We start from the raw sequence: 72,089 nt of genomic DNA on the forward strand, positions 1-72,089 counted from the left end.
ATTCTAATTATAGTTCCATTTCTGTCCACAGATATTTGTGTGTGGTGGGTGAGGGGGGTGCAGGTGTACAGAAATGAAATAAAGAGTATGAGAAGAGGGCACAGTGTAGAAAACCGAGAGGAAGGTAAGACATGTTAGCAGAAGTTTGTTATGAGTGTCTACGCCTTTTTTTAATGTTATTACTGGGAACCACTAAGTACAAATTTCTCAGTTGCTGCTGGCAATGGCCAGTGCTCTCTGACAGGCAGGTCACTGTATACTCAATTTATTAAAAGTTAAGCCATGCACCACTCACGTAGGATTCTTTAAATGCTTTGTCCTGGGTAAGTTCTTTCCTAAAAAATAACATTCTCTACTATGTGTGAGAGAACAAGCAGCAAGCTGTATGGAATGCTCAAGGCTGCCTTAAGCATCAGCTTCCGGCAGAGAAGGTAAAGAAACAGGAGCTTGTACCTACATACGCGAAATGCTAACTGCATGCTGAGACGTTGACAGAATGTGTATCGGTTTATCAGTTAGTTCTGCTTAGAAACAGTAACTCTTTTGCCTGACATTTCAGGCCAGGCTGGTCATGACCAGTTTATCCAGAAGAGAGATTTTCGGTCCGGGCTTTGCCGATCTTCGCTATCAAAATAAGAACTTAACTCTGCCCCGATGTTGTGAGGATTAAATGAGATTATACGTGAAAATTGCTCAGCCATGGGTTCCGAATGTGAGAAAGGTGTTAGATGTTACACAGTTGCGTGTGGTGTCTATGGCACAGTGTTAAACACTTTGGACCTTGTGACTTGCTACGATGTGGAGGGTATATGATGCAGTCATCCGACAGACATTTATGGCACACCTGTTACATAGAAGGCACTGTGCTATTTATAGGGACGAGCATAAAGCTTTGCCACGTGCACCTTTTAGGAAGCTCCTGTAAACATAAAGGTGACCTGGCAATGACAGTTATCACTCCGTGATCATTGTTTCAGCCTCTGTGGCTGACTCATCAGATAGACAGTCTGGGGGTAGACACAAACATACTCCTATTCCCAGGTGCCCAGGAGGACCACACTTCCCACCCTCACTCCGTACGGTATCCCCTACCCTTTCCCCAGGGTTTCACTTTCCGTGGTCTCTGTTAGCCCCGGTCAAGCAAGTTCCGGAATCAGATGGTCCTGCATCAGAAGGTCAATAGTAGCCTAACCCTGTGGCACGTTGTCTGTGACCTTCATTCCCCTCCCTCCATCTCATCAGGGGGGCATTTTACCACCTCACATCATCACAAGAAGTGTGAGTACAGGACAAGACGTTTAGAGCGAGAGAGTCTATGTCCACATAACCTTCATTACAGTCGATTGTTGTAATTGTTATTAGTTGAATTAGCTCTTAGAATTGTTATTATTAGTTATTGCTGTTAACCTCTTACTGTGCCTAATTTATGAAGTAGGCTTTATCATAGTTACTTACATAGGTATGGGAAAAAGCACAGCACCTACAGGGGTCTGGTATCATCTGTGGTTTTAGGCCTCCCTGGGGGTCTTGACCATATCCCCCCCCCTAGATAAGGTAGGATTTCTGTAGTTAGATGGGGCCATGACTGGATCCTGGTCAATGGGATGTGAATGGGAACAGTATAAGCCCCCCAGGCCCGCCATTTAAAATCGGCTCTCTCACAGGACCATCTGGACTCTTGCCACGGTGACCTTAGAAGCCATGTTCCTGGCGAAGCAGCTCCATTGTGAAGAAGACACCCCGTGACATGCCCTGAGCTTGTCTAAGTGAGAAATAAACCTGAATTCCACGAGGCCACGGAGGTTCGTGCGTTTGTGTGTCACCACAGGATACTGTGAGTCCCTGACCAGCAGTAGGGGCATCACCTGGGCTCTTAGAAGACAAATTCTGGTTCTCCTTCCCAGACCTAATGAACCACAAACTAGTATCTATACCTTCTCCTTTTTTTCCACTCCACATGCTTGCTACTCGAAGCACTTTTTGGTCAGAAAGAAAGCTTTACTTACTTGGGATGAAGAAAATCATTTCAGAAATGGCAAAGCGCTCAGGTATTAATTATATGTTACAAAGAAAATTGATGCCATATTCGTACTAAATATATCCTAATTACCTCTCACACAGAAAACATACCGTACGTGGATGATTAACTTCACATCCCAAACATCATTCTGGCATCCTTCTTCTCTTGCTAATTACAGACTTAGTACATTTCTCATCAGTTTTTAGGAATGGATTTTCAATACGGTTCAATAATAAATCAATGCCATGGTTCTTTTCATTTTATTATATTCCCAAACAGAAAAGTATATTAGTCTAGCCGCTAAAAACTGCATGCTATTTAAACAATTTTATCAAGGAAATCTAAGAGATTCGGGCTTGCTAAAAAGGCAGCTGGACCCGATGTTAAACATTCACTCAGCTGCGTTCACTGAGGTCAAACCCAGACTTTGGTACTTTCCTATGCAAGGTATTAAATCTCTCCATTTTCATGCTCTCTATAGATAAAATGGGGGATGTTAATAATATTCATGTCATAACTTTGCTATTGGATTAAATGTTAGTATATAGAAAGTACCAACAACAATGCCTGGAACTTGGCTGTTTATAATATTGAAATCAGGGCATCTGACTAGCTTTTCCGAAATTACCCCATTGATTCCAAAGAACACATTTGGAAAGTATTTCCAAAGTTTATTACATAAATTAAAATGCATTTCTAGATAGCTTTTGTGTCTTACAGACATGTGTCATGATGTTACGGATATATTTAAAGCACCTCCGACCCTTATTTCTATAAAGATTTAGGGAAAAAAATGTTTTCTGCCTCAAAGGATGTTAACACGTGTAGAATATTTTAACCTTTAAAATTATTAGAATTCTTTTATATGAATATGCCGAACCTTGTTCCTGTCCTAGAATCAGCATGTACTCAAAGTATTTGTGTATGAATATATTTATAAATTGTATTTAAAAAGAACCTTTGTCTTTTTAAGGTTGGTTTCCATATTTTAACTTGTTGGAAACAATGTGGACATAGGGGTTCCTGGGTGGCTCAGTTGGTTAAGCATCCAACTTTGGCTCAGGTCCTGATCTCATGGTTCCTGGGTTCGAGCCCCGTGTCGGGCTCTGTGCTGACAGCTTGGGGGCTGAAGCCTCCTTCTGATTTTATGTCTCCCTCTCTCCCTGCCCTTCCCCTGCTTGAACTCTGTCTCTCTCTCTGTCAAGAATAAGTGAACATTAAAAAAAATTTTAAACGATGTGAACATCGTGGTAAATGCAAACTTTGGGACTTTTGTTGGTCCTGTCCATTGACGAGGTCTGAAGCTGCTCTTAGTGGCCTCTTTGTTCTTCTTCAGAGATATGAATTGTATCACTTTTCACTCACTGGGAAATGCTAGACTTCTGTCAGCAGCTAGGTCTCCCCAAGACATTGCCGTGACAACACATTGAGGCAAACGTATTAGGAAGTTTCTTTCTGTAGGACATTTACATGGGATCAGCTAATGCTTGGCAGCTGGCCCATCAACATGGATAAAACCTTCTCATTTGCTTTTAAGTCTTGACTGTTTTTTTCCTTCGGAAAATGTGCAAACAATTTCATGAAATGGTTATTCATGAAAAAATATGTCTCATGAATATAATTTTATGCATGGTTTAACATAAGACATTTAAAAGCTAAATGTCTCATAAATTAGATGCCTTAAAAACCCCGAGTTAGGAGACAGCTCGAGTCACGTTTTCAGTTTGTCTCTTCGGGTCTACTTCAGTCTCATACGACAATGAGCAAGACTCTTCATTCTGATTGTTTCGCTCATCTTTCTGTTATGGACCACAAGACAGACTCTTCTTGGCATTTTCAGGAATAAAAATTACCATTTATTAAGCATATACTGTGTACCCAGTACCTCATAAGTCCTTAAAAGTACTCTGTCATCTTGGGAGTATAACAAAACTCTCTTTCAGACCCCAAATATGTCTGCCCATCTTCCTGGAAACAGAGGTCTCATTATTCATGGTGGTCTCTCCTCTGACCCAACTCAGGGCAAGCAGGTCTCTTTATACCGGTCGAGTTCATTCATCATTGTTCTAATCCATTAATAGCAAGGCCCTCTTCTTATCCAATGATCAGTTAAGAAATGTAGATTAGTCCTAGTTCCTCACAAGGAAGTGTGAAGTGAAGGTTCCCGCCAATGTCCTTCTGGCTCTTAAGTAACAAATATTGGGAGAAGGACTTCTTAGCCTCTGGATGTTGGTGTATCTGCCTGTGGTGCCTGGAACTACCTCTAGCAGGGCAGAGTGGAGAAGTTAGAAGGTCTTGGCTCCTTGAAGAAATCACAGAGCCCCTGAAGTGTCCACCCTGGAGCATGTTCCTACCCAGGGTCTTCTACTTATGAGATAACACATTTCCTTCTTGTATAAGCAGTTTGACGTGAGATTCTTGATTACTCTAACGGATATGAGAATGACTTCCACTGATGGTGATTGCATTCGTGAATTGTTGAATATATGTAGGGTCATACTTAAAAAACAACACCACAATATGGCAGCTAACGCTTTCAATCCATTGCAAAACAACATAAAATAAAACAACTAAAACTAACATGTTGACTCATTTGTTGTCCAGAATGTTGGTAATAATAAAAACATTTATTTATTATCTTTTAAAATAAATGTTTATTCATTTTTTGAGACAGAGGGAGAGACAGAGGATGAGTGGGGTAGGGGGAAGAGAGAGAGGGAGACACAGAATCCGAAGCAGGCTCCAGGCTCCGAGCCGTCAGCACAGAATCCCACGCGGGGCTCAAAATCACGAAATGCGAGATCATGACATGAGCTGAAGTCCGATGCTTAAACGACTGAACCACCCAGGTGCTCCTAAGAACACTTATTTTTAATTGAGAGCTTAATATATGCCAATAGTATTCTCAGTGTTTCACCTGAAGTATCTTATTTAGTCCTTATGACAGGCTGAAGTAAGAGCTCTAATTAATCTAGTCTTGCAGTTGACAAAGTTGTAGTTGATAAAAGCTAAGTTATTATAGCACTATCAGAATTCTAGCTGAGGTTGACTAAATCCTATATATATATATTACACACACACACACACACATATATGTGTGTGTGTGTTATATATATATATATATATATATATATATATAATGTATATGTATATTAGTGATGCCTGGATGGCTCAGTCAGGTAGGCATTCGACTCCTGATGTTGGTTCAGGTCATGCTGTCACAGTTTATGAGTTCAAGCCCTGTGTTACTCTCTGCTCTGGCAGTGTGGAGCCTGCTTGGGATTCTGTGTCTCCCTGTCTCTCTGCCTCTCTCTCTCTCTCTCTCTCTCAAAAATACATAAATAAACATTAAAAAAAAAAACTCAATCATATAAACACAGCCACTGGGATATACTGATTCTTCTTTAAGTAATAATCTAGGTAAAGTTTATTAACTTAAACTGTGTTGAATCTCATTACAAAATTTTTCTTCTTTAAAAACGCATCAGCTACACTTGCCCAATAAATTGGCAGCTTTTTACATATAAGAGATTGAAGTTATTAGATATTAACTACAAAAAAAAAAGTCTCTCCCCAAAAGAACATCAGAATTTATGGCAATAATACTAAATAATATTCTTTGGGTGCTACGTAATTACTATGCACTGTTTCAAGGATGTCACACATATTATATTTAATGCCCAAAAGACACTTATGAGGTAGATGCTATTATAACTCCCATAGTATGGATAAGAAGAACAAGGCGCTGAGACATTGAGGCAACGAGTAGCTTGCCTAATTTCCCACAGCTATTAAGCGGATGGATGCGTATGAGTTGCCACTGGAGTCTACCTCCTTGGGGGGCTCAGCCTCTAGATTTTGCTGCGTCCCATATTTGTTTGTCAGAGAAAGATGCGTTTCCTTTAAACACATCCTTTTGCTTTGGTTTAGAAACATATAATTGTATACGTAGAAAGCTGAGTTCTTTGTTTTAAATTTCAAAGCAACATCGCAATTTACTCTGCAGTTACAAACATAAGTGATATGTACGATACCAAACTGAATAGGCTGGACCCTAGTCCTTTTACTTTTGAGGTCTCAACTGTGTCCATAGATTTATTATTCTAACGAGAAAGTTGTGATTGCTGAGGCTGGTGCTTTGGAAACAGAATGTTCTTGAAAGCTCACCGACCTTGCCTTCCGCTTACAGAGCTGGGCCTCAGTTCACAATGGGTATTTGGCATGAATGTTTTTACTGTTTAAATGTCCCACGCTCTACCATAAAAATCATCAATTCTTTACAGAAGACACCGTCGTAAAAGTACCTGGTGTTACCCCCCCCCCCTTTTTTTTAACCTCAATGCATTTTAATAGACTATCAGCAGAACAGGGGTCTGTTGGGCTGAGTTTGGGGGTATTTCTCTGTCACGTCACCACACACTGATGACATATGTGTTTGTGCTTTACACAACTTTCAGAAGTCAGAAGTGTAGCCAATATAGATTGGGAAAAGCCAAACAGTGGCCCTCTGTCTGGACTGCATAGTGTGTGTGGAGAGCTTTCGAAAACACGGCTTCCCGGATCCCTCACTCAAAAGGGGGGCCTGGCCTGGGCTTTGGGACTTTTAAAAGCTCTGTGGATTTTGAGGTGAAGCCAACGCTGAGAATTCCTCGTGCAGAAGAACTTCTGGGGAAGACGAGCCATCCCCAAATGGCTCAGCCATTAACGTTCACTGACGGTCAAGTGAAGACATCAAAAACTCAACGCAAAACTTGCTAATATGAAGCCAAATATTTAATTACATAAATTGCAGGGGACTGATAATGCAGGACAACAAAACTGAAACGTTTCGTTCACTCTAGATTCACGCAACAAATGTGAAAAAATAGGTTCGCTGGGTGAAAAGAGCGGAATATCAAGACTAGAATAATTTCAGTGCCTTCTTTTACCATGGGTGACTTTTTGGGTTCGAAGTTTAATTCTTTAAAGGGAGGTTGTTTTGCCGTCAATCTGGTGCTGCTAAAGCACGTCCTAAGGAAGCCCTCAGAATCCAAAGGTTCTTTTCAGTATGAGAGCTCTTCCTTACGTCTAACTATCTCTACTTCCTCCTGACAGAGGATTACTCAGGAACAAGAATGCTACAGAAATGGAACGCCCCAACATGTTGGGGTAAGTCCATCTCCAGGGAAGGAAAGGTATCTGTACTTCTGGCATTTGCTTCGGAAAAGAACAAACCTCTGTGCCCCAGCTGATTTGGGGAGCAAATAAAGAGTTTCTTGGGAAGGCTTCCAATCTGGGCAGATTCCTCAGGGCCCCGCAGGTCCCTCCTCAGCGGTCCCCTCTTCCTCTGTGATGTCAAGCACAGGTTCCAGCACATAAGCACGAGGTCAGAGCAGACGTCGGTAGAAGTCACCGTGGACTCACTCTGCTGTTCTCAAATGGATCTCTACCCCTCTTCCTCGTGAACCGTGCCCTCCACCCAAAAGCTTCGGTCACTGTGCTTTGAAAATATACACCTCGGTTCTCATCCTTTCATACCCTTTTCTTCATTTGGAGATCCCTAGCTGCACCAAATCGCTCCTTGCTGAAGTCATTCTTGTCACTTCCAGGCCACAGTGGTTTCTTTCCATCATCCATTAAGCACACGTTTTCTGTAGCTTTCAAATAGTGATCTTATTCTTCTGTCTCGCATCACTTGTAGTTTTACTATTTAAAAAAAAAAAGTATTTATTTTCAGAGAGAAATAGAGAGAGAACTTGCATGAGCGGGGAGGAGCAGAGAGAGGGAGCGAGAGGATCCCAAGTGGGCCTCACGCTGTCAGCATGGAGCCCGACTCGGGGCTCGATCTCACGAACGCGAGATCATGACCTGAGCCAAAATCAAGATTCAGAAGCTCAACCCGCTGAGTCCCCCAGGTGCCCCTAGTTTTTTATTTTAATGTTCTTGTTTTGGTTTTATCTCCCAAAATAGACAATAGGAGTCTTAGAGGCGCAAAGTTCCAAACATGCTTGTACCATCTCAACACCTCCCAATCCCACCTCGCTCTTGCTATAGTTCCTCGTACATGTTGGGGATTAAGGAAGGTCAGGGCAAAGCATATGCACAAATGTGCAAAGAAGGAGAGACGGCTCGCACTGTCCTGCTGAGGCTGCACTTAACCCGATAGATTTAAGCAAGAATGTACACTGTGGGGGCGTCCGGGGGGCTCAGTGGATTGACCATCCTCTCCTCACGAGCTCAGGTGATGATCTCACGGTCTGTGAGACTGAGCCCTGCATCAGGCTCTGAGCTGATAGCATGGAGCCTGCTTGGGATTCTGTCCCTCCTTCTCTCTCTGCCCCTCCCCTGCTTGCTGTCTCTCCTCTCAGACCAAAAAAAGAAACAAACATTAAAAATTAAAAAAAAAAAAATAAAAAAGAATACACCCTCTGATTCCAGGCACCCATTCATTCAAGGACCGTTCAGAGACTTAACAGGATGGACATTAGATTCTGGGAGGGGGTGCCCACAACCTCTTGGGCTGTGGAGAATTTAACCTTCGTGAGTAGAGAGGCACGAGTCCCTCTCCTTGTGTGACCAGGCACGGGGGTGCGATGGAACCATAAAGTGGCAGAAACTTCGCTCCAGTCCTAATCCAGTAGATTCAGGTTTAAGTGCAATGGAAGCAACCAGATTCTTTCATTACTCTCAGAGACGGGGTTAGGATAGTGTTATCATGTCCGCTTAGGATTCATCCCTGAAGGTAAAACATGGTTGTGAGCCGGGGTCTGGTCTTGGTGGTGATCGTGACTGTTGAAGTCCTGGGCTCTAGTCAGTTTCTAGGACTATTTGCAGGAGGGAAGCTCCTTTCCTCAGATGTTGTCCGTATACATGGGGTCTGTCCTGTGTCGGATACAGCTTCTCCCACATTAGTTACATTAGTCATGTGAAATTGCTGATACTTGACCCTTTTCTGAGCTATCAAGTTCAGGGTTATAAGGTTAAATCTACTACTGATAGATAATATGCACATTTATTTTATTTATTTTATACTTTTTTTGATGTCTATTTTTTTTTTAATTTTATTTTTTTTATTTTTTTTTATTTTTTAATATATGAAATTTACTGTCAAATTGGTTTCCATACAACACCCAGTGCTCATCCCAAAAGGTGCCCTCCTCAATACCCATCACCCACCCTGCCCTCCCTCCCACCCCCCATCAACCCTCAGTTTGTTCTCAGTTTTTAACAGTCTCTTATGCTTTGGCTCTCTCCCACTCTAACCTCTTTTTATTTTTGAGAGAGACAGAGACAGAGTGTGAGTGGGGGAGAGGCTGAGAGAGGGGGAGACACAGAATCCGAAGCAGGCTCCGGGCTCCGAGCCGTCGGCACAGAGCCCAACAGAGGGCTCGAACTCAACAAACCACGAGATCACGACCTGAGCCGAAGTCGGATGCTTAACCGACTGAGACACTCAGGCGCCCCAATAATATGCACATTTATATATGTAGTAACAAATACCAGCAAAGTTATATAATGTGATGGGAAAATAAGTGAAACAGAAGTTAGTGTATCTCAAACTTGGAGTAGTACTCTCTGACTTACTTGAGATATTTCAAACATCTAGTGAAGTTGATTTGTACTTTAACAGAATCTCTTTTGAGACTGTTTTGTTGGTTTGTTTGCCTGTTTTGTTTTGTTTTAATACTGAAGCTCCCTGAAATGTCCTCAGTTTCATCCTCAAGGACGTGAACATAATATTCTGGGAAATGTGGAAATCATATACAAACTCCTCTTTTGTTTGCATGCCTAAAAAACCCGCAATAATCCTTTAATAAAATTCTGGTATTTGCTCTTTGTGCCTGATCATTTCCCAACAAAGGTACATTAAAAACCACAGCTCGTAGCTGGGAGCTAAAGCGCCTTTGAGAATGCCACTCAGTGAAGGGTCCTCCTGCCTTCTCTTCCCTACACTTTTTTGTATCCTTTGGGGAAAGACGCCTACTACCGAAGTGAGTCTTTTCAAATGTCACCAACTGAATGGCATTTACTTGTTCTGAGTAGCCTGTCCCTGATTAGATTTGATTGTAAATAGAGTTAACTAAGAATTCCCTTAAAAGTCATTAGAATTTGGGGACTGAATGTGATGATAGCCAAGGCTGGGGTGAGGAAACTCTCTTCTAGGAGACATTGCTTTATGGATTAAGTTTGGTATGTCGATTTCTATGGCTCAGTGCGTGGGTCTCACTCTACATAATTTGTGAAATATTTTTTAGCCTGAGATGTTTTCCCATAACCAAATCAGTAAGGTAGGATGTGTAATGCCCAACATACTGTGCAAAGCAATTATAATTAGCTTTTTGAGACGTACGAATCAGTCGTTTTTGTGCGTAGATAAATCACTTTCTATATTTACAGAATAGGTTGCTCTGTGTACTTTGCCATTAGTGGTTCCCAATCCGGGGGAATCCCCAGATCCCCAGATTCCTGGCTCTCAAGTATGGTTTCTCAATAGCTGCACAAAAATTGCCATCTCTGTGGATACTATGACAATTTGATAGATGGCACTTTTTTTCTTTTTTATAAGTGCTGATAAAATTAACTTGTACACAAATCTTTTAATTTCTCAGAAAAAAAAAAAAACAACACCATATTCCTGTAAGTTGAATTATCAGGTCTGATGGTCTGAGCATAAAATTAACTTAGGTACAAAATGTACTTAGCCACAACGAAACTTCTAAAAAAACAGAGATCTTTAGAGCCACATTCTCTAACCACAATGAAATAAAATTAAAAATTAACAACAACAGCAACAACCAAAGTTTTTAACCACTTTTGAATTAAAGGTAAAAAGAACGTTACCAAAAGGTTAGAAATTATCAAAATGAGAGCACACTGTGTCATGCCTGTGAAGCGTGATTTCAAGTATTTTATTAAAGGTTTAACTTAAAAACTAAAAAAAAAAGGGGTGCCTGGGTGGCTCAGTCAGGTGAGCGAGCGTCTGACTTTGGCTCAGGTCATGATCTCACGGTTTGTGAGTTCAAGCCCTGAGTTGGGCTCTGTGCTGACAGCTGAGAGCCTGGAGCCTGCTTCAGATTCTCCCTCTCTCTCCATCCCTCCCTGACTAGCGCTCTGTCTCTCTGTCTCTCAAAAATAAATAAATGCATAAAAAATTAAAAATTAAAAAAAGAAAATGTAACACTAAAAATTGATAATAATCATTGTGAATACATCAATACATTAAAAATAAAATTGAAGAGTACAGCTAAATGCTAGCTCTTTATAAAAATAAAATAACATTGGATTTGGTGATGAGTTTTTTAGTGTTAATCTTTCCTTTTTTTTTTAAATTTTTTTTTTAATGTTTATTTATTTTTGAGACAGAGAGAGACAGAGCATGAATGGGGGAGGGTCAGAGAGAGGGAGACACAGAATCTGAAACAGGCTCCAGGCTCTGAGCTGTCAGCACAGAGCCCGACGCGGGGCTCGAACTCAACGGATCGCGAGATCATGACCTGAGCCGAAGTCGGACGCTTAACCGACTGAGCCACCCAGGCGCCCCTCCTTTTTTTTTTTTTTTTTTTTTTTTAATAAAACGTATTTTATTTTGTTTTTGGTTTCAGGAGTAGAAGCACTCAGTGCTTGGTGATGACTTCTTATATACAACACCAGATACATGATCCATGAAAGAAATCCCTGCTAAGATGGATGCCATTAACATAAAGAAAATTCTGTGTTGCAAGAGACACTGTCACAATGAAAGACAAGTCACAGACTAGGAGTTATATTTGCAAAAGATATGGTTGATAAGGCTCTATTCTCCAAGATATAGAAATAAGTCCTCAAACTCAATGATAAGAAGACAAACAGCTTGATTAAAAAATGGGACAAAGACTTAACAGACATCTCACGAAAGAAGAGAAATAGCCAATAAGCATATGGAGAGATGCCAACATCGCATGTCATTAGGGGCGTGTAAATTAAAGAAGCAATGAGATGCCACTACCTGCCTCTGAGAACTGTTCAGAACACTGACAACACCAAATGTTGCTGGGGATGTGGGGCAACAGGAACTCTCACTAAACAGCTGATGTGAAGGCAAAATGGCGCAGCCACCTTGGAAGAGAGTTTAACAGTTTCTTACACAACTGTCAGAGCATGTGATCTGGCAGTTACAGTCCTTGGTAATGATCCAAAGGAGTTGCTAACTTACATCTGTACACATGCCTGCACACAGATGTTTGTGGCAGCCTTATTCATGCCAAATCTTGGAAGCAACCAAGCTGTTTTCCAGTAGGTGAATGGATAAATAAATGGTAGTTTATCCAGACAATGGAATAGTAATCGGTGTGGAACAATGAGCTACCAAGCCGTGAAAAGACATGGCCTGGGTGTGGAACAATGAGCTATCAAGCCGTGAAAAGACATGGCCTGAAATGCATGTCACTAAGTGAAAGAAACCACTCTGAAAAGTCTACATACTGTATGACTTCCACTACATGGCATTGTGAAAAAGGCGAAACTATGGAGACAATAAGATCAGTGGTTGCCAGGGCTGGGTTAGGGAGGTGAGGGATAAGTAGCGGAGCACAGATGATTTTTAGGCCAGTGAAACTACTCTATAGTAGTTTAGATAACACTATAATGTTAACACTATAACACTATAGATATTAGATAACACTATAATGGTGGATACCTGTCATTATGCGTTTGTCTGGACCCATAAACTATACAAGAATGATGTGAACAAAATCATGAATCTTCACTTAAATTTTAATAAAAAATGAGGCAAAGTGATCATTAATTTTAGTCCTCAGGTTTTTGAACAAGCCAATTTTATGTTTTGTTTGCAAAAACTCTCCCTCCCATTGGCAGCGGGTGATCTCAGAGTAATCCACAAAGACGTTTCTCAAATATGGCACATTGCAATATTTTTATATTTTGCAGGCAGATGTTAGATGCACCAAAATATAGGAACTAAACTTTCATTAAAGAAGGTTGAAAAGGAGGGGTGTCTGGGTGGCTCAGTAGGTTGACCATCCGACTTCGGCTCAGGTCATGATCTCACTGTCCCTGCGTTTGAGCCCTGTGTCGGGCTCTGTGCTGACAGCTCGGAGCCTGGAGCCTGCTTCGGATTCTGTGTCTCCCTCTCTCTCTGCCCCTTCCCCACTCACAGTCTTTCTCTCTTGAAAAATAAATGAACATTAGAAAATTAAATAGATAGATACATAGATAAAAGAAGATTGAAAAGAAAACTCAGTGTCCTACTAATTTCTGGGAGTCTGGGATGCAGGCTCGGGCCATTACTGGTTTCCAGTCCATAAGTGCCTAACCTTTGATCTTGCCATTTCTGGTTAAAAGCCTTTCTTGATTCTGTAACTTCCTATAAGTTATCCCCCTGCCATTTCTGAGCCTGAAGACTTTTTTTTTTTTTTTTTCATTGTAAGAGCTCAGAAAAGCTGATGATTCAGATTAGTGGGCACAAAGCAGGAGAGGGTGTAGATTTATTTGTATACGCCGTTGAATGAATATTTCTAGGATCCCATTACATGGTTTCTGACTGGAACTATTGAAATTATACAGTGCACCAAACATGATGATTGATCTGAAAAAGGAAAACTTCCTACCGTCTTTCAGTCTGAAATCAATTTTTGTCTGGCTTAGTCCCAAGGTCCATCATACCAACTGACGTGGGCCTCAGCTGCTGGTGGTTTCCATTGTCCTGGAGCGTCTAAACTTTGTTCTAGCCATTGCTGGTAGAAAACCTGGGACGTGTCGTTTGGAAGAGAAGTTGAATTGCTCTGGAACATTCAGAGCTCTGACTGTGCCTCTCTTTCACACAGGTTCATCCTTACTTTCAGAGAGTCCTGGTAGTAACTGATAATGCTGGAGATTTTCCCCAGTGAGAATTGGTTGGACCTAGCTAACGTCTCTCCTTGATTTGACTCAGGAAGGACTGAGAATTGGAGTGATTATCACAGAGGAAACGGTGACTATCAATATTCAAGAGCTTTGCTAACTCTTTTCATGGTAATTCATAACGATAGGTACATACTTTATCATATAGTAAGCCTTAATTCCTCCTATAAGTTAATTAGAAATTAGGAAACTTTTTATCATGTTGTAAATGGAGCACAAATAAATACCTTGTTGAAAAACATTTAGTTCCTGCCATAGGTGATGATGACCACGGCCTCAAGCATTTTAAGAACTTAGGTAAAACAAGATAAACCTTTTTTTAAAGAACAAGGGTATATTTCTTGCAATATATGCTGAAACTGATTCATACAATGTCACATTCGATAGCTGAGGTATCGAAGTAATGACAGGTGAAGACAAAGTCTACACAAAGGTTTATCCATTTTGATTGCAGAAAAAGTAACTTACAAGTAAAAGAGCAAATTCATTCAGAGAATAATTTAACTGTTTTATTCTTTCTTTTTCATTTAATTAACTGAATTGATTGGATTTTACACAGTACTTTATAGCTCTTGTCAAGTGTAAAAATCACAAAATACATGTCACTGACTTTGTGTTAAGTTTATTAGGCAAGACAATTATAAGCTCTTTTGTTCACACACGTTGATGTAACAATGGAAGCATAGCCTTTAGATTGCTACTTTCCTTGTGGCAATTTACATAACATTATCAATAAAGTGGCTTTACTTGTGAAGGAATTTCTTTGGCAATCAACCCAATGTAATTAGATTTTTCTCACAGGAATACTGTCAGTCTTTATTACTAAGTAGTTAGCCTACAATGTAATATTAAATATTTCCAAAATCAGCCACATGATTCCAGGTTTAGGATTTAAGTTAGAAATCATACCCAGAATGAAATGTATGGAAAGCACATTTATAGTCCTAATTTAAATTCTGTTATGAGGTTTTATTTTTTAAGCCAAGAGTGAATTTTGCTCTTATTGCAAAAGAAAATATGCATTGTTCTTGAAGAGCAGTGTGTAACTCCTGTGAGAGCCATTTATAAAATCTAATAAACTCCTTCGTAGTACCTGTAAATCAGCATAAATTTGACATTACTCCAAAAGATTGATATGATTTTGTGTAGCTTGAGGAATACTTAGATCAATCCCTGGGCATTACTTTGCGTGGACCCTGTACATTTTCTGTAGACATATAAGACTCAAATTACTAATCAACTTTTAGAAAATTTACCTTTCCAGGACAGAGAAATAGGAATTGTCTATTTACTTACCATTAAAGCATTTCTGTGGTATACCACTTCAAAAGGAAAGAGCATCTTAATTTGTTTTTGTCTTTTAATTATAACTTTACAAATCATGTTTGTGGTCTGATCAATTATTTTGTAATGTGAGGCTGTCAGCTTAGAAGACGTGCAGGCTAGTTGATGTAATTCCAATGCTAGCCGATTATCCTAAATCACAATGTGTAAGACATTTTCACAATACGATTAAATTAATCCAGACACAACCGACCTCTAAAGCCAAGTCATAGGAATTCTAGAGCTAATGTTGAGGTCTTTCAATTAGTTTCAACTTCCACTTTCAAACTTCCACTTTGTGTGACGTCAAAGAACAAGGACGATTTCTTTAGCTGAACATGCACACAAACAACAGACATGTCTCACAGTCGAAAACAAATTATAATTTTATTGTAAGCACGTACGGGAATTCATTGGGCCAATTACATCACGTACTAACTTGCACTACTAATACCCAGTGCATTTAGTACTTCAAATATCCTGGTTTCCTCTCTTCGCTTTCCTCTAAATCGGAGGGAAAGTGTTAAAAAAAAAATTACTCAGCCTTGTCAAGACCAAAGTGGAGCCCCTATCTGTATGCCCAGAGAGAGGAACACGAGCCTAGAAGCAAGTGCAGGTAGACATGATGGAGAGGTGAGGAGCAAAGCCCAAATGTGATGAGAGAGAGGGTCCAACCAAGTTTCACGCAGGCCTTGCTCTGGTTGGATGTTAGCCAGCGGTGCGTCAGTGGACAGACCTGAGATAAAAGAACCTCTCAGAACCTAACTCAACCAACCAATGGTACAGACTTCGGACTAAAATGGTTTGATGACTTCTGGTCTCGACACCTGTGCAAGAAGCCTACTGTGTGTAACCTACCTTTGGTGTTTGCGATGACTGATCTGGTAGCTATAGCCCGTTGCGGCATCCCTCACGAATATTTCTGTGGTTTGTGCAAAGCTGGTCCTTCACTCTTAACTTACCATATTGCAAAGAGGAGAAGGAAACGAGGATGACTTGGGAGATAGGGAGAGAGCAAGTTGTCCTGAGATGTGTGTTTGTCAGAGCCAGTAACATTCAGACGTCCGTTCACGTTGAGACGCATCGCTCACAAGTTTGCCGAAAAGTAGAAGCAGGGTTTCCTATCATCTGCCTGTGAGACCACTGCCAGTTGGGTGTCTGCCCACTACGACCTTCTTCGGCATCAATCCATAAGTACAATGACATCACAAAACCACCAAAAGCACTTCAATGTATCAGAATCTATGCATAGTCATGGTTTCTAACTTCTATAAATCTACCGCTTATTAGCAGATCCCAGAACTATAAATGTAGGAATCAAGAGAACCCTGGAAAACCCAACCATAAAATGCAAGGGATATATTAGAAATACTCTTTCCCGTCACTACATTTTATGATCTCTGCAGCTTTTGGTTTACTCAGAGAAGAATTCCTTCCTTGGTGAAGCTGAGAATCTACAGGCATTCTCATCCTCCCGTTGGTGGACAGGTGGGGCAGTGCACAGTTAAGATGGAGAAGGTCTCTGGAACCAGCCTGTAGTCGGTCTGTCTCTAAATCTCAGTTCCACTGGTTTCTTGATAGTTGTACCTGGTATTTTCCTTCATCTGCATCTAAGTTAACTCATCTTTGGAATAGATATCGTGTTAGCTACACAATTAGTATGTTGTGAGGATTAGATGAGATAATATTTTCAAGTCTAGAAAAGCCCTTGACTTTTAGTAAGAACTAAAAATGAAAGAAAAAAGATACCTATTATCCTTCCAATACCATGTCTCTTTTCAGTTAAGAGAAAATGACAATGGCTTACATAGCTCTTGTTGTCTTGTCCCTGTGGAATGTGAACGGACAGCTGACATTCTTACTTTCAATCCCGTAATGTCAGACAGATGTCAGCTATTGCAACAAAGAAATATTCTGGAAATACCAGTTGTGTAAGATGTCTGTGCTACCCACAATAGTCTAGTAATAAGGGACAGTCCAGTAATGACCAAGCTTTGTCTTCAACTATTTCAGTCATTTGGGAGGAAAGGAGAAGCCAGCCGTCCCCCATTACCCCCCCCCCCAAAGGAACCTCTTGGCATAGGAGACACTATAATTAAATTAGAAGTCTATAGGGCTATTTTTCTTTGTCAATATATTAGTTAATTATACTAAATTTGGGGAGGAAGATACTAATTGGGGGTAAGGTATTTGAGCCGAAGATGGATAGGATGTGATGTGGTTTCACGGCAGGAGATCCAATCTAGGTATTATTAGGAATGGTGGAGGGACAAGGATCTGGAAGTGGCAATGACAAACAAAGAAAAGAAGCCCAGTGTGGGGGGGGGGTGCTTCCAAAAATAAATAAATAAATAAACAGCTTCTACATGCAATTATTGATGGAGAAACTGTATCCTTAAGGGAGGTGTAGATTTGGGTTAAAATCAGAAAGTAAAAGGAATGTTCATATAAATAGAATCCTATCACATGTGGTCTTTGGTGACTGGCTTCACTTAGCAGAACGTCTTCAAGGCTCATCTCAGTTGTAGTGTGTGAGCACTTTTGTTTCCCTATACATCAGGTGATAGACTTGAGGTTGTTCCCACTTTTTGGCTAGTAGGGGTCATGCCGCTAACAAACATCTGTGTATAAATTGCTGTGTGGGTATATATTTTTGTTTTTTTTCCTGGGCAGATGCCTACAAGTGAAATTGCTAAGTCATAAATGGTAACTCTATGTTCATCATTTTCCAAAATCACTGTACCATTTTATATTCCCACGAACAATGTATGGGGGACCCACTTTCTCAAACTCTTCAACACTTATTATTGCCTCTCCTTCAGGGTCTTCAAACCCGTCTGGGTCTCACTTGCAGTTTGTGGCCCCCTGACGGCACTTGAAGCTTCAACTTCACTACGGGAGGAAAGATTCTGGGGCCTGTCATGGTCTGGGCATTGCAGGACAGAAGCAACAATTCGTCCAGTCTGCTTAGATGGCCGAAATTCACTTGATCAAAGAAGGTGGACTGGGAGAATAAAGGGGGTGTGGCAACTGGATCTGTGCCTTTTGCTTTCCTGGGAATGGATTGCCTGTGATTTCCTGCCCACATAGCTCCTCCTCTGGCCCCCTCTTAGCCCCTTTAGCCATGTTAAGAACCATGGCCAGGTCCAGTTTGAGGGGCCAGAAGAAAGGAGCCAGTGCCTTACGTGTTTGATTCAAACTAGGATTATTTCTACTCATATATATTTTTGTCTTTCTCCTCTAGGAAGTGATCTCTGCAAAGACAGAGATTTTGACCCTTATTGTTCACTCCTGCTCCTAGATTAGTGTCTAGCCTACAGTAGCTACTTGATAAATAGGCATTCGTTCATCTATTCAATGAATAAATGGTTGATATTGTCTACAGTAACACACAATTCCAGAAGAAACGAATAATATGGTGGGAAAATTTCTGAGGGAAAGGGTGATATCTGAGAATTAATTCAAAGTAAAAAAAAATCTGTATTTACACATATGATTGACAACTCAATGAATCAAAAACTATACACACATCTTAGGAGAGACATGAAAATTGAAAAATAAATCTAGTAGACCATTTGGAATTAACAGAGGTAAATAAAAATAATTGAGGAGTACAAAAGGTATGGAAAGGGACGCATGAGGATTATTGAATTTTTTTTAACATAGTTAACAAAGACTAATTGTAGGAATCATAACCACATAACACAATATAAAGGCCATATATTTTCAAAAGGCAGAAGTATAATCAATATATTTAAGAGATAGGAAGGGAAATCAGCGTGCTAAGTCTGTTATCATTCATAGAATTTAAATATAATGCATAAGGTATAACTTAATTTACGCATAGTTTAAAATAAAAACATTATGACCAAACCTTCATAAAGGCTTTTTCTGATTGCTTTTCTTAAATATAGGTAAGTATAAGGTTTCATAATTCTTTTTCTTTTTAATTTTTTTAAGTTTATTTATTGAGAGACAGAAACAAGCATGAGTGGGGGAGGAGCAGAGAGAGAGGGAGAAGAAAGAGAATCCCAAGCAGGCTCCACAACGTCAGCACAGAGCCTGAGGTGGGGCTTGAACTCATGAAACTGTGAGATCAGGACCTGAGCCAAAGTCATATGCCTAACCGACTGAGCCACCCAGGCGTACCAAGATATCATGTGTCTTAAGATAATGATGCCGATGGACGAAATTCAACAACTTTTCCCATTATAGTCTAATTTCTTTTTTTAACTGGCTTTATAAAGTCATTCAATTTGAAGAAAAATGCATTTCATAAAGATAAACTTTATTTTTATGTGTGGTACCATAACTGGCTGATCAATCTAATCTGTCTGTCCATCAGTTTAATTAGCTTCCCATCCCTCTATCATTCAGTTTTTCGTTCCTTTTACCTTTATATGGGCATGAAATCACATCTAGGAAAATGTGCACTAAATGTTCTGAGTGTGGATACTTGAGACATTTTTCCTCTCCTTTTTCTAATTTGAATTTCTTGAAATTTTTGTAATGAACATGAATCATTTGTATAGTACATGTGACAGACATCGTGTCTTCAAAAATTAAAACGAAAAGGGGTGCCTGGGTGGCTCAGTCAGTTAAGCATCCGACTTCAACTCAGGTTACAATCTCACCGTTCGTGGGTTCGAGCCCCGCATCGGGCTCTGTGCTGACACCTCAGAGCCTGGCACCTGCTTTAGATTCTGTGTCTCCCTCTCTCTCTGGCCCTCCCCCACTCACACTCTGTCTGTCTGTCTCTCTCTCTCAAAAATAAATAAACATTAAAAAATTTTTAAAAAAGAGAAAAAAGACAGACACATATGAGAATGCAATAGTGGAATAGGAACTTCAACAAAAAATGTAAATTTTTTTACAACATAAAGATAGATTATTTAACACAAGCAATGTGAACTCAAGTTTATTGCTTAACACTCATTTCCATAAGAATTGCATGGGCTGTCTCAAAAATAAATAAACATTTAAAAAATTTTTAAAAAAAGGGGGACACCTGGATGGCTCAGTTGGTTAAGCGGCGGACTTCAGCTCAGGTCATGATCTCACAGCTCGTGAGTTCGAGCCCTGCATCGGGCTCTGTGCTCACAGCTCGGAGCCTGGAGCCTGCTTCGGATTCTGTGTCTCCCTCTCTCTCTGTCCCTCCCCTGCTCGTGCTCTGTCTCTGTCTCAAAAATAAATAAACATTAAAAAAAAAAAACAATTGCATCTGTCACTCACTCCAGTTTATCTTAGGTACTGTGTCTGTTCTGCACATCCTAACACATGGCATGATTATTTTACTATCTATCAGTCTTTCAGGACTTAGCATTTTCATATTTGGATGGTCTAGGTATTAATCACATTTTTTTTTTTTTAGTGTTTTGAATGCTCGGTTTCTTTTAAGCCTTGGAATATATTTACTTACATTTTTATTTGTAAGGAAAGCATGAAAGAAAAAATATAAATTGGATATGTTAGGGTCTGAGAGGATACGGTTTCTCTGCTGTGGGTCTTCCCATTGACACGTGATTTGCTAGCAACCAACCAGAGCTAGGTGGAGATGACACTTGGCTGGACCTTCCCCCCCCCCCCCCCCCCCAGCATGCCTACGTGCACTGGCCTAAGGACCTGTGTTCTGTCTTCCAGGTCCAGCAGTGGCTTCTTTCTGGGTATAGACAGACCCAGCTCCTCCTTGGTCCTCGGTGGGCTGCTAAAATTTGTATGCACATCTGGTTCCAATGCATCTGTTCTGTGATTCTAGGCTCTACTCGAAACCACAGATGTACATGTATCTCCAACTTCATCAAGTTGTACACAATAAACAAGGTTAGTCAGACCTCAATTAAGGGATTAAAAAAATAAAAAGCACGAAGGCCCCTACCAGATGGTAGGGAATTAGAATCCCAGGAACCAGGGTTCTCTGGGCTTCCCTGTCTTTCTTCATAGTTGATCTCCGCGGTTTCTCATAGATTCTGACCCTTAAGTAGCCTAAGCCAATTGGTGTTTTTATTCCGTAACCCAGAGTTGGTTTGCTTTGTGTGTAATTTACAGAGCAAATGCACATGCGCACTTTGTGATAGACGCTCTTAATTCCTGCAGAGAGCAGACTTTAAATCCATATTAATAAGCAGAAATCTTTTCCTAAAGGCAATTAAACCCACGCAAGAGAGAATCGTTGTAAGTTCCTGACAAGGGCTAATCATCAGCAATATTGACTTCCCAATTATTCTTACTAATTTTCTTTATCATTTTTACAAACACAAGTAATTTCCGGGATTAAGATCTCATAAATTCCTCTTGATTCAATCGAATTTCAAGAGCTCAAGGTTGACGGTCGTTTTTGGTGGTTTTTGTCACGTCAATCATTAGCAAGAAAGGGACTTTCGTTCCCACCCCCATCACACAAACATGTTAGTACAAATACTACCACTCCCATTACACGCATACATGCACATGCATCATACACGATTACGTCCTCAGAGGAATAAGTCCTCTGAAAGCAGGCAGTTGATCTAGTGAGCACAGAGCATGGTATTTCATACTTAAACACATAAAAAATATTTATTATGATGAGCTTAGTTTAAAGTGGGGTCTGGTACTATTGAGGAGCACAACTAGGATTCAAACAGACAGACAGACGTGTTAGCCAAACTAACCCTTTTGCTAAAAGGTAATATTATGCCATTTCTGTATCACTATTATTTACTTCTACTTCATGCCTTCAAATGATAATGATTACAGAGACATACTTGATCCCTATCCAAAGATATCTTCTCAAGTCCCTGAGGACATGTTTACTAGGTGTCATAATTGAAATGAACATTTTATAAGTGAATATTCTGAACAGAAAAATTTGTTGCAATTCTGGTTACAATTGGCAGACGAGTCATTTAGTGGGTTCATTAGCACCCAATGAAACTTAAGAGCTGGAGACATTTGCAAACATAATTATCAGGATTCTTTACATTAGATTAGCTTGTTAGAAAATATGAAAATATAAAACAGCATCAAAATATTAGGAAAATAAAGCAATGGAGGACCTATTCGTTTTGATATTTTCCTGAACTCACATTTCCTTTCCTTTTCCGTTGTAAGTCACTAAGCCAAGCAAGGTGAACTTGATACCAAGGATTCAGTACTCATCAGAAAGGCAGTCAGCAAAGTGCTGCAGGGGTTGATTGGTAGTTGATTTTCGTTCTTCTTCTCCTGCCCCAGCAGAATCAGTTACGCACTTGTCAGTTTAGCATATAATCGCTCTCCCTGAAATCGATATCGCTGACTGTATTAATGAGGCGAGCTATTGATAGATATGCAATGGGCCCGCAATGGCTGCCACTTTTCATCACAACCTCAAATTCCAGTACTTTATCGCTGCTATTATTTCCCAGCTATTGATTTAGACTTAGCTCTCTTTGGGGCAGAATCACTACATATTATTTTGATTCTCAGAACTACTAGATATTCAGTATTTCTGAAGACACACCACATAGAACCCGTTCGTAAGAGCCACGATGGATTTGGCCAACAGTGGAAGACTCCAAAACGATCCCATTCCTCAAAAGGGGATGGACAGTTGCTGGAGCTTTTCGAAGGCTATCGACCAGTTATCTGCAGCACGGAGCAAAGAGTGAGTGATAGTCCTGCACGGGACATTTCATGAGTGCCTACTATAGTCCAGGCATTCTACTTATGCCAACGCAACTAGACCGCCCCCAGACTCTACAGGAGTGGAATTTCTAGAAGGTTTGACACTTGAATACATTTGCCTAAATCATAGCTCGTGGGTGGTGGAGCTGGATTTGAAGTCAAGTCTACCTCCAGAGCACTTCGCTGTAAAAGGGATACTGTCAAATGCACAATCCACGTCTCCGATTCGATCCTACATCCCACACTAGTGTTCTGTTGCTCAACAACATCGACATCATCACTACTGTTTACGTACACATCCCATTTCAGCACTTTGCATGTACTATCTTAACGAGCACACAAGGCTACATATTTTAATCTTGTCTTCTATCTTTATTCTTTTTAATCTTTCACGTGATCCCAGAGGGAAACCTCCACTCAAAAAAAAAAAAAAAACAAAAAAAAACAGAGCTGGGGTTTCGATGACACCATTTTGTTTTTTGCCTGGGGGCAACCCAGTCCTAACAACCATATGCAGAAAATATGCCTTGTCCATTTTACAGAAAGGCCAACGGAGATGCAGAGAATTGAAGCAATGCCTGAGGTTCACATACCTAGTAAATGGTGACTCTGAACTTTGAAGGCTGCGCTCTTAACTTGAATGTCATTTAGAAATAATTAACTCTTTTGTATTAGTTTCCTTTTGCTGCTATAACAAATTACTCTAAATCTAGTGGCTTAAGATAAGACAGCTTTATTATATTACATTTCTGGAGGTCAGGAGTCTAAAATGGGATGGCTGGGCTGCATTCCATCTGGAATCTTTAGGGGAGAACCCATCTTTTCACCTTTTCCAGCTCTGAGCAGCTGCCCACATTCCTCGTATCACGGACCCACATTATTCTGACCTCTGCTTCTGTTGTCGGCGTTTCCCACTCTATAAGGATCCTTGGGATTCATTAGGCCTACCGGGTCGATCCAGGTTGATCCCTCTATTTCAAGGTCAGCTGGCCAGCAATCTCCATTCTACCTGCAACTTTAATTCCTCTTTGCCGTGGAACATACATAACATTCTCACAAATTCTAGGGATTGGGACGTGGACAGCTTTACGTGGAGCATTATTCTGCCAACCACAGCTTTCTGGGTACATCGGGATGTGCTTTGTTTCATGATTAGTTCACAAATTCGTGGAGCCAGACTGCCTGGGGGTTGAATTCCAGCCCTACCACTTACTAGCTGTATGTCCCTGAGCATATCAGTGAACATCTTGTGCCTCAGTTTCCTCTTCTGTAAAATGTAGATAAATACCAGAATCTTCCTCTCGGATTGATGAGTAAATGCCATATAATTCTTAGGTAAAAATAAGAATAATGCCTCTATTGATGGGATTTAAATGGAAGGCATCAGTCTCACATAAGCCACATAAACATTAGATTGTATTGGTATAACACAGGCACATATAAGTATAAGATTTAGATAATGATTAAAGTGTGTCTGACTTTTCAATTCCCAGCTGCAATCTAACAGTAACAAAGCAATGCCTACTTGTAAGTAGGAACTACTGTTATTCAGTTTAGGAAGATGTACAAGTTGTCAAGGAGGCCAGTAGTTGTGGGGGAACCAACAAGACTTTCTGCCCGAAGCAAAGCATCCGTCCTAGACACCAGGAAGAACCCCCTGAGAGAAGAAAACAGCTTGAGGAGGTGATTTATTGAGCCTCTCATCCTCTAATAATAAGCGAACCACATTTTTGTCCTCTCGGAAACCAGATATGCTTCCCCAGTCACAGGGAAGGAAGGGGACGGGGGGACGGGGGGAGGTGTGTGTGTAGGAGCCCCATGTTTTCTTCCTCACAGGCACCCACCACAAACACACGCACGCGCACACTCACCACAGACCTTCATGGGTGACAGAGGGAGGAAAGCAGGAAACTGGTGGGGGAATCAAGATTCCTGAGGAAACTAGACACTCCCCAAGTTCTCAGAAATTGTATGAGGAAGACAGCCTCTCCTTCAGTAAAACAACTTATCACATAGACACATAGTGCAACTGGACGCTTCTTTTCTTATTTCTTTTCTTTAGACATGGCAGGGACTCATTCAGTGAGCTCCGTTGTGCGTCAGAATTAGTGGGTAGGTTTAAAATCACGTAGATGGCTGTCCCCATCCCAAACCCACTTTCTAGGTATCTGCTGAGGACAGCACCAATATAAGTGATCGTTTGGTTGGTTTTCTTTAAATAGAAATACATAGCGCGATGGAGAGAAGAAAACACTGGGGTCGGAGTAAGCCTGGGCTCTGAGCCCGACTGCCACACTCTGACAGGGTGACCCGGGACTGGACACACGATTCCACATCTCGGAGTCTGGGCTCCCTGCATGCCTGAAGGGGAAAAAAGCACTCAGACTGCAGACTGATGACAGGTTTAGAATTCACCCTATAGAATGCTACTAACAGGGCCAGGGATATAAACATAGAAAATATGTTATCTACCATCACAAGGGTGAAAAAAAAAATGTTACATTGAATATAGTCACTGACCAAGAGCTGATATCTATTGATAGCTGGCCTGAGAAAAAGCACACGTGCACACACGAGAGAGAGAGAGAGAGAGAGAGAGAGAGAGAGACTGTAATTAGACACACACAATATAAAATTTTGCATTAAACATTAATGTAAATGTTATCAGCCTTGTGAATATGATAATAGCTTCTAATGAGGGGGAGCTGGAGATTCTTTTAAATAATATCCAGTATATACAAGAAGACCAGAGGTACTTGTCTTGTCTCTTATGATTCTCTAATGTTCCATATATGTAGTAAACCCCTAAAACGGTATGCAAGATTTTTCTGGGAAAGAATCTAAGGCTTTTACCAAATTCTCAATGATGCCTTGATGCACTTACCAACTGCTAAGAACACTGGCCTAGAGCCCTTGACATTGCAAATGGAAAGACATCTTAGAAATAAGTGTGGGAAGAACATTCAGAGGCACATCTGGTCGTTAGTCAAAATCAACCTTTGAAAAAAAAAAAAAAAAAAAAAACTCCAGACTCACGGAACATTAAAGTTAAAAGGAGTCACTGAGACAGTAAAGATCTTTATTGTGCTGAGGGCGAACCGCAGTCCAGAGGCTGACGTGACTGATCTAAGTGGACAGATAGTACTTAGCACAGTGGCCGTCGGAGTTCAGGTTGTCAAAAACCCGGTCCCCGAGTTTTCCCTCTGTAACTTACTGCTTGTTTGTGTCTGTCTCCAAAGAGGGACCCAGATACTTGCGAAAATGGCCGTGGTCTCAGAAAAGCATGTTAATACATTTTTCAAACGCTACCTATAAAAACAGCTATAATCATGCAGCAGGCATAAGGAGGATTGTGGAAGTCTAGCAAATTAACACTGGAACGTTCCAAGTGCCAGCTAGTGCTAATTTCATTTACTGTAGTACTGTAAATGATGTAGGCAGTTGGCAGGCCACAACTTAATACCATCTGGCCTGAGAAATTTATGATTCATTCACACAACTAGACTTTTAAAAAGTTTTCTTTTGTTTTTGGTTACAGAATGCACTTGACGGCTGGTTTGAAGGACAGTCGCTTGAGGCTTTTCAAATGGAACCATCATTTTTATCTACAGCAACCAGATTTTTTTTTTAGGCGTATATGTGACTATTATAATTTTTAATGAGCATTAATATTTGTAATAGGGAAGATTATGCAAATGTTAGTCTGTCGTCATTTAGTTTTATTTTTTTCCCACACCATGTTTTTATTCAGCTCTCCACTCTGGCTGAGTCATGAGACTTACAGTCACAGGGAATGAGAGAATCATTCCACTGGGACCAGAGATATCAGTTATGGACATGAGTCTCTTAGCCTTTGAATTAAGAGTTTTGAAAGCCAGGCTTTTTGGGCACAGGGGAATTTCTCAACAATGAAGTTTTCCCTTAAGAGGCAGATCTGGAGGTTTAGATTACAGAGCGTGACGATAGATCTCACGAGTCTGCAAATTTAGGGTGAAAAACACAGGGAGTGAGAAGTCATTCATTTCAGTCTGAAGTGAATAGAACTAAGATGCTAAAAGAGGTGAAATCAAGGAACCCTTCCATGAGATCACATAAGATCTTACGCTCCTACCCATCAACGGAGACGCCATATTGGCAGGGGTTACAAAGTGTGCCATGTGGCTGATGGTCTGGGCATTTATGCAAATTGAATATCTAAAGCTATTTAGCATTTAAATCCTTACAATTTTTGGATAAGAACAAGATTACTGGATTAGACTCAATCTACATAGATGAAGGTAGGTATAGATGATATATAGATTTGCCCCTCATCCTGAGGAGATAGGAAGATAATGAGGATGATTAAATCGTAGAATGAAAAATAAAGCTGTTTTCACACAACTAAGAATAGTACGAGTAAATATTCAAAACCACAAAATAGCTTATTAATTAAGAACTTATTAGAAAGGGTGCCATGTATCATGTATCTTATAGAAATTATTTCATTTGATTGAAGTAACTCAATGAGATTAATATTATCATGTATTAGAATGAAGGTGACTTTAAATACATTTTAAAAAGTGCTCAAGAGCAATTAAGTACTGTACCCTAGGTAAAAAAAAAAAAAAATGTGACACTTGTCTTTAGTGGCCTTCCCTTTGTGACATCACTAGTCCTTGATTTTGACCTCATTGGGACAGGCAAGCAGAAGTTTTACTCCCAGACCGGCCAGAAGTGCTAGGTGCCTTTTCCTATCATTTTTTGTGACTGACGTTAAATGCTTCTATCTTCAATCACTTTCCCTGGGAATGCTGCACTTAGCTTTGACATTTCCCATTTTAAAAAACACACCGAGTAATATATTTCTTTTATCAAAGATTTTCTGAATGAATCATTCAAAAAGAAGCGGACACAATGGCGGGAATTTCAAGCATTAAGTCAGCACAAGGAAGAACTGTTTGTACAACAGGGATTTTTTGGCATACTTCAAAGCACTCAGACTCATTCTTGTCTGCCTGACTACTTGCATTTTACCCTAGATTAGTTCGTACCACACAGAACTAAGGATGAAGTTCATGATTCAATGGTAAGACAACTTTTATTGCCAGGAATTGCTTAAACAAAAGCTCTGTAAAACACTCACTGCAAATTACCTGCCTATCAGTCATTACAAGTAGGCTCAATTATTTTTAGAACAGAACAGTTCTCCTGAATCTCTTACCATGTAATCCATCATGAAATTCTTAAGATTATTGGTTGGTCCTTTTGGCTGGAGTGCATGTTGAGACAATGTTAGTTCTTGTTAAGGGGGGGATCAAAGTTTTCACAGGGAAGAAATATTTTGTGGGGTGTAATCCAAATTAGGAACAAAGGAGAGCATCATAAACTAATAACAAGTTCTAAATTTTGATCTTTAGATTCTCCTTTAAAGGAGAAAAATATGTTTGCAAGAACAATATGTGAAATAGAAATTTACAAGCACATATGGATCTGTATATGTTTTGGTCGCTTCCTCTTTACCCTTTTGGTGAAGGAAGGATACTTACCCTAGGGTTAAGGGGATGACTGAGCACATGACAATGACCCTGAACAGATGAGACTGACAACAGTTTGTTGGTCACATACGCTCCCAGCCCGAATGAGGAGGCATCACATGGCATGTAGGGTCACACAGAGGCCGCATTCAGGCACAGAGTAAGCCATCAGGAGCTGTGGGAGGCAAACTTGGTCATAACAGGAGGGTGAGGTGGCCCCTGGTTGGTTAATATTGTCTTGTTTTAATAATTCTCTGGGTTGGCAGGGAAGCCAACCTGCTCCTGAAGGTAATTCAAGACTCCCATGAGTCTTGAGTTAGTCTTCATGATGAGGGTTGGGGAGCGGACCTTAACTGTGGGAGCAGAAAGAGAGCAGTGAAAGGTGTGGTTAGGCCATTGGAGGCTTTCCCAGTTTTCCCCAGATGTCAAAGCACACAAAATATTAGGCCTTAATTTTAAGCTTTCAGTATAGGTATCACATACAGGTTGTGCTGCCTAATCTCACGGCTTTGCTGATTTTCTCCCGTTTCCACTGATAGCTACCAAAAATCGCACCAAATTTTGTGAAACTTGGTTGCAGAATAGTCCATTATTATGGCTCTCACAAATCATAGAAAGTGCTTATTTTCATAGTACTCTAATTTTCTACGCTGTGTTACATCTTACACATTTAGTTATGATTTATGCAAAGGGAGTATGAAGTGTCAGAAAAATAAAAATCACCTTATTGTTTAATTTCATAATCTGGCATATTTGTTTCGTGTGCAATTTTGATCTGAGGAATGTCTCAGGGCGGTTATAACTAGATCATGTGATTTCGGGAAGTATTACATTCTTTTATTCTCAAAGGGACTTTTTTGGATGATGTGCCCATTTAGCCTCTGGTTTATAATAGATGTAATGGGTCCTATTTTCTAGAGGAAGTCATGGCTCGAGAGTCAGTGAAAAGTCAAGTCCAGCCTTGCAAAGCAAGAGATTTCAACAGGCACGTGGAAGCTTGGGCAAGAAATGAGATAGGGCCAGTCCCTCGGTTACTTCTAGGAAGTATCAAGTCGGGAGAACAATGGACTCCATAGTCAGCTTCCAAAATCTAAAAAAAGCTCTCCTTCACCAAACTCACTGGCAGCATGTACAGTGTTAAAGAACTGTTTCAGAAATAATAATAATAATTAAAAAAAAAAAAAACTATTCTGAATCTTGACACATGGGAGTCTAGAGTTAGAGGGAGGAGGTTAGAGAGGTACCCAGAGGGGCTTTCTTAACTATAGCTATAAGGGATCCTAAAATATTCCATTCCTCCCCAGCCTACCAAAAGGTGTAAGAAAATGCTTCATCATAATTATATAGAAGATGAAGATTGTGTGTGTGTGTGTGTGTGTGTGCGTGCGCGTGCGCACGCGTGTGTTAAAAAAAGCAGAGCCTAGCTCTTCTTTTCAGCTGTAGACCTGTCATGGAGACTTAGGTCCTGGTGATGACATCTGAGGGAATGTGCCTAGCTGCCACCCTAATTAATGGCCATCCTATTTAATTTCCCCTACAGCACTGAGGAAAGAACCTGATTAAAAAGAGTGCCCTGAAGGCTATGGGGTTGGCTCACTGTTGGGCCGGGAAAGAACACTTCAAAAGTACAGCTCTAGCTGGAAATGGGTGGAAACTTTTCTAGCCTCTCGTAATTGCAATATGGAAATTGCACAGTGGACAGAGGAGCCGCATTTGACTACTGAGTGGAGCAGTATTTCAACGAGAGAGCATCGATACAATCTTCTGGGCCAGAGATGTCCTTGTGTCAGCCTGACCTGCCAACCTTTGACTGTTTTGGAAGGCATGTGGTTCACGATCTATGGATAAGCCAAGTCTGAAAAAGTCTCCGCTGACACGAGCCTCTCAGAACAATCTCCTTTAGAATACATTTTATTCTAAGAAACTCTCAGGCGGATGAGGAGAAGGAAGTCTCTGTGCGTGAGTTTTGCTTGACCTTAATTCCTAGGGCTTCCCCAAAAACCCAAGCTTGTATATGGCTCTTCAGAGCATTATCTGCTCCCTAGCTAACGAACTAGCAAAAGAAGGAGCACGTGAGCCCCATGTGGGATATAAACTGGGCAAGTGGATTGAAATCAAGGCAATATTTTAACAGGAGTTGGCCGTGGGAGGAGAGAAGGATGGCTGGATAGCTCGGGGTGGAGACGTAAATTTACTGAGTTTGGCAGATTACCTGGCTGATTAGACGGATACCAAAACGTAGAACTTTTGTTGATTCGTTATTCTTTCAACATTGCCTTGTTAAGCCCTTACTAGGCCAAGGGGCTTGTGGCTAAAGTTTAAAAATATATTTTCACAGAAAGTTTGATCTATACATTTCTTGATTACGGCGATGGTATCATGGATGTATGTTTATGTCCGAATTCATAAAATTGTATGTCATAAATACGTGCATTTTGTGTATATCAAGTATTCCACAGTAATGCTATAAAAAAGATTCCATGCATTTTGAAAAAGAAATGGTTTGTTCTGAAATAAATTATTCTGTTTTCTTTGCTAAAGAAGCCTTTCTTTACCTAAAGAAACACTTAGATTAACATTAACTTAAATTTCATATTTTGAAATAAAGGTTGAAAGAAAAATAAAAGCCCCTGTGTGAGCGAGTAAAGGATTGATAGGTTCGCAGATGCTCAAAGACTTGTTTTCTAAAACAACAAGGATTGCATCTTTCAGTGACTAAGTTTTTGTTTCCGTCATGTAGAAATGATAATATCTGTCTTAGTTACTCTATGAGAGGGTAGTAACGAGGCTTTAAACGAGATTGTTTATGTTAATAGCGTTTAGAAAATTATAAACGGTAATGCACACAAAATACCTTATTATTATCAAAATTGGAAAGATGTTGTTTTGAAATCTTATCTAAGCTTCTATTTTATTGGCTATGGTTTCTACGAGTTTTCAGGCTGGCCCCTGAAACCATGACAAAGTTAGAAGACAAAGAAACACAAAGCAATGATCATGGACAAAAATGGCCAACCGATGAAAGAGAATAGAAGCAAAAGAGGAGGAGGGTTTTATACAAGCCACTTTGCTGCATGTGGGAATTATACGAGGAACATTTCTGTTGTAGAGAAATCTTTTACAAAAGTCGCTAGTGTAAATCATTCGAAGATGGGGCCGCCAATACTGAGAGCAGTCAGTACACATGCAAAGAGACACGTTCTATTTTATTTTACGATCCATCCAGCATTCACTGTCTACAGGACTTTCAAGGATGTTCACGTGTCAGAAATCCATTTTCAACCTTCACTGTTTGGGGGTCGTCTTGCCCCTCATTACTCTGTAACCTTCGGGTTGGAAGCGCATGAAATATATTTAATCTTGCTTTCAGAGTGTGAAAGCACTCTTCTCCATTCCTTGGTTTCTTCTTTGTTGTAGAGTGTTTTACAAGTTTTTTTTAAGGGCCTGGCATCTAAATGTTACATGTCTTGGTTCTTATTCTATTCCTTTTGCCACACACACACACACACACACATACACACACAAGTATTGCTACAGTTTATGAACCATTGTCTGAATAGTCTCCTTCTACATGTGGTGAGGTAGAAACTAACATGACTTTTCATTAATTACTATGAAGTTTAGAAGCTACTTGTCAAGTCAGAGAAAGGTTGATGCAGGCTTTTCTTTCTGGAAGTAATTATATACGTTCTTTTCAGACCACTAAAAATCATCATTCATTCCTTTGCTCTTTTAGTCATTGAAATCTTCCTGTAAGCTGAGACTGTTCTTTTCTTAAATTTTTTTTTAATGTTTATTTATTTTTGAGAGAAGGAGAGAGGCAGAGTTTGGGTGGGGGAGGAGCAGAGAGAGAAGGAGGCACAGAATCGGAAGCAGGCTCCAGGCTCTGAGCTGTCAGCACAGAGCCCGACACAGGGCTCAAACTCACAAGCTGTGAGATCATGACCTGAGCCAAAGTGGGACGCTTAACCTACTGAGCCGCCCAGGCTCCCCAAGCTGAGAACTGTTCTATGTGTCGAAGGCAAGGTGTTGGGCACAAGAGACAAAATTCACGCTGTTAGTGGTGTTGATGTTCCAAGTGGAAGCAGACGGGACGTAGACAAATAAGCAAGTACAAAACTATGAACTTCCCTTAGTGACAGATGAAGAAATGAGGCAGAATAAAGTCATAGATGGAGGGAGGAGAGATAGGAGTTGCCATTTAAAATAGGAGGCTGTGAGAGTCTTTCTGGGCAGAGACCCAAATGATTCAAATTTGCAAGCCATCTAAAACCGATCCAGAGGTGTTTCACAGCAACGAAAATTTTTGCCATAAGACCAAGCAGGGTGTATGTGGGTGACAGAAAATTAGGGTACAGTGATAACCTTCAGTGAGGTCAGACAGGTAGGTGGGCCACATCTTCTGGAGCATGACACATTGGGTTAAGATCGGATTTCATTCAGGATGGGTGCATAGGACCACATGGGCCGGGAAGTGATGTAATATGATTTACGTTTTTAAAAGACCAATCTGGTTGGCCATCTAATATCAAGCAGCAGGGTGTAAAGTGTCAGGACTGGAAGCAGCAAGATGGGAGTCGGGACCGGTATGGTAAGAGTACCGGTGTTTTGAGGGAGTCCCGATGGATCGGCCGGGGACGTGGAAGAAACATAGGAGTGACGTCCACATGGAAGGGTGAGGAGGCAGAGAAGAAGCTGATTGGAAGAATGCGTTCTGAGACCATTCCGGCTAGGATTCGGTTGCAGATGACCGAAGCATTCTGGCTGGTTTAGGCAGACAGGGATTTAGTAATTGGCATTAGGCAGCTGGCAAAAGCTTTAGAAGGCCTAGAGGATCATTTGTCATGCTGACCTGAACAGGAAAATGCCCACCCTTAGAATCAGTGTCCTCTGCCATGGTGACGAAGCTGTCACACCAGTGCGGAAAGCCATGTGCCCATCCTTTGTCGTGAGCCATGCCTGGGCACGCCTCATGTAATGCCCCTCCCAACGTAAGCTTTGTGCATGTCTGTCTGGCTGGCAGGCCGTCAGTTGTAGAGGGAAACCTGATTTCTGTACAGAATTCTTGACAAGTTAGTTTGCAACTTCTCAATTTCCGTAATTCAGCCCAGTATATTAGAAAAGAATTCCAATGGATACAGACCAAGCTAATCCACAATGGGGCAGAGGGACTGAGCAATACGTTTGGTTGTATTAGATGGAAGCCACCAGCCTGACATACGTGAGGAGATCATACGTAGGAGAGGGGGAGATACGGAAGCCTGGAACCCATGGAAGAAATCGCAAACTAAAATGAAAACATCATCACATCTGGGTGGCATGAAGAAAGGGGACTTACTAAGATTATCTCGGGGCTGAACATAGAAAAGAGGATAGAGCAACGTGTCACGCACGGGTCATGAGGAAGAGCTCCAAGCATCCTGGGAAAGAGGTAAACGAGAAGAAAGTCGAAAGATGGCACCCCGCAAAGCAGACAGAGAAGCGTGTCCAAGCATAAGGAGGCGTGACCAAGCATAAACAATGACTGGACGTTCTGTGCTCTATCAACAAAGACCTGACCACAAGATTTGGCAAGGCAAATACAATTTCAGCAGGACGGCAGGGACAAGAGTCAGAGCGGATTGCATGCCAAATGTGAAATGAGGGAACAGCAGCTTCAGGAATCTCACCAGAGGCATCTGAGAGTAGGCGAACCTTGGACATGAGGTTAGGCAAATCATCGGACTCGGTTGGAGAACTGGAGGGGAGACAGAGGACAGAAGGGGCCACTATGGAAAAATGATGAACAGTACTGCCCAACATTACTCTGCTGATGGGAATAATGAATTGAACTCTTGAGATTTCGGCCATCTCTTTACTCTGTTTCCCGTTCTTGTTTGAGTGCAATGTGTTCCATCTTTCTGTGCTATCCTTTGGTGCCCAGAGTCAAAATAGGTCTGGAGCACGTAATAACTCATGTTTATATACGTGTATTTCCAGCATTACATATTTTGTTGTTTATGCAACTAATGGGCTCTAACTGCATAAAAATTGTTTTATGTTTTCTAAAACAAATTTCCTAATTTGAGTTATGACATTTCAACTGATAGGGCAAGATCTTTGTTTCCGAGCAAGGGAGATTCAAATAACTTTGGGAGGAAAATGAATGAGCATTAAAAGCAGAAACAATAGAGAAATCATCCCTTTAGCGGCGCCTGAGTGGCTCAGTCGGTTGAGCACCGACTTTGGCTCAGGTCACGATCTCACGGTTCATGAGTTTGAGCCCCACCCGGGCTCTGTGCTGACAGCTCGGAGCCTGGAGCCTGCTTTCTGTGGATTCTGTGTCTCCCTTTGTCTCTGCCCCTGCCCTGCTTGTGCTGCTTCTCTCTCTTTCAAACATAAATAAACATTAAAAATTTTATGGGAAAAAATAAATCATCCCTTTACCATGATTATTTTCTCTTGCTTGGTATGAAAATATTGACTATATTTTAAAATAAATAAGTCGTTATTACAGGAAAATAATAAGGCTCAGTTACATATTTTTTCTATATAATTTGCTATTTTTATTTGAAAGGCATCACTGAGAACTTTATTTCCAGATTAACCTGCCCATGACTCAGGTTCTCTTTGTTGTTGTGCCCAATCATGATAAACCTTTTTTAAGCTATGTCTCAAACTTGGGTTGGAGTCTGATGAATGCACTTTCAATTTTTGACATTTGTGACTTTTGGGAAATGATGCAGCTTCTCTGATCTTTAACTGATGTGTATAACCATGGAGATGGCAATAGCCTGTCTCACAGCATTGCTGTTAGAACCAATGTTATGAGACACTGATGTGGAAACTCTTCCCGGTGGTGGTGGGGGAAGGAGGGAGGAGAAAGAGGCAGCATGGCATCGTGCACCACCGTGAACTCCGGCACCCAGCAGGCACTTGTTAGAATCCTAGCTCTGTCTTAGAATTAGTGTGTGAGCCGTAAGCTACAGTTTCTTCGTGTGCAAGGTCCACCGGGTACTTGCGAGGGCAAAGTAAGATAACAGGTGTGAAACCCCTTGTGCCAAGCAGTGCAATGAATGGTTTGCTCTTCTAAGTTTCCATCATTTCAGTGATGTTGCACAACAAACCTGTAATAGTTTTGTTTCGAGAAATACGGAGAAGGTTGTTCTTATGGTTAAGGAGGATAATGGGTGGGGGAAGGGAGGTCCCCCTAAATTATCTACCGGTAGTTGTCCGAACATTCCCCGCTACTTCAGACATTAACTTTCCGGATGTTATTTCTCAGATTGAAGGCTGACTATTCTAGGCTCCCATAGACCCCCTTCCGCCTGCTCCCATAAGCTTCCTTATTTTTTGCTGTTGAGATGAGTTAAGAGAACTATGAATTGTCATGGAAACAGTGGTTTACGAGAAAGAAAACGTGAGGGTCAACAATAATGAGAAAAGCCAGTGCAGGGAAGCATTGACTATGTTTCAGGCAGTGATGGAAAGTAGTAGAAATGATTTTTTCTCATGCTAGTGTAGAGATCCTTCCAGTACTCAAAGCAGCACACTGTAGAGTCATCCCTCCTCTCTTAGGTTGTCAATTGGAGGGAAAAGTCAACTAAGCGTGTCTCAGGCCTTGAGCAGCCTGTTAGCCTTGCCAAGTAAAAATTGCATGAGATAAAGTTAAACAGACAAAGGAGACTATTTACCCATAGCAATAGGGGAGAGAGATTAAACTCAATTCCCCTGAAACAAAAGTTAGGGGAATTTTCAAGACTGGGGTGGGGATGACCATGGGCCACCCATGTTTCCTAATTGACTTTAGTAAAGGAAAATAAGCTTTCCTGAATCTTTAAACCGGAGGTAGTTTTAAAACTTGGACCAAGACACCCACTGAAGTTAGGCCCCTACCCTCCCACAGAGGCTAGGAGACAGAGAGGCACCACGTTCCTGAGATGTTTCTATATCAAAGAGATGGTTCTCAGGTCCTTGAGAAAGACATTCCTTATGTTGCGACACCGGTAAGATACTTTTAAGGAGACATGTATATTTCAAAGTGGCACGGAAATCATTTGCAATTATAAAATGCAATTCTATTTCTAAAGTAAATGGTCTAAGAAAAAAGGGGGTAAAGGGCCTCTATCAGGAAGAAAGCTGTCTAAAGTTTGTCCAAGCTTGGGGGAACATTAAAGCTATTCAGGTCGGCCTTGGAGACTCAACCAGTGAAAGCCGGCAGGAACCTTTGATAACGCATAGCGTGGCATGGAAAATGTACCAGCTTACATTACAAGACAGTCCAGAGGGCTGATCGCTCAACTTTTGCCACAAATACCCATCTCCTGCAGCATCTCCCTAACCCACGTTCGTGTCAGTGCCAACTGTGGGAGCGATCGGAAGAAGATGTCATGCTAAGCCATGATATCAACCCAATAAGTCGGCTAAGTAAATACAGTCTTCAGCATAAACACATGATTTCCAAGTCTATCCAAACACCCCAAATGTTAGAAGGGCCTGTTTCGGGACATTAGCACAAGACTGACCCCTTCGAGATGATGAGAAGTTGCTTCAGGCCAGGGCAGTCCCAGCATTTTGTCCACATTATTATCTGCATGCATTCTGCTCTGGTGCACTTAGATCTTTTGGATGGCAGAGGCTCCGTTTCGTGCATTATGTATCTGACGCTCCCAGCGCAGTGTTCGGTGCGGAACACCAGGAAGCAATCTTCTCCTTTATTAGAGCTTGTGCCCTGTGGGAAGAGCACCGTATGACCTGAATTGTATCCTCATCCTTTCCAAAACCCCAAGTTTGTATGTTGAAGCCCTGTCCCTCAGGGTGACTGTATTTGGAGAGAGGGCCTTTAGAGAGGTAATTAAGGTTACAGGAGATCATAAACGTGGGGCCCTGAGTCAATACGATTGGTATTTTCATAATACCAGTTCTGAAAGCAGGTATAGACACCAGGGATGTTCACACACAGAGGAAAGGCCACGTAAGGACCCAGCAAGAAGGTGTCCACCTGCCAACCAAGGAGAGAACTTCAGGAGAAACCAGCCAACCCTCCCAGCATCTTGATCTTTGACTTCCGGTCTCCAGACATGTGAGAAGATAAATTTAAGTCACCCAGTCGGTCATGTTCTGTGATGACAGCCTTATTAGAAAACCACAACCACCTTTGTAGTTTGGACTCGGAGTCCAGTGCCCGTTCTGGCTGCCAATGGCTATTTGGCAATAACCAATTTAACCTCTCTTACACGTTGACTTCCTGTTTTGTAAAATAGTAGTGTTTCCTCTCTTGTATGGATGTGGTAAAGAAAAAATTAAAATGTTCTAGTATGTGCTGGCACACAGTCTGTGCTCCATAGAATGGGATTTGTTATATTCATCAAAATTGTTTTGCCAAATGAATGAACGCAAGACTGTGATCAAGATTTAAAACATATATATATATATATATATATATATATATATATATGTTTGTTTCTTCCCTAGTAAAGGTACCTTTACTGTGCCACTTAAATTCTTTTCCTTGCTTGAGAATTTCTGTCTACGGGTCTGGTTTACCACATTTCAAAAATTATAAAGTAAATTACAGATGGGTACCGGCACCCACAACGCGCTCTTAGTGGTAATTTGGGAAGGAAAAGGCTGGGCTCAAATGACAGTGACCCTGATGCATTATGGCAGCTCGTAAAAACCAGGACCACAAATGGACTCAGGTATCATTTCCGTTTTAATGGTGGTTTGATAATTCAGATCACGGACTAATAAATTCAACTGCATGATTGTTGACCTCACAACAGATGATTTGATCAGCGTGTAGTTGATGTTTTATTCATGTTTAAGTCAGGTGATTTAGAAAAATGAGAAGAGAGTAGAAACATTGCTTGGAATTGCCCATCATTTAAATCGAAGACCTTTTGAAGGTTTCCATTTTTGAAGGGATTTGGCCGTGCAGAGAATGGATATGGAAGTACGGCCACGCCGTTTATTTGTCGTCAATTAATTCTAAGCAGGGTATGTTTCATATTTATGGGTGAGCATGTATAACTGGGCTATGTATGCAATCTGTTGTTTAATTTACCTGATAAAGGGCCGCTCAAAATTCCCCTCACTGAGACTATTTGGAAAATGTGATTCAAAATTAATTTAATAGTTAAAAGTCCTAGTAACTCGAAACAAAATGTAATTCCACATGATGATATTCTAGGCAGATTTAACTGTGGGAGATCAGATGAAAGAATCACGGATAAGCGTGGGTTTAGTAGTGTCACAGCCATCTCATCATGCTATGCTGTGTGACCTGGGACTGTGGAGGCATCCTCAGGTAGATAAATATGGCTTGAACTCTTGAAAAAGTATGAAATGTGTTTCGGTATAGCAGATCCTCCTTTTGGGTCTACTTCTCTTAGTGGCATTTACTCATTCTTGAAAAATGATCTGTTGGCCATCTACCTTTATGTAAAGAACAAGCACATAGAGCAAAAAGAATGATGGGACGATTATCTGGAGGGTTTGCTCGTAATCCAGGGTTATTCTGGTCTCTGCAGGCGTGAAGAAAGACACAGGCACTTACTGAAACGAGCCTGTGCGACAGGGTGTGGGCCCGGGGAATTCTTCACGATTGTCCGAATACGGGCCCAACGGAACGTGGTGACAATGGAGGGTGTCTTCTTTTATGCTTTACACTTACATAGTTTCATTTTTCCTTTCCAAGTAAGCCGGTTCATTTGCGAGTGTGCATAGGTATCACAGGACATGGAGAGAGAAAACCACCTCGAGTCTTTTCGCTGAGAAGAAACATTTAAATGGAATCGATGCTTAAAGCTTTGCCTTCTCGGACACTTCGTTCACTTCAGGAATTGTGACTCTAGGTTGTTTCTCATGGTGATAGAATAATAGTGTGTAGGGCACATTATACGATGTCATCAACAGGAGTAATATATTATTATAATTTTGTTCACGTATTACCACTCATGGCAAAGACAAAGTAGCTCCACGTTAGAAAACCAGGAGAAAGTAGGGGCGCCTGGGCGGCTCAGTCAGTTAGGAGTCCGACTTCGGCTCAGGTCGTGATCTTGTGGTCCATGAGTTTGAGCCCGCGTTGGGCTCTGTGCTGATGGCTCAGAGCCTGGATCCTCCTTCCGACTGTGTCTTCCCCTCTCTCGGCCCTTCCTCCGCTCACACTCTGTCTCTCTCTCTATCAAAAAGAAACATTAAAAAAAATTAAAAAAAGAAAACTAGGAGAAAGAAAGTAAGTAAAATACATCAGTGTTCATTAGAATTACTGTATTTCTAGACTGAGATCATGAGGAGAGTGTACACGTTGATTTTGTGGGGTTGCTGAACATAGAACACAAGCAGGCTCTGTGTGTTCTCAAATCGATGTGGCTTTGCCCAAGGTTTCTTGGGGAAACAGCTGCATAAACTCTTTTATTTTTATTTTTTTTGGATGTTTACAACATTAGCAAACTGAAGAGCAGGGAACCATGACGTAAGGAGTTATAGTTTATGCTCCTTTGAGGAGACAATAAAACCCTTTCAAATAACCCTGTTTAATAATAGACCTGAGATATTTGTTGAAGAGCTAATTATTTCTAGTTGGGTTCTTCCGGTTGTTATGCAAAATCTTTTAGTCTCTTAGGGTTTCCTGTAATAATATTTTGAGGTAAGACAAACAATATCACTTAAATTATATCATATGTTATCCAAATAATGGCTCCATTTGGTAGTAGTCGATTTCATTAGCTTGGTGCCATCTTAAGGACTTATTTGTAATTGTATTTTCCCCTCTACATATAATGCTTTCTTAAGAAATGTTGATATATCTGTTCAGAAAGAATGTGCATTAAAATAAAACTTCAGGGATAATAAATGAAGAAAAAGAGGTCCAATTTTTTGAAAATAAATTTTCAAGTGAAGTTATAATGACAATTATTATTTTGGGCAAAACTTTTCCAAAGGAAATGATAAGAGTTACCTCCTATGACCCTTTGCTACTCACCAAATTGCAGGAACAATTTCATTGGAAAAGCCACCATGTTGAGGGCTGAGAGTCCTCAGTTGAGGACTATTGAGTCAAAACTATTGAGTCAAATAGTTTTATTGTGACATATTTTCAAATTCCAAACACGCTCTTATGGAACCGTTGAATTTTCCAGGATATTCCTCCAAGGGATGTGCATCATTTTCCAATAACCATCCGTCTTCCTTGCTGGAATTAAAGATGAATTCTTTCAAGATTGAACTACATGAACAATTCCTAGTCAGTAGATTAGAGGACAATTTTTTTTTATTTTGAAAAAGAATTTAGTTTTCATTTATTATTATAGCCATAGTCATTTACGTTTTAAAATCTATGCAGACACAACCATTTACAAACTGAAGTGACAAAGACCCATTTGTGATATTAAGTCTTTAGCTGGCCTTCACAATGTGAACTAGGAAATCAAAATTTGGTTTTGCCTTTGTCTCTTGGAAATATACCTATATCCTGCCATAACCCACCAGGCTGCCATAACCCACCATCCCTGTTATTTCCATTAACATCATCATATTGGGTGAATTCACTGATCTTTCCATTCCCCCCTGGTGTTAAGATTTTTTTTTTTTATCTCATTTCTAGTTTGGAACAATTCTGGTAACTCCCTATAACGCCCAGTGACGAATCATGAAAACACAAGGTATTTATCCATTTCTTTCGGTAAACACAAAAGCCTTCCTGAAGGCGTTCTTACTAACCATTGCCGAGGCGGCCTTGTTAGGCTTGTTCCACATCTTACAGCCCTTTGGTTCTGTGAGATCTTTCATGTTCTTGAAAAGCACCAGCTAACCACTTGTGCCCATGGAGGTACACACCAGATGCAGAAGGGCACCTTGGGGTGAACGCACGACGGACCAGAATTCGCCGCAGCCTGGCAGTCTTTCTTTCTCTTACCTGCCCATGTGGGCGCACCTGTGGTATGCTGGCCTCCAAGTGGAAGCTGTTCGGGAGACATCTAAGCTGAAAGCTGCTGTTAGAGAGCTCTTCTTTCATATCAACCTTTTGATTTTTTTTTCTCCCTCGCTCTTACAGTCTGGATCCCAGTCTCAATTCCTTCTACTGCTTTTCCATCTTTCTTTAAGAAAAAAAAAATCTGCTGCAGGGCTCCGAAAAGAAGACCAACCATCGAAGCTGAAATGTCCTTTTTTCTAAGAGGATCAGTGTGAAAATAACATCGCTGTGCTCCCCTCCACTCTGCGCGCTTTGAAGCCAGCATCCTGAAGCACTTTGCTCAGCATTGACTGGTTTTCCCAATACCTTTTCAGAGGAAATGAGGACTTGAAAAGGAATCAATCCATGTGATACTGAAAGGCAAGCCTTTCTGGGGAGAGTGGTCTCAGGGGCATAATAGCAATTTGCAGATTTCTTTGTGTGTGTGCAGAGTATTTTAGAACCGAGATTTTTTAGAGGATTAGTTAATGCGTTCATCCAAAAATATCTTTTACTCTATGCTTGTTGTATTTCAGGCACTCTGTAGGGCAATGGGTGTAATCGCTGTTCTTACAAATTGTACAGTAGAAAGCTCTGGGTCTCAACTTTGGGATGCGTCAGAGCCTTCTGGAAGGCTCGTTACATGACAGACCACTGGGTCTGACTCGTAATATTTCTGATTCGGTACGTCTGGAAGTACAGGTCCCTCGTATGTGCTTGAACCACTGTACGGACAATTGTATATCCCATGGTGATTTGAGATTTGAGTATGTGGCCAGATCAAATGCAAGTGTTACTGGAAGGAAGGAAGGAGAGGGGAGAAAGGATGAGCACATAAGTTCTTATTCTGGAAGAGCTTGGAAAATTGAGAGCAAGTGTGGAAAACCACCAAATTCACCAAGGCTACAAAACTCAAGAGGAGGAGAGAGGAGTGAAGTTCAAATCACTTCGTTTTTTTTGTTTGTTTTTATTTTAGAGAGAGAGAGCACGAGTGGGGGAGAGGTGCAGAGGGAGAGAAAGAGAGAGAGAGAGAGAGAGAGAGAGAGAGAGAGAGAGAGAGCAGGCTCCACACTCAGCATGGAGCCCGACTCAGTACTCTGTCCCACGACTCTGGGATCATGACCTAAGCTGAAATCAAGAGTCAGATCCCCAACTGACTGAGCCACACAGGCACCCCCAAATCACTTTGGGATGTTGCTAAACTGTAGGGCTTTATAGGAGGCGAAGAGAAAATGCAGATTAAATAATCTAGTGTATTTTATTGATATTATTGGTATTTAAAAATTCATTTAGGATCTATTAAACCTACAAATACTTGTTTTGCCCTAATTGGGCTGACACAAAGGAAAGGAAGAAATGCAAATACAGATCCATTTTCAGAGTCTTGCCTCGGGCTCATCTTTTGTTGAATGCATGATGGATGTGGATCTTGCAAAGTTTAACTTCCTTTATAGTTAGATATTTCTGTTAAACCAAAATTTATTCAGAGGTGTGCCGGTAGATGTTTAATAACTGGCATGGTTTGGGGGTGAGGAGGAAGCCTGACAGTGATTGCCCGTAGCCAATTTTAAGCTCTCAATGTTTTCAAATCTGGCTCTCCCAAAATTCTTAAAAATTTAACAATTAGCCTTTGTGATCCAACAGAAGCCAGCTCCAGATCGATTATTCTTAAATCAAGTCATTTACATCAGCTTTGGTTTAACTATTTGAAAGCATAGATGTGTTCAGTGTAATGTCATTTTAACAGAGAAAAAAGGCAACTTAACATTTAAAGAATATCTCTTCAATTACTAAAAATTCTAACAATTAAAATGTCATAGGCAAAGACATACGTGAACTTTGTGGGGTTTAAGAACAGTTTAAATTCTCCCCCTCGGGGCGCCTCGGTGGCTCAGTTGGTTGGGCGTCTGCCTTCGGCCCAGGTCATGATCTCACACTCTGTGAGTTCGAGCCCCGCGTCGGGCTCTGTGCTGACAGCTCAGAGCCGGGAGCCTGCTTCGGATTCTGTGTCTCCCTTTCTCTCTGCCCCTTTCCCACTTGTGCTCTCTCTCTCTCTCTCTCAAAAATAAATAAACATTAAAAAAAATTAAAGTTTCCCCCTCAAAGGCATGCAACAATGAATTGTCTTAACTGAGTCATCATATTCCCATCACACAGTTTTAGAATTTCATTTTCTCTAAAATGTATTCCTTGAAACTTTTTGGGGTGCCTGGCGACAAGCAAGGCTTTGTAGACATGTTGATGCACGAGACGCCCTCACAGATTTATTGAAATCCTAACCCTTAGAAAGGAGACTCCACAGAGTTCCCTCATCCCTGTGAGGAGGCACCATTTATGAGGCAGGAAGAGGGTTCTCACCAGACCCTGAATCACCGGTGCCTTGATCTTGGACATCCAACCTCCTGGAGGACCCTCCTCGGAGAAATAAATCTGTGGTCTCTAGGTGACCACCGAATCCTGTTTCATTATAACACATGATATGACTCTGTCAGGTTTGGTTTATCCGACCTGAGCGTTCACCATTCTGGGAGAGCTTCCACTGGGGGCTTAAGAAGACAAAACAGTTGTATATGGAGACTGACTGAGATTGCATCCAGATGTTGTAGCAAGACCCATGCACTGTTGATCCTGAGACATGTTTAGAAAACTAAAAGCCTGCTGTGATCTGGCGTGGATTTCTAATTTTTAACACTACAAATCGGGACAACCCTCAGGCCAGAAGGCTACAGAAATAATTCAGGCTCGCCCCTTCTCTCCCGTCCACCCCCCCCCCTCCCCGAGACATGCTTGCCCTACCTCGTTGACTCTCTTCTGGAAAATGTGCCTCTCGTTTCGGGGCCTTTGAAGTTGATCAGGGATAGAGATTAGCCTTGAATAACTAAGTGATCCTCGAGCTCACTTTTTAGAAGATATTTTAATTTTCTAATGTAACCCCACGCTATTGATGTCTGTATGGCAGCTGGCTCCTTTCGGCAGGATTCATATTGCCGTGCCACTGTGTGCTGTGTGCAATGCGGAAAAGGAGTCTAAATTTTTAAACTTCCGTACTGGAATGGGGGATAAACATTGTTTACCCGCATAGAGTTCCTGCAGGCAAGGGGCATTCCTAGTTCTCAGCGATCAAACTGCAATGCTGCGTTACATTTGTGCTACGTTTTGCAGAGTTTTGGCACATTTACAGCTTGCCTCTTTAAAGATGGTTTGAGGATTGGAGATAAGCCTTAACTGCCTACTCCAGGAGCCGACTTTGAACACCCGCATGATGCAATAGGCCTTTTACCACTCTTATAATTTTCAGACAGGTTTCCGATCTCAAAGGATACAGGAAATAAATCATTGCTCTAAAATCAACATTAATTGCATATGACACGGACAGCGTATATAAGGTCATAGATTGTGCCACATGAAAATGGCAAAACCCAGAGTATTACTGTCTCTTTCATGTGACTGGTATGAGGAAACTCTCCAGAGATTAACTGCTAAATCTTTCCAAATATTGTGCTTTTGACACACGTTCGAAGCCAGGATTTGGGGATCCACAAGTCCCTGCACACACCAAAAAACAAGGACAAACAGCCCACCGAGAAAAGAAAACGTACTTTCTTTACAACCCCCCGTCGTTCGAGAAGCAATCACATTGTAAAAACTTAGTGGTGTTCATGTGTCTTCTGGAAAACTCCATAGGTCTAAATAACATCCATCTTTAAATATCTGTATTTTGACTTCTTGCGTAGACTTCCTCATATGCTAGAGACAGAAGAAATGGTAAGTGATTAGCCTGTTAGAAACTTACGATGTAAACCTAACGATGCACGATGTCAGTATCTCCGGTTATGGCTCCTGTGTTAATCGTGCTTTTAAATGATACGTTGCAACTTTGGACCTCATGATATATCACCCGTACCTGTGCACCTAGCTCTCTTGGTTGTGTACAACAAACTGCTAAGTGTGCCAGCTCTCGCCCCTGGCTGGAACCTTCCACTTTACTTGTTTCCACGTGTGGTTCTGTGATGCCACAGTGAACGCTATCTACATTTTCTTAGAAACCACGATTGATTTTATGATTTGGCCACAGGTAGACTCTTGGAACTAAAATTCAAAACACCCACAGTCTGTTTTATTGTCAGTATCATTGGCCGCAGGGGTGAGTCGTGTGCTCTTATCGCATTATACTTTTTTCTTTTGCAATTATTTTTTCTGTAATACTTGCTGTTTTCTTCTCCCACGGACTTTTTTTTTTTTTTTTCCCTGTGAATTCTCCTACTGCATTGTTATCCTTAAACTCCTTCTCCCTGCATTTCTGATGTTTATTCAACTGTGCCTGGGGGCCAGTATTTTCCTCTTTGCCATCGCTATCTTTGATTTTGCTTTACCCTACCCTCACTGAACTTCCTTAGAAATGACACGTGTTGAGAATCCTTCACGTATGTATGCCTGAAAACGTGTAGTCTACACTGACATTAGTTCGATAGTGTGGCTGAGCACACAGTTGTAGGTTGGTTACATTTTTCCTCATGAAAGTGGGGGAATGCATTCGCTGTGGTTTAGCACGCCTTCTGGCTGGTGCAAAAGTTGACTCCCATCTGACCGGACCCACGTCTTTTTTGGTCATTGGTTACATTCATTGCTTTTGTACTGTTTTCTTTCTGAAAGCTTCTAGAATTTTCCCTTTGCTCTAGGTTTTATGACAATGGGAGCTAAAGTGGTTTTTTTTTGTTTGTTTTTTGTTTTCTTTTTTGGTTTAGACAGATCCTTCATGTCCTTTCCTCTTATTCTTATTTTATTTTGTTGTTGCTACTTATTTATTTCTTATAGACGTTGTTGGAGATTGGTTTTCTATGTCCTGGTACTTTTTTTTTTTATTGATCTCTCTCTCTTCTAAGGTTATGGGACATGTTTTTCAGTATTTTAATCCAATCTAAGCTAAAAATCCAAGACAATTTTGGCCATCGTGTTTTTAATCTCTAGGTATCTTTGCTTATTTTTGGTGTTTGTTTATCATGCTATCCTGTAGTCTGTGAATAGTGGGTATTTTCCTTCAATTCCTGAATTTATCTATGAATCCACTTACTTGTTTACTTGTTTTGTTGATTTATCCCTTTATCTCCTGTTGGATGCTTGGCTCAAAGCTCTGGTGCTGTGGATCTGACGTTTCCTACTGAAGACTGGATGATGAGCTGCTTGTGAGTTCTGTAAGCACTTGGCGATCACCCTTTCAGAGCACTTTGTGAGAATGCAGCCATTCTGACGCATGATTCCTAAATCCAGAACGCGAAGGGCTTTCGTGTCCAATATTTATTTCTATTTTTTTTTTTAGGAAATGTTCTTTGATTTTGTATGTTGGACTAGAAATTTGTGTGGCTGCTTAACGTCCAGACTTTCCGTTTAAATGAGTTTGCGGCCTAAAGTTTTGTTGATGTTGGGTGTCTGTTTTAATACGAATTTGTAGCTGGGATTTCTGAGTCCCAGGGCTTTCCGAACGTCTACGTCCAGGGCTCCACCAACGAGCTTAGCAGTGACCCGTGTTGCAGTGGGTACCCTTCTATCATTTTTCAGTTTTCCAGAGATGTTTTAAATCTCATCTGAAAATAATGCTACTTTCCTTATCTTTCTCTGTAGCATATATTTTTATTGCTTTTTTCCCCGTTAGGTTTTAGAGGATGAGGAATTGAATGCTTGTTGTTGTTGTTGTTGTTGTTGTTGTTTTTGTCATTGAATGTATACTGTTGGTATATACTAGTCATACCAAGTCATTATTCAAATTTTTAAATGAGTTTTAAATTTTGAAACAAACAAGAAACTACAGAAAAGCGAACCTTCACTACAAAAACAAAATTTCCCTGAACAGTTTGAGAGTAATTTGCCCGCTGATGCCCTGTCACTCTCAACCAATTTATTGCATATATCCTACAAACCAGGGCATTTTCTTAAATGAGCACAGTTCAACCATCGCCATTAGGAAATTAACATCGATGTGACACCTAATCCTCGTGTCTCATTCAAGTTTAACCAATTTTACCACCATGTCTTTCTTAGCAAAGGAACAAGTTCAGAATCAAATTCTGCATTTCCTTGCCATTGCTTTTCAGGCTCCCTCAGATTGGAAGACTCTTTGGCCGTTCCTTGACCTCATGACCTTGACATCTTCAAAATTAGAGGTCAGCCACTTTTTAGAATGTCACTCCAGGGGCACCTGGGTGGCTCAGTCAGTCAAGCATCTGGCTTCGGCTCAGGTCACGATCCCACAGTTCGTGAGTTCGAGCCCCGCGTCGGGCTCTGTGCTGACAGCTCAGAGCCTGGAGCCTGCTTCCGATTCTGTGTCTCCCTCTCTCTCTCTGCCCCTCCCCTGCTATGCTCTGTCTCTGTCTCTCAAAAAGAAATAAGCATTAAAAAAAATAAAAAAGTAGAACGTCACTCCGCTCCGGTTTCTCAGATGCGCTCTCGTGACTGGATTTCCGTTAAGCTTCTTAGCAGGAATAGTGGAGGCATGGAGCCGTGCACTTGTCACAGGAGATGTCCTTTTGTTCTGGTACTTGTTGGTGTCATTTTGACAGTTTGTTGAAGGTGGTTTCTATGAGGCACCTTCGCTGAGAAGTTACTCTGTTTCTCCCTTGTAATTAAACAAGTGTTTTATAAGAAGATAATTTGAAACTCTATTAATATTCCCTTTCTTATCCAGCTATCAAACTCTTGATATCAATATGGACACATGGATTCTTTTATCCACAGGTTATGGCAGAATCTTATTACATATTTGCATGCTCAAACTTAGGAGATGTGGTCAAGTTAGTTTGGGGTGTCAATTTCACAACTGCACATCCTTTGAACACATTTGTGTTCTCTGACAGATACAAATCTCCTCTTGAATTTGTGTGTGTGTGTGTGTGTGTGTGTGTGAGCTCTGGAACTGATCTTTCTTACAAGGATTCCTGGTTCTTTTTAGTAGGAACGGGTATTTAGGAGGACAAGATAAGAATGTGGTGCGTGCCCTACTATTGGTTTGCCATTATTTCTAAGCATCTAAATATATAATCGTGAACTGAATTTCTATGTGCGATTGTTACAAGGAATGGCAGATAAATAGGAAAATGTTCTTGAGAAGATCACAAGATGAGAAATACTTTTGCAGGATTTGTGTTATTTGACATTGACCAGTTAGCTATCATAATTTGTTTTAAGAAAGACGTAATTTTCTCTTGGCACTGGTAGAATGGATGCTTACATGCATTTAATGTCTCACTTCCTTTTTTGCATATTGATCTCTAATCAAAAGTATTTTTGTTGGGGCACCTGGGTGGCTCAGTCGGTGAAGCGTCCGACTTCGGCTCAGGTCATGATCTCACAGTCCGTGAGATTGAGCCCCGCGTCGGGCTCTGTGCTGACAGCTCGGAGCCTGGAACCTGCTTCGGATTCTGTGTTTCCCTGTCTCTCTGCCCCTTTCCCGCTCGCACTCTCTCTCTCTCTCTCTCTCTCTCAAAAATACATAAACATTAAAAAAACTTTAAAAAACTATTTTTGCTATATAGATATTCACAATTCAACGTGGATTTGTAAAGGCCAATCTTGAAAAAAAAAGAAAATATAGACATTAGAATAAAATATTCTACTTTGAAGTGTCTTACTCATTTAGTGAATGGGACTATTTATTGGTTTGTTATGATTTAATGTTACACATAAATGGAAAATCCACAATAGCTAGAAAAATATTTTCAATAAAAAAAGACATTGGGCGCCTGGGTGGCTCAGTTGGTTAAGCGTCAGACTTTGACTCAGGTAAATGATCTCATGGTTCATGGGTAAGAGCCCCTCGTCAGGCTCTGTGCCGACAGCTCCGAGCCTGGAGCCTGCTTCAGATTCTGTGTCTCCCTCTGTCTCTCTCTCTCCCTCTGCTGCTCGTGCTGTGTCTCTCTCTCCGTCTCAAAAATAAACAAAACATTAAAATTTTTTTTTTACAGAAAAAAATCACACACATTTTTCTTTGCTACCCAACAGATGTTTGTTAATATAGATGTAAATTCTTTTTTAGTTTCCTTCCTCTGATCGAACACACAAATGAACAAATATCCTCCATTTTTCTTGTGTTACTGGTATTTTCAGGATATGTGTGACTGATTTGTTTCTTTTTTTGATAGCATAACAAAAGAGGCAGATTTTATGCAGCTATTTCTTTGAGCATCCAGGAATATTGAGTGGTCTGCACCAATTTGTAATCAGACAAATTGTGGATTTAAGCACAATTATACATACTGAAATACATATGGCGCTTTAGAAGATCATAGAAAAGAAAATACTTATTTAACGCTACAAATCCAACGAAGTGAGCACAGGCGAGGGGGCTGGCGGAGCAGACCCGCGGCCCGTGGTCTATGGGCACCGGCTGAACTTGGACGCGCCTTCTCTCTTGGGCTTTGTCTTCAGCCTCCGGGGCCGGATGTTCACACTTGAGAAACACTTGGAATTTCAAAGTTATTCGAAGCCAGTAGATTATGAAATGAATCTTTCTTACTTTGTGTAACCACAGAATGTAAACCATTGACTTTTCCCACAGAGAGAGAGAGAGAGAGAGAGAGAGAGTGAGAGAGAGAGAGAGAGACCTATCTACATTTGTTCCTAATGTGATTTCCAGTGAAACCGCACAAGACAGAAAGGAAGGTGGAAGTTTATCAAACCCTCTTCCCTCGGTTCCTACACCATGTCTCGTGCTGTTGGGATGAAATAAACAGCGCTCTTATTAAACTCCTGAGTTCCTTTGTGACCACCGCTCCAAGCCAGGCCCGACAGAATTTGGCAAATTCACTCTGATTTTGCTGAAACAGCCATTATTTTTGTCTATTATTTTTTCTTACCTAGCCTCTCTCTTAACTATGATATAGAAAACAGAGTCACCAATTTACATGTCTCTTGCATGTGAATTAAACAGATTAACATCTTACAGGGAAAATAAATTGGATGGCCTGTGCAGGAATTTGCAATTTAATACACATTTGTCATTATCTTCATTATTTGTTATTTTAGCTTTGGGGAGGTTTCTGCTCTTAGTGGTCTCCCCAATTTCAGACACTTTTCTCTGGAAAAGAGGATCTTGAACAGATCCACATTTTAATTATGGAAAAACATTACTTTTATTGGGAGACCAATATAAATTCTTACCATGTAACTTATCTGAAAATATTTAAAATTTGATTTCAGATAGAATTATCTCTTCTTTCTACGGCTACAGTATTGATATGAGATTCTTAAAAATAAGTATTTAATTGCTTTCCTGAAAAGGCTGGTGAGACAATGGAAGGGAGGGATAGTTCTTGGCTCTCAGCCAGCTTTCACCTAGGGCTGTGAGGTAGAGAATATGGGATAGACATACCAGGAATATCCACTGAACTCAACCTGAGAGATTGATAGAAAGTTATTTATTTCAATTAAAGTCTTTTTTCCACAAAAGTGAAGAACAGAGAAACGCCTGGGTGGCTTAGTTTGTTGAGAGTCAGACTTGATTTTGGCTCAGATCATGATCCTAGGGTCATGGGATTGAGCCCCACATGGGGTTCTGCACTGAGCATTGAGCCTGCTTAAGTTTCTGTCTCTCTCTCTCTCTCTCTCTCTCCCTCTTCCCCTCTGCTCTGCTCATTCGCTTTCTCTCTCTCTCTCTCAAATAAAAAAAAAAAAAGTGAACAAAGGAAACAAGTATTTCATAACTATTTTCATATTAGCTTTCCTACCTAAGTAATTATTTTCATTCGTTCTCAAATATTTTTGTGTTATCTTGAAATGTGAATAAGACACATCCCAGTAGAAGTGAAAAAACTGACCAACGAACCAGAAACATACATTCCGCATAGAACTCAGGAAGGATTGACTGCTCCTTTATTGTTCTAATCTGAAGTTCACAAAGGATTATCGTATCCTGAAATTTGCATTTTGAACGAAATGCTTTTAAAATTTAGTGTGCGTGTGTGTGTGTGTGTATGTGTGTGTGTGTGTGTGTGTGTGTGTGTGTAGCATATCATTAGTCATGTAGCCAGTTTGTTTTTCAAGTAAGGGAGGAGCACGGCTTATTTAAACAAAAGAACAATGTGTGAACATTCAGGCAATAATTGTCACTACCTACCTTTATAGCCAAATTTTTTTTTTTTTTTTTACCTCGTGATTACTTATACAAAGCATTTGGTCTAGCAGAAAGCATGCTTTAAATTGCTGTCATTTTTCAGTTCAGAGGTAATAACTTTGTAGCAAACACTATAGATACAATGTTTTATTTAAATGTCACAAGAATATATCTTTTGTGGTGCACTTAAAATACAAGCGATATGAAAATCATATAAACAGAAAAACTGTTTCTAGCCCTAGTATTGTCTTAAATACTTTTGTAGTCTAGTTTGGTAAACAATTATGATTTTTTTTTTAAATTCTGCAGAAAGTGTATTACAAATCCGAGTACTTATGGTTTCACATTCAACTTTACATTTCTTCTTAATGATGGCCGGTAGTCATTTGACTTGTGTATTTACAGATGGCAAAGGGCTAATATATATTTTAATAATCATAATGGTTATTAACGTGACCTATGTGAATATAACTGTAGTGAAAACAAAGTTATCAAACATAAGAAAGTAATTTACTGTGATTGTTGAATCATAGACTAGACTAGCAAAAATGCCAAATGTACTTTCTGTTCTTGTGATATTTCAAAATATCACACGGTGCTTGGATAAATAAACATTTATCTTTCTAAGGACTAGAGATGCTACCAAAGTCTCCAGGCCATTTTTAATACTGTCAATCTACTAAGACTAATTCAAATTATTTATCAACTCCTGAGAAAGCTACCCTTTAGCTTTTAATTAAAGCCGGCTTATTAATTCTGCAAGCTTAACATTTGGGTGTCTACTTGGTATTGAAGCAAGCCTTCATTTCTGTTTCACGTGAATTCCATCTGGTTTCGTCAATAATTACTTTCTTTGAAAATACAGCCAGTGGTCATCTGCACGCCTGGCTGATTCCTGTGGTCTGTGCCTCATGTAGGTGGTTCCTTACATCGTTCCCCAAGGGCAGTGATGTATGGATTAGGTCATAGAGTGGTTCTATGGGCATAGACACATTTTCACCCCTTATTGTCGCAGAGTAGAGCCAGTGACTCACAAGTGCTATTGTTTTGGTCCCTAAGTTGATAGTCATAAACCCTGGGGTGTCATTTCAGTCATTCCCCAAAACACATAAGATATTTATCAGAAGCTCCAAGAGTAAACTTAATAGCAAAATGGGTTTAAAACATTAAGCGATGAGGATTTTTGCACCTTGCCTTTGTTTGGGTATAATGTATTTAATTGTAAGTTTGCATATCTTATTGTTTGGTGATATCTGTACTTAATAACTAGCTCACAAAATTCGTGCAATTTAACCATCAGCCCTCATGACTGGTACAAGCCACTGAGCCAACAAGGACTTAACCACTGCATGGAGCTTCTCTGGAGAGATCCCGAAGGCAACGAAATGTAATGCTGAGAGGTGGGTCTCGTAAATTGTGTATTTAGAAACAGTGGATGGACCCAGTGACCAGGCCGGGGGCACAGTCGGAGGAGACCTTTTCCTCTCATCCCCGGTGATCGTGCATGTGTGTGTGTGTTTGGGGAGGCGTGTGGGAATCGTACAGGTCATTTCAACACGAGTCGCCAGAGCTCCTCAAAGAACGCCATTTTCACACTCTCCAAAGCATGTGTTTCAAAGATGCCCATTTCTTTTTCGCTTTTAACATTTAAGAAGTCGTCCTTCTGGGCCTGTTTTTGTCAGGTTTATGTCCAACTGCTTTTCCCCCAACTTCAGTCACACTGCTGCATTCCTATAATCCCTCTCTATACTGCCTGGCTGTGGTTATTACCTTTTATATGAAGCCTCTGTGTTGAAAGCCAGTTATGAGTTTCTGTCCCAGTGGATCATATGATGAAGTTGAAGTGGGCTATCATCCAAAGCTGTATAATAGCCTCAGATGGGGAATACAAAAGTGCCATGGGTTATTGATAGAGTCATCTCTGCAGTTCTGCTGACAAATTTGATGTCTCCTTTGCTGGGTTTCTAATATTAAGAAATATTTCGAGTCGTGTGTCATCCCACTGAGTCATTTAGGGTGCAGGTGTTGATTTAGATTTCTAGTCGTTTATTCTGATAATTCTGATAACATGCCCAGTATCTCCATGGTATAGGAAAACCAAACAATGAACCGTAGATGCGGATTAAATTTATAGAAACCAATGGTAACAAAACCTCAGTTGTGTCAAAATCGTCATGAACCGTTTTAGCAGGAAGAATTTTTTCGAGTTAACATCTTCATTACCTAAATAACGCACACATCCTCAAACGTCAGCGATTATTTCGTAAGCACCTGAGGCAGAAATCCAAAGACAAGTCTTTGAAAGAATACATTGTTTGGTTTCTGACAAGCAGATGGATGGGCAGGTACACCTAAGTGACATAATTGCTATTCAAAAGTATTTTCGAGCTCGGCATACATTTTTAATTTGTTTTTTAATGCCGCTCTATGACAAAACTAGTGTGGGGGGAAAAAAACCCTCTTTTTTGACATTATAAAATGCTATTTTAAAGACCTAGTGCTGACATCTCCCAGGAAACCCTGAAAAATCATTCCATTTAGAGCTTCCTTATGCTATATTATCTATTCATTCTTTAGACTGCCGTCATGCTATCTTATTATAAGTTTAGAAATTATCGTGATATCACAAGTAAAGAATCAATCCTCACAAAGGAAGCAAGATATATAGGAGGTTAGCAATATGGCTAAGGTTGACTGAGGCTAATGCCTTGTGTGGGAAATTTGGTGGTTTCACATTTTTTTTTCTTTCCTCTGCAGTATAACTAGCCAGCTACGAAAAAAAGAAAAGAAAAAGAAAAAAAAAGAGGATTGAGCTATTACAGAAGATATATTTTCCACTTCGGAAAGTACAAGTCTTTCGTTAATATAAGTTACACAATGCTTCATGCTCCCCCTCCGCTATCCTTCCTTTGCTCCAACCAAATTGTATTTCCTCCACCCAGATGTGGTTGGAAACAAAACTGATGGTATGAAAAAAAAAATTGATTTGCTTAATTTCTATGTGCTCACAAATTTCTTGGCATTGCACATATACGTATGTGTGCCCACGTGTGTGTCTTTATTATTTCCCTTAGATTTCTGGTTCTACTTTATATCTCAGTACTATAAAATAATTTTTAAGTTTATTTATTTATTTGGAGAGAGTGTGCAAGTTCGGAAGGGGCAGAGAGAGGGAAGAAGAGACACAGAATCCTAAGGCGGTTCTGTGTGTCAGCGCAGAGCCCGACCCGGGGCTCGATCCAGGGAACCCAGTGAGGTCATGACCTGAGCTGAAATCAAGAGCCGGATGCTTAACTGGCTGAGTCACCCAGGCACCCCCAAAATAATTTTTTAGTCAGCGAATGTTTTTTATGAATATAATTTATTTATAGTCAGAATTGAAAGTGGGACACTGATAGAGAGTGGCATTTCTCCGCTGAGTCTGCCTCTCCAGTTACATTCAGCCCCGGCACAAAAGCTTAGTCTCCATTAAAGGTTTTGTAGAAGGGAGTGAAAATAAGTCCTGCTTCCAAATTAGGGAAAATGGAAATAATAGAAATATTGCATTTCCTATTATTTAAATTCGATTTCATTTTACAAGTCAAATTTACAGGAAGATTCTAGAGAAAAGCATTTACTTAGTGTCACGGTATGTGGCCTTGTGTCACACAGGCCGGGCTTGTATGGGTGGCCTTCACTTTATAAAGTTTGTAAATTAGGTGGAGGAAGGAGAGGAGTGTTTCACAAAAGGATTATTACATTATCGCTTTTTATTACTTTACTTTGTTATTGCGGTGGTGTTATGTTCGCCAAGAATTTTGCATCACTCAGGTACGTATAATGCAACAAATAATACAGGTTCTTAGCTGGTAATGACCTGGCTGAAGGAGATAACGATTCTAAAAAAGAGTCACAGTTTGTATATAATTTGTATTGTGTCTTCTTCCAAAATATTGGCATTGCCTTAACACAAAGAAAGAAAATGTAAAAGAAGAAATCTCGAGATACCAACAGAGTGAACAGATAGCAAGCTTATTAAACGAATAAATTCTCGTCTGTATTTTTGACAGCTAAGGTAAAAATTAGTGAGTTCAGTTCAGCACATTTACAGAAGTGGATGTGTGTAAGTAATAAAGAAGCATTTGAGATGACACAGAGATGAGAACTATGAGGTCATTTTTATCATCTGAAACAGAAAGCAAGTTTACATGTAGAGAAAAACTTTCCCCAAATCTTAATGTTGGTGCCTTTATATACAGGACACTGTATACACAGGGTATGTGCAGTCACTTCTACCATAGTTGGATAAAAAGAAATGTTTGAAAAGGTTTTCCTGGTTGTAGAGTACGTTCTCGGTAACATCTGTTGAATAAATTGGCAAATAGACCAGCGTTTGGATGATTCATCTAAACGCACATGCGTACGTGTATGCGTATATAATATATTTATGAAACCTGATGACAATATTGATTCCATGTTCTATGGAAACAATGTATTCGAGCATTTTTAAATTGAAAAACAGAAGAAAAATCTGGTGGAAACAAAGGAAAATAAATATTCTATCTGTTCATTACATTGCTTTTCTAAAATCTGAAAATGCTGGAGTAAGACTTAGTAGGTATTAATTGAAAATCTCTTGATGATTGAAATTAGCTTTGGTTAAGTTAAGTTATAGTGATAAATTGCCCCCAAATTTTAGTAACTTGCAAAATTAAAGTTAGTATGTACTCGTGTTCACATGGATTGAAGGCTGGCTATGGTTTTGCCCTGGGTCCTCCTAAGGTTGAAGGTAGAGGTCCTATCTAGAACATGCCATGTCATGGCAGAGGTCATGTCAGAATCAGGTGGAATCAAAGCTCTGACTGGAAGTAAAAGTCATTTTACACACACGTTTTATTGCCAAAAGCAAGTGTCATGACCAATCTCAATATGACTTGGGGGGGGGAGTATAATTCTCCCACAAGACTAGGCCCGATGGGGGTAAGTAGCAAATATTGCTAGAATAATGTAATCTATCATACTGCAAATACTTATTTGATAAATACGTATTAGATGGATAAAAAGTGTCACAGATTCATGGCTGCCCAAAGGGGAAAAAAGTTCTGAGGGATCCTGCCACAAACTCACGGGGCTACAGACCTGCTTTAAATTTTGGGGGGCAAGCCAGGGACACCTGTTGGACACAGCACAAATTACTAGCTAGAAAACATACTTTTTTTTGAAATTGGTATATATTTTATATTATTTTTTTTATTTATTCTCAAGTTAGTTAACATACAGTGTAATCTTGGCTTCAGGAGTAGGACCCAGTGATTCATCTCTTACATACAACACCCAGTCCTCATCCCAACAAGTGCCCTCCTCTATGCCCGTCACCCATTTCCCTACCCAACCACCTCCCACCCCCCAACCCCCTCAACCTCAGTTTGTTCTCTGTATTTAAGAGTCTCTTATGGTTTGTGTCCCTCTCTGTGTTTATCTTATTTTTCACACTCTTCCCCTGCGATCATCTGTTAAGTTTCTCAAATTCCACATATGAGTGGAATCATGTGATACCTGTCTTTTTCTGACTTATTTCACTGAGCGTAATACCCTCCAGTTCCATCCGTGTTGTTGCAAATGGCAAGATTTCATTCTTTTACGTACCTGAGTAGTATTCCATTGTGCAATTCTCCTTTCAATGATGTCTTTTTGGTGCATATGAGTTTTTGGTGGTTGCTATGTTGCAGTATGTGAAAGTTAGTTGAAGCTGGAAAGGTGGGTGCCTAATCTGATTCCATGATTTAAGGTGTTGTGCTGGACCCATCAGGCATACACATCCCATGAGTCTTTAACTGTGGGAGCTTAAGCATGAATTAACACTATTTTTTTTTTCTTTGACCCACGGGTATTGTTATTTTTTCAAATAGCTACCATATAAATGATTGTTAAGTTGTTTAGACCTAACTACTTAATAATGGACCTATTAAGTATTTACTTGGGCTGAGGGTTGCCATAAAAAAAAAATACTGATACACTTAAGAGCACCTTGAACTGAGAGAGTATGGGAAACTCTATGCTAGACTTTAAATGCTAGTTAATGATGTGCTCTTCTCTTGGAAATTTTGAGTCAGATCTGCATTTTACCCTAAAGGGGAAATCCATTTGTTTCAACCTATATGTTGAAAAAAGCATGCCTGGAGATAACCGTGTAATTGATAGTCGATATTTAACATCCAGCAAAGGTTGGTCACCTATAAATCAAAACAGACGCCAGCAACAGAGAAATAGTACCTAGCAACCCTACGTGCACCTACAATTTTCTTAAACGAAAAAACAAAACCTTTGATTTAACTCAAGGAGTTGCAAAAGTACCTGATTGGCATCTCAACGTTCAATGAATTGTTAATGGAGTTCTTTATTTAAAAGGGGTCTTGGTGATTACCTCCATGGGGGGATAGAGCGTGAAGGTTTTTCACAGATGTAAAGTGTGTTTTTGATACCTGTTTGTCTTTTGGAATGTAGATGGCCCACTGCATATAGGTCAATTCTCATATTGCTGTATCTCATATATGTTCACAAATCAATAGTACCTAAGATTTGTGGATGACAGTTCCTCGATACGGGAACATCCCATAAAGCACAGACGAGGCATGGGAAGCATTCCTGTCACAGCACCATCTTCCTTCTCACAGGTGCACATGTGGGGGAGGCTTCCGTCCTGGCTTTCTCGGGTTTTCTTCACATGCTGGTTGATTTTCCAACAACCGTCATCAGCTTGGGTAATTTCCACTTATTTTAACAACCGTAAAGATTGAAGTACGCACGTGGTGTTTAAAGACCACATAGGCATAGGAGCGAATTAGACTTTAAAGCTTATGTGTCCTAAGCAATAATGACTTACAGTTGTTGAAGATGATTACACCACAGTCATGTCCATATTGATCGCTTTTTTGTTGCTCAAGGCTCCCTGCCTGAGGACAAAGAGAAAATATGGCACACTCTAGTTTTGGGGACAAATGTTCAATTTAGCAATCATATTCAGTGAAAGAAGTTACGTACAAAGAATAAAGAGCTTTGCTTTGAGAATGCATCAAGGGGAAATTTACTAAGAAGTCAGCACCTTAGCTGGACTTAACACATACCTGAGAATCTTCTAGATGGACAAACCTGTTGTGCGTAAGAGGAGTCACTGAAACAGACCAGTGATGTTTTCATAAGGGTATGAATGAGGGACAAGGATGTAGAAGGGAGAGACTATATGGCATTCAGTGTGGCGAACCTATAAGGTTTGTGTTGGACAGGGACAAGAGTATGTGTCCAGAAAGAAAGGCAAAAATAGAAATTTATGCACGCATCCATGCAAATATTTGATCTTCACTTTAATGTAATGGTGGGCCATAGGAGAGTTTTAAGAAGAGAGTAATTAATCTCTTAGATTTAGAAATAGGTAATTCAGAAATAACAGTCTTTCATGACTTAACAAAAACTGAAGAGGAGAGAACAACAGAGACAGAAATAACTTCTAAGTTCCCAGTCCACCCAGAAGTTCTGTTACTTACATGCCTTATAATTTGACCCAATATCTACTGGGAATCAGGAAGTGGTTTGACCTCTCAAGTACATCAGGCACATCTTTGGTTCAGTGGGCACCACTGTTATATACTGTGCTCTCAATTCCTATCCTGGAGAGCTGCTCAAGTCAATAAAATTTCAGAGATCATAAATAACAAGTACTGAGTACATAAACAAAGTTAGGAAGGGCGATAGTTTTGCCTTGTCCCTGCTCAACATCAGGATTGGAAAATACCCGTAAGCTAATAGAAAAGAGAGGTTTTCAAATTGTGTCAATTTCCATCAAATGTACACAAAAGAGAAGAGAAAGGAACCCACAAAAGTTGTGTGAGCAGGAGAAGCAGTTAAATGCTGATTGCTTGGAGTATTATTTCTTTGGCACCTAGTTTTCATGTGGTCGTAGAAAATTTAAAAATTAATTAATTATCTTTGGCAAACAATTTTAATGTTTTTCATCATCTTGGAAATACAATAACGAAGAGAATGTGATCAAAGCTTTATGTGTGTTCTGTATTTTTAACTTAGAAACTCTCATCATCAGTTTTATCCTAAGATATACAAGGCTAGCATTTAAAAAAATGTGTTAAGTTTTGTGAATTACATTTAATTTTTATTTCCTATTGTATTACATAATGAAAGCAGACAAGGATTCGGAACATAGATTACTTACGTGGCCTTTCTATCTGCTTGGTTTTGAAATTTCACTGTGTCGATAACATCACTAAATATCAATTCCAGAGGAAAGATGGAGAAACTGTTGTTCTTAACTTGTAATTTCTGAATAGGTTTGTAAGTCATCTCGTAGATCTGTAAATTCATGACTCATACGCATATGCGGGACAATGTTTTCAGTATTTTTGACCTCTAATTTGTAAATTCAAACTCCTTATAGCAAATCAGCCTAGCTGCTTAAGGTGATTGAGAAGCGAAGGGAAACAGGTTGATCCTGAATTTATAGGGATTCATGGGTAGGCCTACAGAAGTTACAAGCGTCCTAAGGTCTGTTTCTTGGTAGAGACAATACATCTTTCTTACGTGATTTGATTTTGTAGACTATTATTGGCAAGTGAGATACTCTTGATCATTTGGTCAAACTAAAAGATGTATAAAATGAAGCATAGGGCATATATATGTGCATTTCATGTATTAAATGCATATATCAAAACACATAGAAATGTAGTTGAAAATCTTTGAAATCCATGATCTTATTAGGCCTTTCTTGTTGAGCCCCCATCATACGTGTTTTTTTCTATGTCTTTCGCTAGTACCTAATACTTCTTTTCCTCTGCTCCTTTCTACTTTTCTAGTCTTTCTCTACTGTAATATAGTAGACCATTAAAAAAGCAGGATAAGTACATTTACAGCTTTCTTACTGCTGCCCGCAGGGTGCTATAAATGCACAAACTGGATATAATTGAGGCACATATTAACTTACCTTCTGTTGTACAGGAAGGACATAAGCAGGCTGTTAATGTGCTCTCTGTTGAAACTCCTAACTTGGGGGTTGAGAATTAGCTTGCAGTAGTAATTTGGTAAGCACCTGGGAAAATTGCAAGCTTCATTTCGTGCAACGTGGAATATGATTAAAAAGAGAATATATTATCATCATGGGCACCATTAAAAAATGTGTAGACAGCATTCTATGATGTTAAAATGGAAATTGGAAGTTGTACTCAAATGTCGGAGATGCTGCATGTTAATTACTGTCTACCACAGTGCACTGTAAGTGCAATTCAATTATTTGCTTTGTCAAGCAATATTTTGATTAACCTGAACTTTAATTTTGTGCATCCAGTGTTTTCATATTGTGATAACACAGCGCAGGAGTGCATCGCCCTGCCAAGAGTTTCTCTGAAACCACCAGAAACGTCTTCACGACCAGAGGAATCCGCATTTAGACCTCGATACAGAAACATTTCTCAGATTAAGGGAATTTCTTTTTAAATAGCAGATAGGGAGTTTTTAGAAAATCTATTCAACGCGGTAGCATTACGCCGGGTGCTCATAAAAACTTGGGTTCTTCCCTGCACAGTTTTGAAGCAGGCGTTGTTGTACTCGTGTTTGATTTAAAGAACCCGCGGCTGAGAGAAGGTAAGTCGTGTACACAAGGTCACTCGGCTCGCGCTTGGTGGGGCCAAACATTAAACCGAGGCTTACCTTCATCCGAAACTAGGAGATGCGACCTCCCTGGGTGATAAATCTTACTTGCCAACTTTGGGATTTCCGAGGGAGAGTCTGGAGAGCTCCTGTTGTATATTGTACGGTGTTTTCCCACAATCTAGGGTGACATAAATAATATATTGAAAAAGCACTACTTACTTGCAATCTGTGACTCACACTTGGATAATAATTTTTAATGGGTAGTGAATACATGACCTTTTTATCTGCTGGTTACTCAGGTTGACTTCAAGTCAGTAGCCGCATCTGATGAAACAGTCCATTCCTTGGCTTCAGGCCACACGGGCTGCAAACAAAAGATAACGATCCGTCCCGTATTTAGCTTGGTCAATTAATTCTGTTATGGACAATGATATAATCGTGTACTTTCTACATTTCACTAGGAGAACCAAAACCACGCACAACACAATTTCTCTATGCATACTTTCAACGAAGTTTGTGTCCAGCGGCTACCAATTATCTCTCAAACTGCTGGTTGCAAAGATAAAATGAGGTACGTGATCTTTTCCTTCTAAAGAAATCGGTAGTTTAGCAGTGTAAACAGACACATACAGGGTCCATCGTGTGAAAATACTGTTAGTGATGCGAGATAAGGCAGAACAAAATGCTAATTGACCACAGAGGAGAGGCTCAGTAACTCTGCCTGAGGGAGTGCAGTAAACCCGCAGGAAGAACTGGGTCACGCCAGAGGATCAGGACTTGGTGTGGAGAGGGGGTTGCATGGAGCATTTGCTAGAGAGCAAGGTGGAGCGTTTCAGGGGAAGGGGAGGGCTGTGATGAGGGGGACGAGAAATCTAGGGCACAGACTCCTACCAAGTCTATGATACACACATCCATCTATCCGTGCACACGCGTACCAATAGCACGTGTCTCGGTTTTCTCTATTTGTCTCTCGTTAGGTATGTTCCTCTTTATACGTGCGACAAAGCAAGAAAAGTGCGTGTAGGAGTGCGTGCGTGTGTGTGTGTGTGTGTGTGTGTCCATGTTTACTTAAAACCGTGGATGGTATTGATTCTTTTTTTTTTAACGTTTATTTATTCTTGAGAGACAGAGAGAGACAGACTGTGAGCAGGGGAGGGGCAGAGAGAGAGGGAGACACAGAATCCGAAGCAGGCTCTAGGCTGTGAGCCCGATGTGGGGCTTGAACCCACAAACCGAGAGATCATGACCTGAGCCGAAGTCGGATGCTTAACTGACTAAGCCATCCAGGAGCCCCAATGGTATTGATTCTTTAAAAGTGGAATTAAAGAAACACGACAAATGAACCAAGGGGGGGAAAAAAGAGACAAACCAAAAACCAGACTCTTTAACTATAGGGAACAGACAGATGGTTGCCAGAGAGGAGTTGGGCAGGGGTGTGTGTGAAATAGATGAAGGGGATTAGGAGTATACTCGTGGTGATGAGCACGGGGTAATGTTGAATCACTATGTTGTACACCTGAAACTAATATATAACACTGTAGATTAATTACACTAGAATTACGATGAAAAAAAAATAAGCTTAATAAAATTCAAGGTGGCAAGGCTTTGGTATAAAAGCATAATATTAAAAAGCAGGTATAGATTGGCTTATTTGAAAATTAACCAATAAATGAGTCAACGCTATTTTATGTGATGCTAGGGATGATATCTGGAGCAAGTCTGAGCCCAGTCTACAAACATCATATAGCGCTAAGTACTTAAAAATAAACACTTTAACAAGTAACATTATACTTAGAGCTCAAGGATATCTCTCTAAATGTATATCTATGTATCTATCATCCATGTATTTCTGCCATTTTCTATGTTTTTCCTAAAAGCTATAATTATTTTGTTATTAAGAAAACATTTGTATGTATCGTCTGGAATTTATCACTGAAATTTATTCATCAATCCAAGGGTAAAATTAGGTTGGGAATATTCAGTAACCATTCTTCAGATGTCAGATGTAAATAATTATTATAGATTCTTAAGAATGCCTGGGGTGCCTGGGTGGCTCAGCCGGTTGAGCGTCCAACTTCAGCTCAGGTCACGATCTCACGGGTCGTGAGTTCGAGCCCCGCATCAGGCTCGGGGCTGATGGCTCAGAGCTTGGAGCCTGCTTCCGATTCTGTGTCTCCCTCTCTCTCTGCCCCTCCCCCATCCATGCTCTGTCTCTCTCTGTCTCAAAAATAAATAAACATTAAAAAAAAATTAAAAAAAAAAATAAAAAAAAGAATGCCAAAATGTTTTTCAATAATATAGTTATTTAACACTAATGAGTTGCAGTATTTATCATGCTAAGCATCACAAGCTTATTGATAGCATACTCTGTATATTCTATGATTTAATGAATACCTACTAGATGATGTGCTAACTACCTTTTGTTGAAAATTCTTTTTTTTTTCTGAAAAAAGATCTTAAATGTAGGATTTGTATCCTAATACTAGCTTATTTTCTGGTACACACACACACACACACCGCATACATAACTATATGTGATATAGCTCAAATTGAGCTAAAGTAAATAAATCATAAGTAACATACTTAGGTAGGGAATCAGAGATCATTATTAGAAAGTATTTTGATAAGAACATGAGTATGTCAAATATTCTGATAATGTGTCACGTTCAAAATACGTTATTCTGAATACGATAATGAAGTCGTAGTTTCACATAATAATAAAGTTACACTTTTCACACCACTCAAAAATCCTGGAAATTGTCCACTTCATCATGCTTTCTTCCTATTCAATTAATCCTCAGTCTTTATGGAAATGAATCACTTTACCTGGGAAGTTGACCTGAATGCACCTTCGAAGCATATTCGCCGTCTTTCTCATTAAGTTTGCTGTCTGTCTAGCTCATAATGACCCCAGGTTGGGAGAGGTAATTAAGTGATTTGGTTTAATAAAAGACCTTCCCTTTTGGCTCCTGCTAACCGGCTTTCGCTGAGAAGCTCTCATGGGTCTATAAAATGGAAGGCAGGATCTCACATTTACAATGGAAATAAATTAAATCCGGGAACTGAAAGTTGTTTCCCATGATAGTTCCTTTTAAACCCATCACTCGAAAGTATAAGTTTAATAATAACGTATTTTATTGATTTATTTGTTTAATTAGTCACAAATATCATGTCTCCAGGGTTATCCATACAGAGATTGTGTATGTATCCCTCTCCTCATCACCAAATCCCAATACATGATACATGATTATTCACTCATGATTAGTACGTGATAGATAACTATCAATCGTGGGAGTTGTCATCAAATGCTCCGATGCCACGGACCGGGGCCACCTGATACCTGACCCTCTAGTATATCAGCAGAAGAGATGAACTAAACAAGACCGCCAAAATAGATGATGAATCTTCTCTCCTTATTAAAATGATATTCTTCAAATTTTCTTCCCAACACACCATGGTTTAGAAGGTGATCTAATCATTGGTATAACTATACTTATTCTAACTTCAGACAATTTTGGTTAGGTGATAAAAATAATTGTCAAACCTCATTAATTTTAACACTCATCTACGCATACATGCATCCCCATACACACCACAAATGTTACACGTGAGATGATTAATCAATACAGTACTTTTGGTCTCATATTTCTATCTTTCTTCCATTAGCCATGAAAACATTTATTTTATTTTTTAAAATTACCATAATTTTTGTAATACTTTATGTATGTATGTATGTATGTATGTATGTATGTATTTCAGATTTGGGAAAATCTTAGTGAGCGTGATTTTACAACTTGATTGATTTTCACGAAATGAGAGATGATGACGCTCCATCTATAGGGGAAGGGTGGAAGAATTCACTTGTCTGTGACTTCACCATGTTGGATTCTCAGCCCCCTGGCCTCCTGTAAATCAGTGTTCCTCAGAAACTTACTACAGTCAAATATTTAAGATGATCCATTCACAGGCTGAAGGTTCTTGCCCACAGCAGAACTCGTTCAAAAGGCTTGATTCCATGTCCCTAGTAGCAACAGTGAAGAGGTTGGTAAGTCCACAGCCCAAACTCTGAGGTGCCATAAGCGTGCTGAATGTCAATGGTACTGCTTTGAATAATTGTAGATGTGATTATCTAAGTTAAGAGGAGGTCATGCCAGAAGGGTGGGCCCTAAAATCTAATGAACGTTGTCCTTATGAGAAAGTCTTGGGAAGAGACATACTCATGGGAAGAAGGCATGTGAAGACAGAGGTCTAAGAATTGTTGGATGTGACCAGAAGATGAGAGAGAAATATAAACAGATTATTCCTGTGGGTCCTGAACGTACTAACCCTGTCAACATATTTTTTGGAAAGATTTAATATTTAATATATTTAATAAATATTTATCATTTTAAGTTTACTTATTTATTTTGAGAGAGCGAGAGAGAGAGCAGGGGAGGGGAAGAGACAGAATCCCAAGCAGGCTCTGAGCTCTGGGCGGGGCTTGAACTCATGAACTGTGAGATCATGACCCAAGCTGAGATCAAGAGTCAGATGCTTCACCAACTGAACCACCCAGGTAGGTGTCCCGGACCCTGTCAACATATTGATTTTGAACTCCTAGTAACAGAACTGTGAGAGAGTAAATTTAGGTTGTTTTAAGCCACTGGTGTATGGTAATTCACTATGACACTCCAAGGAAACTAATAGATTTTTGATATCAGGAAGTGGGATGCTGTGGTAACAAATACCTATTAATGTGGGAGTGGCTGTTCAATTGCAGTATGGGTAAAAATTGAAAGAATTTTTAGGTGTATAAAAAAACCCTCACAGACTGTTGGTGGAGATATGGAAGACAAAGACACATCTGGTGATGACTTAGAAGGAAGTGAAGCAGACGATAGAGAAAGTGTCACCCGGGTAGAGAATCCATACACTGTCATGAACAAATAGGATCATTAAAGGTGCTTCTGGTGAGATCTTAAAAAGAAAGGAAGGGTATGCTATCAGACACTGAATGGAAGGTGATCCTTATGATAAAGGGGCAGAGAACTTAGATAAATTGTCTTCAACTATTGGGTGGAAAATAGAACTTATACTTAATGAACTTGGATACTTAGCTGAGGAGATTTTCAAGCATAATATGGAAGGTGTGGCTTAATTTCTCCTTGGTGCTTATAGTAAACTGTGAGGAGAGTGGGAAAAACTGAGGAAAGATCTAATAGGCAAGAAGGAACCGGAACTTGATGATTTGGAAAATTCTCAGTCTATCTGTATTGAAAAAAAAAACAAAAAAACGAGAAAGCATGCTTTAGAGAGAACATCAAGGTTGGACAGACTTTCGCTAAACAGAGTAGGTTTCTGACTCACAGATCCAATCAACCACCACAGCAGAAGCCAAGAATAGAGATGAGGTTACCAAAGAAGGATCTATCTTGTGGAACTCCCTTGATGTCACAGACCAACACGATGTTAAAATGGTGAATCAGCAAAACCACTTCCAGCTTGGACTGTAAGGGAAAGAGGATGAAATGAAGGAAGCAGCCTTGTCAGGGGCCTGGGAGCAGGACTTTCTTGAACCCAGAGCAGAGTCTGATTGGGGTTTCATGTGCCCAGTGGGCAGATCAAGCCACAGGGAATCACTATCAGGCCTTGAAAGCCGGAGAAAATTGCCCTGCTGAGTTTTAGACTTGCTTTGTATGAGTGACTCCTTTATTTTTTATTTTTTTTGGATTTCCTCACTTACTGAATGGGAATATGTATCCTATACCTGTCCCGTTGTGACAGTTTGGAAGGAGATAACTCATTTTTGAGTTTCATGCGTCTACTGATGGAGAAATTATTTCTTTTTTTTTAAATTTTTTTTTAATGTTTTATTTATTTTTGAGACAGAGAGAGACAGAGCGTGAACGGGGGAGGGTCAGAGAGAGAGGGCAGACACAGAATGAAGCAGGCTCCAGGCTCTGAGCTGTCAGCACAGATCCCGACGCGGGGCTCGAACCCACAGACTGTGAGATCATGACCTGAGCTGAAGTGGGATGCCTAACCGACTGAGCCACCCAGGTGCCCTGAGAAAGTATTTCGTTAGGACGGATCATATCCAGAGTCTCTCCCATACTTGATTTAAATGATTTAGATGATGAGATTTGGAATTTTTTGAGTTGACACTTAGATGTGATTTTGGATTCAGAATTAGTTCTGAATTAATTTGAAGTTTTGAAGGGCCAGAAAACTCTCTTGGGCCAAATAGTGTCTCTCCCAAATTCAGGCCCATCTGGGACCTCAGAATGTGACCTTATTTAAATATAGAGTCTTTGCAGAGGTGATGCTTAAGAAAAGTCGTACTGGATTGGGTGAGCCCTAAATCTAAGGACAGTGGTGCTCATAAGAGGGCTGGATGAAGACACAGAGAACAGGACACCATGTGAGAAGGTAGTGAGGCATCTACAAGCCAAGGAATGCCAAGGATGGCCATGAAACCGCCAGGAGCTAATAGAGAGGCATGGAACAGATTGCTCCTCACAGCATTCAGAAAGAATTAATCCTACTGACACCTTGATTTCAGACTTCTGGTCTCCAGGACTGTAAGAGAATAAATTCCTGCTGTTTTAAACCACGTAGTTTCTGGTAGTTGTTATGGTAGCCCCAGAAAACCAATGCATCAATTTCTGTCACATGTATAGCGGCAACTTTAAAGCTTAGGACCCAGAACTCTAATGACACCAGCCAGGGAGGTGCTCTGTTGTGAAGAGTTTACCTAAGCTTCTCCATGACATTCCTGCCCCCTTGTCCATTTTGTTTGGCCAAGCAGCTTGCAGGTCCTTAAAATGGCAGCAGCCCGCAGAGTCACAAGCAAATGTAGGTTATTGCCATGACTTCTCCTCCTTCTTTTTTAATGAGAGAGAGAGAGAGAGAGAGAGAGTGAGAGAGAGAGAGAGAGAGAAAGTGCATGAGTGGAGAAGAGGGGCAGAGAGAGAGAGAGAGAATCTCAGGCAGGCTCCCAACTCAGCACGGAGCTTATCCCAGGACTCTGGGATCATGACCGGAGCTGAAATCAAGAGTCGGGACGCTCAGTCGACCGACCGAGTCATGCCTGCACCTCCTGCCGTGACTTCTCAACAGCCCTGGGATCGACAACCTTCCCTTCCTTCCAGGGCCTTCGCCCTGTGCACTCCTTAGTTAAGACCCCCGTGGGCTTGCTTACCCAAGCTCTGCTCTGCATGGTCTGGATCGATCCATCATTCCTCAGCTCAGGAACCTCACAGCCTCCACCCGTGGACCCTAACAGAGGCACGTACTTCAGTCCCTGTCGCTCTCTGCCTGTGCCCCATCTTGACCTCCAGGTGTGGTTCCTTGAGGGGTGCCGCGTCAATCCTCGAGGACCTATGAATAACTAGCTTCTCTATTTCAATTTCTCGGTGGTCCTTCGTTGAATCGCAGCTCACCGTCTGGCTCTCTGTGCTCCACTTAACAGATGTTAATTTAACAAAGTCATGACATCCATCAATCATGAATTCTGAAGTTGTAGGTCAGGACTGGACCCAAGGTCCATTGATGTCACGCTGCCGTTCGGTTCCTGTCCCTCGTGGGTTGTGCCCCTCCCTCTGGCTTGTGGTCCTGACTCTTGTAGATATGTAAGCACTTCCTAGAAAGCTCTGAACAGCAGGCCCCTTTTCCTGGATTATCTGACTCTGGAAGACACCATGTATGCTGTCTTCCTTTTCTCTTGTTTAGCTGGACAAGAGATCCTAGGAATTGAGAAAAAAAAAAGTTAGTCAGTTTTCATACCTTACTTAGGCTGTCCCAACGTGCATAATTGCTGTCTATTCATTTCTTCTCTACCTTTGCGGCTAAAAAAAATCAACGTGCCTCTTGTTTTCTGTTGTAAATATAAATTAAGACTGTGGGGTAGTGTGATGGTTTGTTTCTGCGGTTGATTTTCTAACATAGAAATATCAGGGTGAAAACCTCTTTATCAACCCCTTTATCAGCGTGAAAACTGTTAATGTTGGTAAATATTGTGTCATTGGTTAGGAAAAATAAAATAAATAATATCAGATGATAATGTTTGCGCATTCCTTACTTGTATAGAATCCTCATCCTTATTTTATAGTAAATATTTTTAGCAGGTGTTTTCCCCGCTTAGATTTCCCTAATTATTTTTTATGTAATGGCTTTGCCAGTGTTGCCGAGGACAAATAGACATTACTTTGAGCACACACAGCAAGAATATTTTGCTGATACTGGCTGATTTTTGTCCTTTCGATAGTTTGGTCTATTTTTAGTACTTTTATTAGTTCTGTCTAGAACATTTGTTTTCCCAAGGACATACAAATATTATGAAGCTGTGAGGTTTTATTCCAGGGACATTTTTTATTTCTCAAAATACATCAGGACTTCAATCGTTCAAATTTCCAGTGTCAGTAAGACGTGAAATCGTTGCCTATGTCAATGAGTCGGGCAAGACGCTGGAGAGGTTTGGAGAGGTTCTTTTCTTCATCATAAAAAAAATAGAATGACTGCTTTTAATTGGATAACGTTTGATTTGATCTCCCGTTTCATGATATCAAATTAAAAATATTCATCATGCTTATATGTTTCATTATTCACAACCCTGCTCCAACATGACTTTAGATCTTATCCTTTTGATTTCAGACTCTTAATGATAATGTGCATGTCTTATTTAGAGCCACGTAGAAATGATCACGGTTGGTATTTCTCTTTGAAATGAACAGGAAATTCCCACTTAGATCTGGCCTGATGTGACGGATGGAAAATGAGACTTATTCCTGGCAAACCTGCGTTAATTTCTTCAATAACGTTTTCAAGAAGCTACTTGACGTTTTATGCCAGTATAATCAAGGAAGCCAAAACAATATTCTCAGATGGAATTCGCAGAGGATAAACAATATTATCACGATTCGTTTAATGCATGGGTCTCGCAACGTGTATATCCGAGCTATCCTTTGATATTAAGTGACAGATTTAGCGGCATGTATTAATGGTATTAAGATCAGAGGAAAATACAGAGACCCCTGGGTTCATAGTGTAGAAGTCTTTATATTTGTTTGCTCTCACTCTTCTAACCTGAAGGAAAGGCATGAGAGTAAATAACAAAGACAGCGAGGAAGTAATTCGTCTTCAGCTCTTTCCGGGCAGCGGGAACAGAGCCGGTGCTGAGACTGGGTTGACATTCGGACACCATCGAGCTGCTGCAGTTAACATATTGCCCCGGCTGGCATCGCCTCTGGCATGGAGTGAACTATTCCGTCGTGCAGCTGTGAAATGAGAAGAGTGGCCTCCGTGGTTTCAAAGGGCACATTCCGCACTCACACTGTCTGTATCTGCGTCCCTGGCATTTGCACCCACGCTTTTCGCACTTCCTGTTGTGTGTGTTCCGTCCACATGTGCCTTTAAGCTCAGCTCATTTGTCTTCTGGTTCACTTTTCCGGGATAATTGACCGTATCATGGCACCATCAAGAGGGAATATTCTTTCTTCCTCCTATGTGAAAATACATGAGCCGGGTTTTAGCTTTCTATTGGTTGGTAACAAACTATGGCTTAAAACATCACTCTGTATCTTCTCCCAATTTCCATGAGCCAGGGCCTCCCAAGGCTTAACGAAAGGTGTTGATCTCGGGTGCCTGGGTGGCTCAGTTGATTAAGAATCTGACTCCAGCTCAGGTCATGACCTCCCAGTTTGTGAGTTAGGGCCCCCCGTTGCGCTCTGTGCCGACAGCTCGGAGCCTGGAGCCTGCTTCGGATTCTGTGTCTCCCTCTCTTTCTGCCCTTCCCCCACTTGCTCTCTCTCTCTCCCTCTCAAAAAAGAAAATGAATAAAAAGTAAAAAATAAAATAAAATAAAAAAATAAAGGTGTTGACCAACTTTGTGCTTTTCTGGAGGCTCAAGTCAAAGAAAAACCTTCAACCATGCTCCCTGGTTGCCAGCAGAATTAATTTCCTTGTGGCTGTAGGACTGAGGTCCTCGTGTTCTTGGCTGGCAACCCTGTCACCTCCTAGAGGCTGCATTTAGTGCCCACTATGGTTTCCCTCACAACGTGGCAGGCAGCTTGGTTTTCCAAGACCATCAGGAAAATACCTCACCTTAGTCTGCTGAGACAGTCTTGTCTAATGTAACATTATCATGGGAATAAATATTGCTGTATATTCACGGGTGTTAACCACATTTGCCGGGGGGGGGGGGGGGGGTTTTATAGCTGGGGACACCAGGGAGCAGGGATCTCAAGGGTCGTCTCAGAGTTCTGATTTGTATCACAAGTAATACATTTCAGTTTGCTTTACTGTAAGATATAGATATGTGGTAATGTTCTCGACATGGTAGACTAACACCAATTTAGATGATGACCCACAGGCACGAGAGCTTGCCTGGCAGCTGGGGAGTCCAGTGGAGAAGTTCCAGCAAACTGTTTGAGCAGGAAAGACCTAAGACTGGAAACACTATAGAGGGAGAGAGGAACAGTTCCATTTACCCAGATCACCTCTCTCGCAGTCCACACGGCTCGGGGCCAGGAGAGACCTTCCTGACCTGTGCTTTCTCCCATGGGGGAAAGTGACATGTGAGTGAGCGCCAGGCTTTCCCAGCTGTGCCGGATGCTGTCAAAGAAGCCCACTTCTTTCTGGCCTCATCCGGAGAGTTGTAGAGTGAGGCACATCCGGAGGCAGCGGGTCTTGGGGAGGAGAGTTGCCAGGGCTGTGGGAGGACATCAGAGGAACAAATGTCCTACTCGCCACTCTGTGGTCTGCAGAAAGACCACGCGAACCACAGGATACCATTTAAAGAAACAATCCAAGTATTACTGGAGTTCCAAAAGGAGAAAATCAGGAGAAAGTGTCAGAAGGCTATTTAAAGGCATAATGGCTGAGAACTTCCCAAATCTGGAGAGATTTGGATGTGCAAATCCATGAAACTCACAGGTTTCCAAACAATTTCAACCCCAAACCATCTTCTCCAAGACATATTATAATAAAACTGCCTAAAATCAAGACAAAGAGAAAACCTTAAAAGCAGCAAGTGAAACACACACACACACACACACACACGCACGCATG

At 40.6% G+C, this 72,089-nt stretch overlaps 1 long non-coding RNA gene across 1 annotated transcript; it reads left to right on the plus strand.

The window, feature by feature from the left end:
- The first annotated feature begins 27,573 nt into the window (after nt 1–27,573).
- LOC125914378 (uncharacterized) lies at nt 27,574–54,379 on the plus strand. Its single transcript, XR_007455285.1, has 4 exons — nt 27,574–27,926; nt 29,915–30,329; nt 52,711–52,810; nt 54,168–54,379. It is a non-coding gene; the product is annotated as an uncharacterized LOC125914378 (long non-coding RNA).
- The last annotated feature ends 17,710 nt before the right edge of the window (nt 54,380–72,089 follow it).

This window comes from Panthera uncia, assembly GCF_023721935.1.
Source record: "Panthera uncia isolate 11264 chromosome D3 unlocalized genomic scaffold, Puncia_PCG_1.0 HiC_scaffold_8, whole genome shotgun sequence".
Classification (NCBI taxonomy): domain Eukaryota; kingdom Metazoa; phylum Chordata; class Mammalia; order Carnivora; family Felidae; genus Panthera; species Panthera uncia.